The sequence below is a fragment of the Rutidosis leptorrhynchoides genome, chromosome 10 (genome assembly GCF_046630445.1).
Source record: "Rutidosis leptorrhynchoides isolate AG116_Rl617_1_P2 chromosome 10, CSIRO_AGI_Rlap_v1, whole genome shotgun sequence".
In the NCBI taxonomy this organism is placed as follows: Eukaryota; Viridiplantae; Streptophyta; class Magnoliopsida; order Asterales; family Asteraceae; genus Rutidosis; species Rutidosis leptorrhynchoides.
In genome coordinates this window covers 279,960,687-280,032,775 of record NC_092342.1, presented here as the reverse complement: position 1 = coordinate 280,032,775, position 72,089 = coordinate 279,960,687, and the positions used below count along the sequence as shown (strand labels likewise).

The following is a 72,089-nucleotide window of genomic DNA, read 5'->3' as shown; positions in this document are numbered from 1 at the left end:
AAGAAACTTATATCGTGTCCAAATATCATCGGTGAACCATGAGTTTGCACACCTCAATTTGTTATGGCATATGTATGTTGACCGCAGTCAACATAGATGTGGTTGATCTTTACGGAGATCATCCATCTGGGGATTAGATTCATTAGTCTTAAAAGCTAATTTGCAATGTGCCCCCCCCCCCATTGTACGAGACAGATCCATCTTATGGTTAGGATAAGTCTGACCACCAAAAACCCTGTTTGATGCTGAGGTGAGGTGGATTTCCAGCCGAGGATAGAGATGATTTTTCAAGATTTTTCGTCAACCTACAGCTGTTCTGGACTACATCTTCTAACATAAGTTAGCAAGTGTGTCATTTTGGAAGACTTTACTTCCTTTAAGGATGGACTTGATTCATCCTTTATTACTCGTATCAATGGGATATTCAGTTTTATACATTCCAAAGCAATGATATCTGCAATAAACTTCATAGAAACATGTGATAAATGGTTTTAAACATATGGGTTTATAAATTCTGTTATAGATGGTTTTCTTTTATATGTTTTAATCAAATAAACTTATGTATTTTTAATGTATGGAGACAATAATTTCGGTTTTTGACACCTAATCTTTAATTGCTCGTAATTACCTTAAAATTGATTAGATATATTTGTTTAAAAATTTTAAAAAATTTCATAAAAACTACCAAGTTATAAGTTCTCGAGAATTTATATATTCCCACCCCACACTTAAGATTATGTAATGCCCTCATTACATAAAATCAGATTAAATGTACAAATTTGAGAGGACAAAAAAAAGTGTAAAGTATTTGGAACTTCCTTTTTTAAGTAATTGGACATTGTAAAATGCTTATCGTATGAACATTTCCAATCCTCATAAGTCATATCACAATATAAATGTAGTTTTTCGTTATGTCGAATGTATCATCATCATAAGTACCTGTCAACAAACATGTTAATCACACAAAAGATGGGGTTGTACTTTAGTAGTACAAAAATTTTACCCCACACTTAAAATTTTTGTATATATAAAAAAAATTAAAAGTAAAAGTAAATACTTAACACACACCATAAAAATCATTTTTTACAAACAAGATAAAAAATAAAAATAAAAATAAATTGTTTTAAAACTAAAAACTAGAAAAACGGCCATACTGGGCCTCCTTGATTTTCCTCCTCCTGTTGCTGTTGCTGCCCCTGTTCATTTTGGCATTGTTCCTCATAAAAACGCCGATAGGCATCCTGACTTGCAGCTAAAGCAGCATTGGGGTCATAAGGTGGAGGTAGAGGATCACCGGGTGCTTGCCATGGGGTGTATGAAGGAAAGACTGAGGGTGCGTAATTCTGTGGGTTAGCTGCGTATAGATACGCCTGATGATGTGCCCACTCAAGTTGTGCTCCCTGGCCCTTTTGATCATATCAGATGTTTTCTAAAATATTACCCTGAGCTAGTTGGGTATTCCTTATGTCCCCTAATTGCCGAGACAAACTAGTGTACTGGTTTTCTGATCTCTGTCCCCAATTTTCATATGAGTTCCTTACATCTAAACTCAATGAATTAAACGAATTTTGTAACATATCGAAATCAGAAGTACCTACATTAGACGAACTAGCCTGATCTGGCTGTCTCCGTCTTCTCCTAGTATCTCGCTCAGGTTCATCATCTTCCTCCATAGGAGCGGGAGCAACAACTTCTTGTCATCTTAAACTAATTACCCCACCCCTCACTTGTATAGCTTTTGCAGTTTTATATACATCCAATCCTAAAGTTCTAACAGCTTGATCTACCGGTATGATTGGAGGTTCTGATTCACTCGGGTCGAGTCCGAACCAATTTCCTAAACAAGTGATATAGTGACCCCCCGACATGTCACTTGACCCTCTAGCACCTTTACCTACATGAGCCAAGAAGTAGGCAACTCCATAGGGTATACTAACAAAAGTCTCCCTATCTCTGATCACATCTAAATACCAAAGGTCAATATAATTAATTTTATCTGTATTACCAAATGACCTTTGGTTTATTGTGTTCGCTATAAATTTATGAATTATTCTAAACCGAACATCAGTGATCTTTAGGTATGATTCTTGGCCGGCCTCATATGTATTTCTACAAGTAAAAGATTGCCAAACTCTCCCAGAATCATAATTACCTGTATACCTAGCCCCAGTAAAAATATATTCCCTAAAACCGGGAGTCAACATCTCCTCGATGGTGTAAATCCCTAATGCGTTAGCCACGTCGCTTAGGGACATTCTTCTATCTATCCCACCCAGCCTAAATTGTAAAAAAATTAGTATCATCGATAGTTTCTGGGTGTATGCTCATTCTAACAGTAGAATAGAATTCTAAGCACCATTCTCTATATACAGGACTATTTAAACTAAACAACCTCTCAAAATCATTAAAAACCAAATTTACCCCAAATTCGTTTGTGAAACTTTGGTTTAAAATTTCCCTTATTTGTGTATCTAAGTTGACTGGGTGTCCTAAGGGAGTCCAATCCACAATGTAAACCGGAGAGGTGTTTCTATGGATCAGAGAAAGTAAGTCCTTAACCTTTTGCACCCGTTGAGGTAAATCATTAGGGAATCTCAAGTTCGGATGTAGGGTTTGGAGTTGTTGTTCCATTTTTGGTATTACTTGTTCCTCTTCTTGTTGTTGGTTTACAGCTCTCATTCTAAATAATCCATGCATAACATTTTAAAACAAGAAAATCGTCCCAATTGGGTGTGTTAATATTAGCAAGGAATCCATATGCAACATTCAAGCTTGTTTTCAACACCACAGGAACCAATATTTCAACAACAGTTAAAGTTTTACTTCTAAAAATTAAACCAAACAAAAATAAATCAAAAAAAAATTCATAATCTTCAATCAAGTTTCATAAACAAAGTTTAATTCACAAGTGAAAACATTCAATGAACTAAGCATATATAATTCAATTCAATCACATTGCGTGCATTCCAGCCTACAAATAATCCTTAGCATCATTTCAATTTATACTGGATTCATGTTAATAACAAAAATTATCAAATTTAGACTAAAAATAAAAATTACAGAATAAAAAAATCAAACTCATGTTCAAAGGTTATAACTACTATCAAAACAGTTAAAAACATCTAATTATAACCAAAATAACACACTTCAATAGCAATTCATCAATTTTCCCCAATATGTATAAACCCTAACTTTAAAATAATCAATTAAACATCAAATTCTCATGCTAATCGGGTTTAATATCATACTAACAACATAGCTATAGCATTAATCAAGCAAAATTCGACAATAACATGCATTAATTCGGATTAAAGCTATAAAAATAAATAATGAAAAATTTGAAGAACAAGTGGTAAAATGGGTTTAGGACCCTTACCAATCTAGGCATGTTGAAAGATGGAAGAATTGGAGGAGATTGAGAGTGTTTATATGATTTTTGTAAGTGATTTGGTAGGTTTTTGGGTTCTCCTTCGTTCACAGCAAAATAGAAAGAAAAAAAAAGTGTGGAGAACAAAAGGCTGTTCGACCAGATATCTGGTCTGGTTTTTCAAGTTACGTGTTTCGCGTGAGTCTACGCGTTTTGTGTAGATAATAATTATACGCGTTCCGCGTGGAGTTCTACACGTTTTGCGTAAGTGTTAGGCCCCCCTTTTTTTTCAACTTATAAATAATCAAAATTTTAAAATATCTTTTATAAATTTATATTTGTTGTAACGGAAATTTCGGTTGTTATACCTAGTCTTTATCCGTTTATAAATTTTTAAATTCAATTTATAACATTTAATTCATTAAAAGTTAAAATTTTAATATTTTTCGAAAACAACTTAGAAATAAAACAAAACACTATATATATATATATATATATATATATATATATATATATATATATATATATATATATATATATATATATATATACTTTTAAACCAACTAATTTTCAAACTTAAAACTTTGTTTCCTATCAACTAGGTAGAGATAATCTCGGTTGTTACACCTATCATTACCCACGACAAAGTTTATAAATTATATATTTTTACGGTTATTGATAAGAAAAAGTATATTTTTAGTAGAAATAATTATTCTTTTGTTTTTGTGGTTTACTATTTAAAAGATATCTTATGAATCCAACAAGAAATTTCGTGCAATTTGAAGAACGACAATTCAGTTGTTACACTTAACATTATCGTTTTCAATGAAAACAGGTTAAACTCAAGGTTCATCAATTTTAAATGGTAGACCGTTTTCAATAAAAACATACAACAAACAAATATAAACTAAAACACACCAAAACATAAACACACAAAAATGCACAAACACACAATTGGCGAGAAAAAGATTTAGATGGTGAAACCGCGTTGACTCGCCTCATAGTAGAGTCGTACCATTTCGCCCCCATGGCTTCTTAGGCGTAACCTCGTTGGTTTAAGAGGTTTTCCTCTGAACATTTAAAAGGCCCTTCTCGGCACAAGGTTACGTACTCGTAATTAGAGTCCGTTTGGTTCTTTGGGCAATTTCCGTAATGAGTCGGTTTTCCACATTTTACACACTTGCCCAAATGACGCGCTCGACGCTTCTTAGCTAATTTTGATTTGCCTTTGGCATAATTTTTCTCATTAAGTTCTTGCCTTATTTTTTTTCTCGCCTGATCGCATCTACTCTTTATATCTAATACCACATCCCTCGGTAAAATATTATCGCACATCAAAAGGAAGTGGTTGTAGACATACTGATTGTGCATCTTGAAAATAAACAATAAATAAAAACGAAAAGAAAATAAAAAGATAGAATTGAGGGAGAAGACTAGTTCTTTAGTGTCTGCTAGGGAAGGACCGAACAAACCCCACTCTTAAAGATGGAAATAAAGATCGAGAATGGAGTTGAAAACCTTGAAGTTACCCTGAATTTACTTGTCCTTAGGGTAGAAGGTGATTTCGTCTCTTTCCGTAGTGTTGATTCCGTTAAAGTATAATTTGAGTCGATGATCGTTCACCTTGAAAGTTCCACCGTCTTTGCTATATAACTCTGCATATCCAGATGAAAAAACCTGCTTTATTATATATGGCCCAGTCTACCGGGATCTAAGTTTCCCAGGTGAAAACTTAAAACGTGATTGGAAAACTAATAATTTATCCCCTTGTTCGAATTCTTTTCTTTCTTTTAACCGTGCATCGTGCCATCTCTTAGTTTTCTCTTTGTATATTTTAGAGTTTTCATAAGCTTGTAGTCTTAATTCGTCTAATTCATTAAGTTGTAAGAATCGATTTTCTCCGGCTTCCACAAGGTCAGTGTTACATTCTCTTAGAGCCCAATATGCCTTGTGTTCAACTTCGACAGGTAGATGACACGCCTTACCATAAATTAATCGGAAAGGTGTAGTACCAATGGGCGTTTTGAATGCAGTTCTAAATGCCCAAAGCGCATCATCTAGCTTTCGATACCAGATTTTCGGATTATTTTTAACCGTTCTTTCTAAAATCCGTTTAAGACCTCGATTTGTGTTTTCAACTTGGCCACTCGTTTGAAGGTGGTCAGAAGTTGAGAAACGATGATTAACTCCGTACTTTTTAAGTACTTTCTCGAGTAATTGAATTGTAAAATGAGTTCCACGATCACTAATTAATGCTTTTGGAATCCCAAAACGTGAAAATAGGTTTTTTAGGAAGTTCACAACAACACGGGCGTCATTTGTGGGTAAAGCTTTTGCTTCGAACCATTTAGAAACGTAGTCAACTGCCACAAGGATGTATTTGCATTTATTCGATGCGGGAAATGGACCCATGAAGTCAATACCCCAAATGTCAAATACCTCACATACAAGAATGCCTTTTTGAGGCATTTCGTCCCTTTTTGAGATGTTACCGGATCTTTGATATGCATCAGATGTTTTAACCATGTGGTGTGCATCTTTGAAAATGGTTGGCCAATAGAAACCCGAGTCAAAAACCTTCTTAGATGTATAGCTAGGTCCGAAATGACCACCAGCTGGGCCTTGATGACAGTGCTCCAATATTTGTTGAGCTTCTTTACCATATACGCATCGGCGGATAACTTGATCCGCTCCTATTCGAAAAAGATTAGGGTCTTCCCAGAAGTAAAATTTTAAATCAGCAAAGAATTTCTTCTTTTGCGGGTACGTTTGGTTTTTAATTAGTACTCTTGCAGCGAGATAGTTTGCAAAATCCGCAAACCATGGAACTTCAAATTTGGTTTCTATTCTCATTAGAAACTCATCGGGAAAAGTGTCATGAATAACTGACTCATCTAGTTTTTCTAGGTCGGGATTCTCAAGACGAGACAAGTGATCAGCAGCGAGATTTTCAGCACCCTTTTTATCCTTAATTTTTATATCAAATTCTTGTAAGAGAAGAATCCAACGTATCAATCTAGGTTTTGCATCTTGTTTCTTGAACAAGTACTTTAGGGCTGAATGATCGGTAAAAACAATCGTTTTAGATAACACAAGATATGATCTAAATTTATCAAAAGTAAATACAATTGCAAGAAGTTCTTTTTCGGTAGTTGTATAGTTGAATTGTGCTCCTGTTAGTGTTTTACTTGCATAATATATTGGTTGAAGTTTGTTATCTTGGCATTGTCCTAAAACTGCTCCTAGTGCGAAATCACTAGCATCACACATTAGTTCAAATGGTTTGGACCAATCAGGAGATACTATGATAGGTGCATTCTTAAGTTTCTTTTAGAATGGAGAAAGCTTGTAAGCATTCGTCATTGAAGTTGAATGTACTAATGGGTCGAGCGATTTTGGAAAAGTCTTTTATGAATCGTCGATAGAATCCCGCATGACCTAAGAAACTACGAATTACTTTAACATTAGTTGGAGGAGGAAGCTTTAAGATTACATCGATCTTAGCTTTGTCTACTTCCATTCCATCTCGAGAAATCTTGTGTCCTAAAATAATGCCTTCCTTCACCATGAAGTGGCATTTTTCCCAATTTAAAACAAGATTTGATTCCTCACAACGAATTAACATTCGCTCGAGGTTTGAAAGGCATGAATCGAAGGAGTCTCCAAAAACAGAGAAATCGTCCATAAAGACTTCCATACTCCCTTCTATCATGTCATGAAATATTGCCATCATACACCTTTGAAAGGTGCCTGGCACGTTGCATAATCCGAACGGCATTCGTCAGTATGCGAATGTACCAAATGGACAAGTAAAAGTTGTCTTGTCTTGGTCTTTTGGATTAATGGGAATTTGAAAATAACTGGAGAATCCATCCAGGAAACAATAGTACTCTTTTCCCGCTAAATGTTCTAGCATTTGGTCAATATAAGGAAGTGGGAAATGATCTTTCCTTGTGGCGTCATTTAAACGACGGTAGTCTATACAGACTCTCCAGCCAGTGACTGTTCTTGTAGGAACGAGTTCATTCTTATCATTAAGGACGACAGTTGTACCCCCTTTCTTGGGTACCACTTGAACAGGACTAACCCATGGGCTATCAGATATATGGTATATTAACCCGGCATCAAGTAACTTGATAACCTCCTTCTTGATAACTTCTTTCATGTTAGGGTTTAACCTTCGTTGTCTTTGTACCACGGGTTTAAAATCTTCTTCCATTAGAATCTTATGAGTACAATAAGCGGAGTTAATCCCTGGAATATCTGTTGTTTTCTAAGCAATTGCTTTCTTATGAGTTTTTAGAACGGACATTAACCTACTCTTTTCGTTATCGGAGAGTTTTGATGAAATTATAACAGGTAATTGTGACGTACCTTGGAGATAAGCATACTCCAAATGTTCCGGGAGTTCTTTAAGTTCCAAGGTGGGTGGTTCTTCCAAGGAAGATTTTATCCGGAACCTGTTACCATCGGTAATTTCTTCAAAGGGTTCATCTTCCTTGGGAATTTCTTCCTCACAGCAATCTTCATCGATGACTACTTTCAACAATTCGTGAAGTTCAAGCTCTACATCAAATTCATCACTTTCACTCATTGGGGTAAAGTTTGAGGTGTCTACATTTAGTAATTCTTGCAATTCTTTTTCAACACAACAATCAACAATGTCTATCTTATAACATTCGTCATCGGAGGAGATATGTTGTTTCATAGTTTTATCTATGTTTAAGGTAACTCTATCTTCCCCTACACCTAGACTAAGTTTTTTATCTTTAATACGCACAATCGCGTCGGCGGTATTTAGAAAAGGTCGCCCTAGAATTAGGGGAACCTTACTATCTTCTTCCATTTCAAGGACAACGAAATCAGCATGAAAGATTAAATGATTAACTTTAATCGGTAGGTTTTCGACAATACCAATAGGATAGTTAAAAGTTCTATCGGCTAGGCGTATACACATCCTAGTTGGTTTTAGATCACCTAGTTTTAGTTTTAAGTACAAGGAGTGTGGCATAAGATTGATACTTGCGCCTAAGTCAGCTAATGCATCGTACATTACTGAATCTCCCATTAGACACGGAATAATGAAACTACCAGGATCTCCAAGTTTCGGTGACATCTTTTGCTTTTGCAAAATTGCTGAGCATTCCTCATTGAGGAATGTGGTTGAAACTTCTTCATATTTACCTTTATCGGCTATGAGATCCTTGATAAACCTTCCATAATTTGGCATACCCGCAAGAACATCTACAAGTGGTACATTGATACAAATTTGCTTAATCATTTCGGAAAACTTGTTGTACTGTACTTGTAATTTATATTTCTTCAAACGTTGTGAATATGGAATTGGATGTTTGTATTCTTTTAATGGTGGTTGAGTTTTAGGTGCACTTGTGGTTGGCACTTTATCCTCTTCCACGGAAGAATCTTTTTCATTTGGAATTGGAATAGAAATAGGAACATGAGGCTTTGGAACATCGAGGTTAACGGTTAACCCACTTCTCGTAGGTATGGAATTTACTTGCTCATTCCTGGTTTGACTGTTGTTGGGATTCACTTGAGTATTTGAGGGGAGAGCGCCTGTCGGTCTCTCTGATAGTAACTGTGAGATCCTTCCAACATCTCTTTCTAAATTATGTATCGTAGCTTGTTGATTTCGAATTTGCTGAGTTTGAAGTTTCGTAGTTTGCTCGTGCTTAACCATAAAATCTCTCAAAAGATCTTCTAAACCGGATTTTGTCTCGGGTTGTGGTTGTATAGGTGCTTGTGGTTGTGGTTGATTGTGTTGGAAATTATTTTGGTAATTTCGTTGAGGTTGATTTCGGTTGTTTAGGTGATTGTAACCCGGTGGTGCATTTCTTTGATTTTGATTTGAGAAATTCCGGTTATTTTGGTAAACCGGATTTCCTCCTTGGTAAGTATTATTGTTTGAACCTGAAGGTCCTCCTACTTGGTAGCTGTTAATTGGAGGATATTTCTGGTTCATTACTTCAACCGTCGGAAAATCATTGAAATTCATTTCACCTTTTCGCAAGTAACCTAAGAAATTTGCTTGCTCTTCCATTGTTGTTTGATCACAATCTCTAGTAAGGTGAGGACCTTGGCACAATTCACACCCTACCCTAATAGCATGCATTTCTTTGGTCACTTTCTCAATTTGCCTTCCTTGATTTGCCAATTGAACTTTTAAAGCAGCGATTTCATCATTGCTTTCAATACTAGCAACAATTGTTGATCTAGAGAACTCCATCTCTTGATGCCAATTATGAGAATGTGCTGCTATATCGGCAATGATTGTGTGCGCTTCTTCGGGCGTTTTTTTCATGATTGATCCTCCTGATGCAACATCTATATCCTTTCGAGTAGCCACATTGACTCCTTTATAGAATATTTGGACTTTTTAGAATGTATTCAACCCGTGTTGAGGATATACCCTAAGCATTTTATTGAATCGAGTCCAAGCTTCATAAAGAGTCTCATTAGGCTTTTGCTTGAAGTGATTTATATCACTTTGCAACTTTGCTGCTTTTGAAGCAGGGAAGAACTCTGACAAAAACTTGTCCATCATATCATTCCAGTTTTCGATATAACCTTCTGGTAATGAGTCTAGCCAATCTCTTGCAGCATCTTTTAACGACCATGGAAAGATTTTTAAACATGCGACTTCATCGGAGACATCTTTGATCTTGAATAGCTTGCAAATGCTTACAAACTTACGAAGATGCTCGTTAGCATCCTCATTTGGAGCTCCACCGAATTGGCATGTATTAGTCACCATGTGAAGAAATTGACACTTTATTTCAAAGCCGTCAGTCATCGTAGGTTGAATAATTGCGTGGCCTTGACCTATTCTTGTTGCCTTCATTAATGCATCCATCGTTTGATTTGTAGCAGCCATCTCTTCTTCTTCTTTATTAACTGGTTCTATGATTGGTTGAATAACTAGTTCAGAGTTAGAATCTAATGAAAGTGATTCTAAACCCTCAGTGAGAGACTCTACTTCTTGAGCTCTTAAACGTTCGTGAAATTCCCTTTCGGGTTCAGGATATGAAGGAGTTAAAAAAAGTGTTGGAAGAACGTAAATTCATGCATTAATTTCTATTATGCAATCACAACACCAAAAGCTTTTCTAAGAATTGAATTCCTTCAAAAGGATCGAATAACATAAAAACAATGATAAAAACCTTTAAACAAATAGATTTTCCTTCTGATTTTGCTCACGTTTCGAATAGCCAAAAGATGCAGCAGAGGGGCAGGATTCGTTTGGTCCCAATATAATTGAGTACTGTTTGGCTCCAATAACCCAGTCCATGTACAAATCCAACTACTACTACGAATCAGAAAAATTATCTATTTATTTAACTGCCAACTCCCCGGCAGCGGCGCCAAAAAGTCGATGTGGTAAAACTATACCTTTATTTATGAACGGATTTGAGCGATTTTGTTACACGAATTGTTTTATTATATATATGGTGTTTTAATGAATTCGGGTTGATTTCACACATATATAGGCAACTAGTCCTATCTGCGTAGTTTAGTTTTATAGGTAAATCCGATACGTTCCACAGGGAGATGGAGTGTTTAATGGTTTTTAATAGTCTTTGAAGTTAAACTTATTTAAAGGGGGTTTTGGATTAGGAATTTATATTTAGCATAATAATAATAAAATATAACTTAATCTTAATTTAATTGAACTACTTATTAATTAAAATTACAAGATTACATGATTTATAATCATTAACTTAAAAGTGAACTAATTGAAACTATATTATTTGTGATAGAACAATTTTATTACTAAATGATAATAAATAAAATAATAATAATCTTGCATTAAAACTAAATGATTAGGAATTTGTTTTAAACAAGAAAATACAAATCTATTTAAATTAACTAAATAATAAGTTTTAATTAAATTAAAGATGAATTAAAGATAATTATAATAATTATACTAATTATAAATTAAATACTTCAAAAGTAATAATAAAAGATTTAATTAAAACTTGGATTTTAAACAGTATTCGTAACAGTACTGTATTAATACATACGCGTTTCGCGTGGACATATACGCGTTCCGCGTATATTTTTGAAGATACGCGTTTCATGTGAATATCTACACGGTCCGCGTATGGTATATTCAATGTGACAAAACAGTAACTATTAAACTGATGTAAATTGATTATATTTTTATTTCATCTGTATAATAATACGTAAATAAATAATAATAATAATAATAATAATAATTATTTGCAATATATAAATGGGAGTGTTCACTTAAATGTTTCACCTCTAGTCCATGGATTGTTTTAAAATTAAGCTCTATTAAAATGTTTTAGTATAAAACTTTATATTTTTCTTTCGAATATATAAAGTTTCAACTAGCTAAATTAAATCTAATTTTCATTTGACCTTATTTAGATAGTTACTATTCCCAAGTATTTAAATTGAGACCTAACCCAGCTTTGACTTTCGCCAAAACCCAAATCATAACGGTTTCCCTTTTTACAATTTCACTATTATATAACTAATGATTTCACCCAAACCACCGAACTTTATTTCTAAATTAGTGTTAATAACTTATTCATAAGTTCGTCTAAATCACTATTAATGTTGAAGCTTAATTTATATAATTAAAAATAACTTTCGTTATTTGAATCTAATAAATTAAGTGACAAGGGTTAAATATCTAAATGCATAATAATGCTTCTTTTAATTAGGCTCAATGTTAAGAATACTTAAGTTACATTTTAATTTTTACAAATGATAACAATCCATTTCACTAGGGGCTCTACATCTAAGCGAACACTATGGAAATTTAGCTACTCATTATACTAGGGTAAACATAAAAATACAAGTATACAAACATAATAATAACGATAAAAATTGATAACGATAATTTTAATGGAATATACTTACGAAAATCTTCACTTTCATTAACTTCAAACGGTAGAAAATTACAATAGCAACACCCTTGCACTTGAAAATCTTTACTTTCATTAACTTCAAACGGTAGAAAATTACAATAACAACACCCTTGCACTCGCACAATAATACCCTTAATCACGAACAATACACCCTTAATATTGAAACTATCCTAATCTTGAACTTGAAAATTAATTGGAACTGAAAATAAAATTGATACGAATACTTGAAAGAAATAAATATAGTAGTAAAATAAATTTGTGATGATTCTCTCTCTGCTCTCTATTTTTCTGTGTACTCTCTTCTCCTCAAATTGTGTCTACTGTCCTTCACAATATACTCCGTATTATAGTAGAATAGTAGTAGGTGTGATGATCATTTTTATTCTTTTTGCAGACAGTAGCTGAAAAGTAGTATTAATCAAACATAAAGTAACCGTCCCATTTGCAATTTAGATTTGAATCTGGACTCAAAAATACGCGTTTCGCGTAGCCATCCACACGTTTCGCGTAAGAGAAAAACATTACGCGTTCCGCGTAGTATGCCACACGATACGCGTAAGATCAAGTTTGAATCTGCATTTATAACATAACTTACGCGTTTCGCGTGAATACTTACACGATCCGCGTAAGTTGAAATAGAAATTTTCTATTTTTTTTTTTTTTTTGCGTTTGTTCTTTGTTGATCCCGTGTTGACGTATATTGACTTGGAACTTTCATTTGAACTCTTTTTCTTCGATCATCTTTAACTTGTATTCGAGTAACGTTATCTCGATATATATTTGGTTTAAATCCGTCGTTTATCGTCGTTTCTTCAAACTTCAAGGTCGTGTTTACTTTTGCCGTTTTTCTCGTGAATTATGCATTTGAATGTCATCATAAACGGTAAAAGCTGATAAAATATAAATGATATTGCGTTGAAATATATGTATGTTTAAAGCAATATCAGAGATAAAGAGCAATAAGATGATCAAAGCCAAAGTGCAAAATTTCGGGCAACAATTGATACCTTCATGAATGCGCACTTCGATGGCTAGAGTGATCTCCAAATACTTGCGTTTGCTTAGAACCAAGCATAACCTCATCTTCTCTTATTCTTCTTCTTAAAAACACTAGCAAAAACTCAAACATCAAGCTTCAAACCTCTAAACATCCTCAAATCAAACAAATTCAAGCCTAGGCTAAACATCTACACCTCTTCATTCATCTTGAAACAAACGATTAAACAACATAATCAACTTATAAAAATATAAAAACAAGGATAAAAAAAACTTAACCATTTAACATAAACGCCCGGGCAACAATAACCCGATCATTATAGCAACTAGCAAGTACTCAATCAAGGTTCGTTCCTCAAGAAGCAATTTACATGAATCTCAAAACACTAATAATTATCCTAAGTTGATTGGGGGGTTTTAAGAAAGATTTGATAAAGTGTTGATTAAGCTAAACTTGAACTAAAAGATGTTAACAAATAAGATAAAAACGTGTCCACTTGACTATTCCACCTTTTGCCATGGTTTACCCAACTCATTCATTATACAACAATGTTTAAACATAAAGTTTCATTTTCATTCGTCAACTTCCATAAAACCTCAATCAAATGAAATTCGTTAACTCCTGTAGACTCATTTCAAAAAATCAAACTATGTTATGAGTGAAATCATTGAGACATCGGTTTTGGATTAAAATCCTTTAACTATCAAAATCCCTTAAGATAATCAAACACTACCATGTTGAATAAAAACCAATTTAAAACCAAACCAAACTAAGAACCCAATCCCTTGAAATCTCTAATTTGTTTGTCTAGATCACCAAAGGTGTTGAAGTAAAAATTGCTTCACTAATCAAATCCCTAAGAAAAGCTATGCAACTTATATAATCAAAGTAAAGCTTTCAACAATCAAAGTAATGGATCTTCAACCAAGCACAATAATCATCAACTCATTCAAACACCCAATTCATAGATTAGGGCAAAATTCAAGCATCAAGTTAACAAATCAAGTGAACACAAGTAATCTAAGCTATAATCATTGTATAAACAAGAATAAAATCAAAGAAATAAGAAGTATTGAACATTACAACTAAAATGGAGAAAAGCTACTACCAAAATGGAGAAGAATCACTAAAATGGAGAATGGATGATGGAAATGGAGCTTCAATCTTCATGGAATTGGAGTTAGGAGCTTGAAATTAGCCTTCATCTTGATGAAATCATGATTGGAACCCTTTTAGGGCTCCAAAACGGCCTAAGGAAGCAGCTCTCTCAACCAAAAACCCCTAAAATCGTTTTTATAGTCGAGCTGAGTTTTTGGCTGAATACAGGCCTGGAACGACATTCCAGAAGGTGGAATGACGTTCCTTAAGGTGGAACGACGTTCTTAATTAAGATCCACATTCCTGAAACCCCCTAGAAAGTCTGAAAATTTTCTGACTTCGATTTCCCATTTTCTAGTGCTGCGGAACGGCGTTCTGGCCATTTGGAACGTCGTTCTTGCTTGAGATTACGCTTTTTAACCCCAAAACTTCACTTGATTCCTTCCTTAAGCCTAATGGTTGATTTTTCATGCATAATTTGTCCTGAAATGACCATATACCAAAAATCGCTCACTAGTAATCAAAAATTGTCTCGAAACGCCATGAATGTAGGGAGATATTGCGAAGATAAATATGTATATTTTGAGCAATATCACCTAACCTCATTGAAATCCCCACAAACTACCCAAGCTTCATCTCGAGATGTTATCAATTTACCAAACAAAACCCAAAGATGCTTTTTCCTTGCCCCATCGTGCGGCCCATATACATTAACAATTTTCATACTGTTACCATTACTTTTCCACTTACCCCGAATACCAATAACCCGTTCGAAAGTTATAACATTAGTGTCCTCGAAAATTGTTGTATCCCATATCAATAATTTCCCTCCAGAATTACCGATATTTCCTGTTGAATAAAATCACAATCATCCGATCCCCAAAGGGATTGAATCCAAAACTGATTAACCGGATGTAACTTCAATTCCTGAAGTGCTAGAAACAAAGCTCTTTCCGATATTATCATTTTCTTTGTGGGCTCGAATTTACTATCTACCCCAAAACTAAATCTCCTAATGTTATAAGAAATAATCTTCATTTAAAACTAGAAAAGACGAAAAGGCTAGAAAGCTTACTAACAGTTAGGTTTCTTTTTCCATTTTAAACCCAATTTCTGCCCCACTTCATACACCTCATCATTGCTGATTGGGGTATATGAATCAGACAAAAACTTTACAATTTTGTCGCTTCGTAAGCTTTAGTTACTCTTTGGATCGGCCCCTTTCTTTTTTATTCCATTCGAATTGCCTCTAATGGTATCGCTATTTTTTTGCACAGGAGGTGCACCTGGAATGAATGGGTTGATCATCAATTTTCCCTTTCCTCGCCACATTTTTTATGTTCATCATTCTACTCGATGCCTTACACCTGCGAATAGATGACCAACAACAGTCTTTCTTATTTTTCAAATTAGTTTTCTATTTGAGATGGATACCTTTCATCTTCGATTTTGTTCCCTGATTAGAGTTAACTTGGACTTTATGCCCAACATACCTATCGTCAGATCCGAAGGGCCTGCCAACACCTTTATCTTTCTCTCTTGCTCAGCCCGTAATTACTTTGTCTTGGTTTGACTCGTCAACTGGCCTAACAGGCCAACAATCAAAATCTCTATTTACCGAGCCCACTTCCTTTACATCTAGATTTCCTGACTGTATCCCACACAGCCCATCTGGCCCAATTGGACCACTCTCATCAACTTGATCCAATAGAGTATTCACAGCCTCATTTGCAGGCTCAGAAGTGGTTACGTTTGCTTTACACAACCCAATATTGCTCGAAGGAGAATTGATGGGCTCTCTATCTTCGAAAGTTTTACCTGAATTATTATTAACCTCTTCCATACATATTTTCCCGTCAGAAACCCTGCTCAACTTCCTAGTTTCTTGGAAGTTGTTTTCATTATTATTAGTGTTAGGTTTTTGGGAGCATTCCTTTTTTGACAGGGGATTTTTTATGCTTCCAATACCCGTCTCATCATTATTGTCTCGAAAAAAGTTCCCAAGATCCTAATTGCCCGACTCTTCATCTTCGCAAACTTTCGACTGCTTGTTTTCGAAAAATTCATGGTTTTTCGGACTCATTGATTTCTTGCAAGAATTATTTTTTCCTTTCTGCTCTACATCATCAAACTCAAGATTAAAAAATTCTTCATCTTCTTTAGACAGATCAAACGTATCATCAACAAATTCATCCTCTGAACTTGACTTATGCGATTGATCACAGTTGGAGTTCTCCATAGTTTCGAATTCATACTGCATAGCCCTTGATGAATCTTCTTTGATACTAGCATAATAGATGTTACCATCATCCAATTTCACTCAACCATCTATATGAACCGTATTGCTTCTTACATGAACTTGGACATTTCCGGTGCATAGATTTTGATTACTACCATCCACTGTTGTAAATCTCCTTATTTCTCCTCGAGATCTCGTTTTTGGAAGATAAACGAGACGAGATGTCCATATCCCGATATTTCTCGGTCAATGGGTCAAAATTGGTCAAAGCCACGATTTCTTGAATTTTCTTGCTCATTTCTCTAATTTTCTTGTAAAATCTCGTAATTTCTATAATTTTCTCGCTCATTTCTCGAATTTTTCAGTAAAATCACATAAAAACGTATGTAAATATTAATAAATATATATATATATATATATATATATATATATATATATATATATATATATATATATTAAAAAAAACTATAAAGTCAACGTAAGTCAACGTCCGAGATCTCCCCGAGATTATTCCGAGATGCCGAGATCTTCCCAAAAATGTCGAAACGAGATCTCCCCAAAATCCGAGTTCTCCACCATTGCTACCATCAATGTTACAATTTTCCATAGCCATAATCTTCCCCCACCATCTAGCTATGGATCGAAAAGTAGCTTCATTCAATCAGTTAACAGGTACCCCATTTATGTCAATCTATACCAATCTACTCGATGATCGGTAAGAATTCCCAAGTATTTGGATACTATTGCACCACTTATGAATCGCATGTCCCTCATTGTTGATGATTTTACGAGTCGCTTCTACAGATTCTAACACAATCAAAACGTCCATCCCCCAAGATATTTGATTATAAAATTTGACATACCCTCGATTATACAAAGATCTTGAAGTTTAATGAATAGCTCCACCCCTTTTAGTTCACAAATGATAGATCGTTTAGCAAGATTAAATGTATGATTCTGAACCTTGATTGTTCGCTCATCTCTGTAGAAAACACTAGTCATTTTCACCACCGTATTCTCTCTCATCCTAGGGTCTTCTTTTCTTATTTCTTTTATTTTTTTCCCTTAGATCTTCAGATTTTTGTTTGTTTAGTTTATCCAATAAATTTCCATCTCTATGTTTGTTTAGTTTATCCTCGCAAACCTGCTATCATCAGCATTCACAAATCTTTCACCTTCAACCCTTTCTTTTGCTTTGAAGATCCTTATTGGGGCCTCGTTGAATTTGATCTTCTCAAAGGCCACTAGAAGGCGTTCCGAACAGTTGACGTTGCTAAATCTGACAAAGGCGAACTTACCTCCATTTCTTAGTCTCTTCCCTACCATATAAACATCCCTAATATCTCCAAAAAGGTTTGAAAGTCTTCCATAAATCCTCCACCTCCCAGCTTTCGGGGAAGTTGAAAAACATTAATAAAGTTAGTTGGATTCTGAATAGTCTTGTTAGTCGATCTTGAAGTCTCTTGTTGTATCGGTTTCACGTCTTACTTGCTACGTCATAATCCTCACCAAAAAATTTCCACACTTTCTCTCTCCTCACACTATCTCTCACACACCCCCTTCTCTAATGAGTTACAATCCCTTTAAGAAAAGTTCTTAGAACTCTCATTAATAAAGTTGAATATGCATGAAATTTTGTAACTTCAACAAAAATTCAAGAAACGTATGTTTTGGGGAAATATAATGTTATTTATGTTAATGTCTTGAGATTTTGATGACAGTCCTAAAAATTACTATTTTCATTTTATCTTTTCTAATAAGATGAAGCATGGTGTATTTCTCTTAAATATTTAGAAACTACAATGATTCTTACAATAAATTAAATAAAGGATATTAAAAATAGGTGACTATTTTTGTATTTATATCTAATAAGCAACAAGTAGTTTTTGTTATTCTCAATACGGTTTTATCAATTTTATGTGGTCCTTTTATAACCTACCTCGACCACCCAAATTTGTTGATTCTCTTTCATAAGAAAATAAGATACATAAAACTAAGATCATTTGTAGTGATCGTGTAATGCGTTGTAATGAAATGTTTTTGTGAGGTATAGTGTTAATGTATTAGTGTGATGGAGTTTGTAATAGCATGAAGTGATGGTTGTGTGATAGAGTATGAGTCCCATCATTTTTAATGTGTGAAGAGTTTTTTTGAGTTTGATTTATTAAACGTAATTTTGTGATTGACCCATGTAGACGTTGTTTCTATGGATCTTAGGTCGCTTGTAATCGTATCTAGTGGCAGATATCACTAGAATAAAGGTAAACCGCGAATTGGGTCGTATGGGGTCGGATTAGTCAAACCTAAGTTGATTCTAGATTAGAATGACTCCTAAACGATGGTATTCGGTGGTATTTGGTATTGGGATCGAGTGGGACGAAAGACAAACGAATTAGGGTTATTAGAATGTGTAACCTCGTTAAGGAGGTTGAAACATGTATATATACTGCATATCAGACACAGTCGGTCGACTGTGTTAGACAGTCGGTCAACTGAGTCACACAGTCGGTCGAGTGTGTGGACACACTCGGTCGACTGTATATGCAGTTTAACATATTGATATAATAAATAGTAAAGCGCATACACACACGTATCTAATAAATAGTCACAAAGTAAACGTTATTACATGACCAAATGTATTAAACGACAAGTTAACTAGAACTAGAATTACATGCACTAACAACCCATATATATTCACGCTCAAAATGATGCCCGTGATGGAATGATCACGCCAACAATATTTGCCTTCTATCACGCCGCATTGTGGCGTGATGGTGCATTCGAGGCCTTCACGCTGCATTACAAATGGTCTATTTGATGCATGTGTGAAATGTGAAGCTGAACATGTTTTAAAATATTTGTGTAAGACCGAATAATTAGTGTATAGCGGTGTAAATATGGTACATGGAGTGTGGGTGACATTGTACAGCTAAACAGAGGTCAGAGCCTGCTCAGGCCTGTGTGCGCGCCGCGCAGGTATAGGTGTGCGCGCCGCGCACCTGTACTGTTGGCAGATTCCAGCTTTTAAATTAAAGTTTAATGAGGGGCATTATGGTCCTTTCACATGGGGTCGGTTTTAGGGCACTTATGGCAAGATTTGTGGTGGTTGAAGCACATTCAACACAACCACCAACACCATCTTCAATTCTACTTTAATCTTGAGAGAGAAACCCTTTAAGAGAGAGAAAGCTTGAATCAAGGAGGAAGAAGCTTGATCCGGGTTAAAGCTCAAGTATTAAAGTTGTTCATCTAGCCTTTAGCTACGTTTCGGTTGTGGTGGAATGTTCTAACCTCGATTTCCCTATTTTAATTTGTCTAAGGGTTAGGGTTTGGGTTAGTGATGAACATAAAACCCATATTTGGAAATTTTTGGGTGTTCTTGGGTAAGATTGAGTCATGAAGACTCAATAGCAACTAACCTAGGGTTTCAAAGTGTTAATTGGTGTTTATGAGCCTTAATTGGTTAGTTAATTACTAGCACACCTAGATGTTTAGTAAATGGGTGTTAAGTGGGTTTGTGGATGACCCGAAATGGGTGTGTTGACCTTAAAATGGTCAAATGGTTAATAATTGACCTAGTTAGGAAAGATGGGTATGAAACACCCTAATTGTGTATTAGTTAGGGTTGTTGAACCTTAATCGCTAGCTTTTAGTAGTTCGTGATGGTCTTGACCTTAAATGGACGGTTTTGGAGTAAATGGGTGGTTTAATGCATTAAGTCATTAAATGCACATTAGTGAATAGTTGGTGTTTAGTCCAACTAGTTTATGTGTTGATTGAGTACTTATTGTAATAGGTACTTTGCTTTGAAGCTTGCGGAAGTGTAAAACCGTCACCGAATCGTTAAGGTGAGTGGAGTAATTATACATGTATGTATATGGTGTATTTATTTGTATGCTATGGTATGACCCACGGAGCCGGGAGTGCCATAGTGTGTGCGAGTGTACTATGATGTGAACCACGGAGCGGTAGCATCATGGTGCATGTGTTGTGATATGAATCACGGAGCCGGTAGCATCAAAGTGTGAACCACGAAGCCGGTATCACTATAAAATGAGATGTGAACCACGGAGCTGGTAGCATCTAAGTGTGAACTACGGAGCCGGTAGCACTATAAAATGAGGTGTGAACCACGGAGCCGGTAACACCGAAGTGTGAACCACGGAGCCGGTAACACTATAAAATAGTATGACTCGAATGCGTAGTGACGTGAACCACGGAGCCAGTAGCGTCATAGTATTACGTATGGTGTGAACCACGGAGTCGGTAGCACCATGACGTGTGTATGGTTAACCATATAATTTGTGTATGTGTCGTTGTATAGCATAATATATTATTTAAGTGAATATGCTATTGATTACGCTAGTTGCGGTATTTGGAGGTTATTAGCTTATACTCAGAGTTTGTATGCTAATTGTTATTGCTAGCGATTATACGGTGTATGTAAGTGTATGCGAGTAGGTATATTATATATGTATATGTATAATTATTGCATTCACTAAGCTTTGCTTACCCTCTCGTTGTTTACCTTTTTATAGGCTCGGGCGTTGACAAGGGTAAGGGCGTTCGATTGGATTAGAGATCCCGCTTTGTTTTGATAGGGGACGCTTTTGGATGTGTTAGCTTTTGAAGTTTGACCGAGAGTTGGGTAGTTTAACCCCCAAACATCATGCTCTAGTGGCGTTTGGAATTTAAACTAATTCAGTTGAAACTTATATATTTTTGTACGAAACTCGTATTTCGGCCATATGTGGGCCCGGGTTCGTAAAACTTGTTTTATCATTGAAATGTGTTAGTTTTACATATTTGAACATGTTGTGAAGAGAGTTTCGTCTAAATACGTCGGGAAGTGGGAGATCTTTATTTGAAAAATGACCAAAGCGGACAGAAGCTGGAATGGCCTGTGCGCGCCGCGCACCCTAGGGTGCTGCGCGCCGCGCACTGTTCTATAAAAAAAAAAAAAAAAAAAATACGCGTATTCGTTTGGATATTGGGATGGGTTGTTACAATTTGAAGGCCCAAAATCATGAAAGACCTACATAATATAGCTCCATATATAACTATATACCGTTACAAATATCATTGAGACAAAGATTTAAATTGTAATTAATAGTATTAACTTTTTATATGTATTAAAATATTTAACGTTATAAAGACTTATTTTTATTATCAAACGGTGACTTTAAAATCATCGAGACACCCTGATAAAGCTATCAACAATAAAACATAACACGACAACTACAGATAACATTGAGTTGTAGCTCAACTCGTAGTGGTCTGCCTCTCTTAGCGATATGTCAGGAGTTCGACTCCGCTAGACTACAACATTGCACTCATTGTTATTCATGACCTGAAGTATCCACCAGGTCGTCTTTCGTTTCGTGTGAGGTCAACGGGGAGGAGAGTTTTACCGGTCATGCCCTCGAATTAGTCCGGGTTTCCTCCATGGTAGTAGTTGGAGGCGGGTTATACATCTACGTGAGATGAACGTGTAGATGGTTTAGTCCCCCGGAGTGATCTCAAACTGATGTAAAAAAAAAAAAAAAAAAAAAAAACAACTACTACATATATTTAAACGTCACCGTCTCAAGTGATACTTGAACCCATAATTTATTGATTGATTGAAGGGCTCCTCTGATTTTGTTAGGCTATAAACTCTTTGGTAAAAAATAATAATAATAATAACTACTCCATATTAAGATAATGCGTTATCATTTAGTTGTAAAATTATATGATGTTATCAAGTTTATTATTAAAGCATATAATAAGTTAAGTTATATAACACCTAGGTGCATGGTAGTAAGAAAAAACTTTTTATACAAACTTGAAATTGCCCCAAAATTAATAATATACTTATTGATGATCCTTTATTCTAATAATTGATAATGCAATTAAAAACATATATTAATCTATTTTTCTTGCCCATAAATAAGACACATTTCCTCTTGACAGAACCACACATATTAACACAATTTGTTCTGTCAACTGACTTGGTGTGTTTCTTTGTATCTAGTGTCAAAATGAATACACTTCAAGAACACAACATTTTAGTACAGAAAGTGTGCCAGATCTATGACCAAATTTCAAAGCTTGAGACCCTAAAACCATCCAAAAATGTTAACACACTCTTCACAGAGTTAGTCCACACATGCATCCCACCTTCTTCCATTAACATCTCAAATCTCCCACTTAATATTCAAGAATTAAGGTCTAAACTCATTAGACTTTGTGGTGAAGCTGAGGGCCATTTAGAAGCTCATTACTCAACCCTTTTAGCCACTTTTCAAAACCCTATTCACCATCTTCATGTCTTCCCTTACTACAACAATTACATAAAACTTAGCCGTATCGAATACAACATCTTAAACCAATATTATCCGGCTCAAGATGGTCACCCCAAGCGTATTGCCTTCGTGGGGTCCGGCCCGTTACCACTTACATCAATTGTCTTAGCTTCATATCATCTCAAAGAAACAACTTTTCATAACTATGATATTGACCCTTTAGCGAATTCTATGGCGTCTCGTTTAGTTTCGCCTGATCCTGACTTATCGAAAAGGATTATTTTTTTCACGATCGATATATTAAACGTGAGAGACGAATTGAAGGATTATGATGTGGTCTTTTTGGCTGCACTTGTAGGGATGGACATGAATGAGAAGATTAAAGTGGTGCAACATTTGGCTAAGTACATGGCTCCTGGCTCGATCTTGATGTTGAGGAGCGCGCATGGTGCGCGAGCTTTTCTTTATCCGGTGATTGATATTAAAGATCTTGTAGGGTTTGAAGTCCTTTCAGTTTTTCATCCTGATGATGATGTAATTAATTCGGTTGTGATATCACGAAAGTATCCGATGACAGTATATATAGATCATAAACATCATGATCATCAATTGGGAGTCGAATCGATCGTGCCATCAAGTTGCAAATATTGTGAATTTCAAATGTTTAAAAACTCATTGAACCAGAGGAGCATGATTGAGGAATTGGCGGTTGATGAGTAGATGATCTAATGATCATGAAAAAAACTTGCCCTACATAAATTATTTCTTATTATTAACTAATCCCTTCTCTAAATTACTTCAACCCATAGGGACTATAACCTACAAAATTTGTGATGCTGTTTGAAATAAAACTGCGATTGAAAGTATATCGAGTTTAAGGGGTCGTTTGTTTTTCGGTTTGCATACCTTATTATGTCTTATGTCTGCGTGTTTGCAGATATTTTTAATGCAGACTGTTTGTTTTACTGAAGACATAAGAAAAAAATAATGTCTTATTCTATCTGCAATCTCGCAAACTTATAAATGTGCTTCTAAGTGCAAAGTGTTGCAGACATGATTAAGTTATATTGCAGACATAAATGCAAACAGTATATCTTTAGACTTCTTTATAGACATAGTCTGCAGATCTTCAGACAAAAACATCTTAAAAAATAAACAGCACCTAATTAATTGTGTAATATATAGTATATAACAAATTTCTAAAATAATAATATCATAAATAAAGATTATTCAAAGTTAGAAAAAATTCAAAAATAAAGAGAAATTATAAGCCCCATGATAATGTCATTAAAATAATTAATTGTATTTAATAAAAATATTAACATGTTAGTTGTATAATATATGAAGCATTATGTACAACCTTATGATAAAACACCACCATGGCCACATGTACAATACTTGAATCATTATGTACAACCTTATAATAAAACACTTCCATGACTATATGTACACAACTACCCAACACCCCATGAACGCATGTATAAACTTTGAAGCATATATAACCTTCATATAATAATTATATTTAATTTTTAAAAAAATTTCAAGAGACGTTTATTATTACCAATAATTATTATTAAAAATATAAATACTCAATTTTTAAAGCAAACTTTATTATTATAATTATAAAAATAAATATAATTATTTTTATTATATTATTATTATTATTTATATTTATATATGAGCTCTTTACGTGATTAATTACGTTACATATGTATGCAAAATACATGTCTCAATAATAGATTGTAATGTAGGCTTTTATAACAAAAAAAAAATAGTAATTGTGATGAAAATTGGAAGAATTGGAAGAGGGTGGTGAGAAAAATAAATGTACTTCATTTATTAGACAAAGTTAAGTTAAGTACACTAATATGTTTGTAAAAACAACGTCAAGTTTCTTAGTCGTAATCCGTGATTCCACGGTCATTAAACTAAATAACTTTAGCATTTACATTCACTTAATACCTAAAACATATCATTAAAGTGTTTCGTTTAAACAAACTCATGATTTCACGGGGCATTTCACTAGGAGACTTAAACAACTTTTGATGAAACAATGTATACTAGGAGAGTCTTTGAGCATTGCAAAGTATGCAACCGAATAAGATTCAAATTTTGAAAGGGTCCAATATCTAGATATATATGTATATAATAAACCATTTTTGAAGTTGTGATGTGGTCCAGCAGTTGGTGGCCTGCCTTCTTTACGGGAGGTCAGGAGTTTGACCCCCGTTGACTACATATTAAAAGCACAATTTCATCCCTGCCATGAAGTATCCACTCATGGCACCTTTCCCATATCGTTTGTTGGGGGGGGGGGGGGGGGGGGGGGTGTAAAGGGGAGGGGGTTTTACTTGGTCGTGCCCTTAAATCGGTTTCAAGGTTTCCTCCCGGACAACGATTGGGGCGGGGTTATTATCGCTGCATCGGCATAGTCGAAACGGGAGATGATCGCAACGGGTGGTTTAGTCCCCCTCAGGTGATCCCAATCGCTGTTCAAAAAAAAATATAACTATTCATATATCTTTTCATAAATCAAATCGCTCTATTTGTTTATGAAATAATCTAACTACACCAGATTAACTTTTTACATCTATAGTATCATATAAATTTCTGAAATGATGATGTCATAAATAAAGATTATTCAAGCTTAAAAATAATTCAAAAATAAATAGAAATAATTTAAGCCTCCCATAATGATATCATTAAAATAATTAATTTTATTTAATAAAAATATTAACATATTATTGTATAATATATGAAGCATTATGTACAACCTTATTATAAATTATCTTCATGACCATATGTACAATATTTGAAGCATTATATACAACTTTGTGGTAAAACAACCCCATAACCATATTTACAATATTTGAAGCATTATGTACACCCTTATAATAAAACACCTCAATGACCATATATACAAACTTTAAAAAAAACTGTACAATCTTTTACAAAACACTCTATGAACACATGTACAAACTTTGAAGCATATTGTACAACTTTCATATAATAATTGTATTTTAGTTTTTGAAAAATTTTCAAGAATCATTTGTTATTACTAATAATTATTATTAAAAATATAAATACTTAATTTTAAAGCTTTATAATTAAAAGTATAATTATAATTATAATTATGATTATAGTTATTATATTATTATTATTCAAATATGAGTTCTTTTTACGAGATTAATTATGTTACATATGTATGCGAAATACATGTCTCAATAAAATGTTGTAATGTAGGCTTTTATAACAAGAAAAATAGTAATTGTGATGAAATTTAGAAGAGAATGGTGGGAGAATAAATGTAATTCATTTATTCTGATCAAATTAAGTATATCAATATATTTGTATAAACAACGACAAGTTTCTTAGTTGGAATTCTTGATTCCACGGTTCATTAAGCTAAATGACTTTAGTATTTACATTCACTTAATACCTAAAACATATCATAAAAAACTGTTTCGTTTAAACAACCCCGTAATTCCACGGGTCATTTCACTAGTTTTATATATAAAGACATACTGAAGGGATCCCACCCCCAATAGGCCCAAATGTCAATGTTTGAATGACGAGGGCGTATTTGCAATTTTTTCCTGTACAAATTATTATAGTCCATAGTTTATTTGAATAAAAGACATTAGACATTTTAGTTCTCTAAAAGAACTAAAATGTCTTTTATTCAAATGAACTATGGACTAAAGTAATGCTGTTAGATATCGTATAGGGTCAACTTTCGTTGAAGTTTCTTTTACAATCGTAGTTGGCTATATACTATTGATTATCATATTCTTAATTTTTTAGATTTTGGATTATCTCAATCAGTTACGAGTTAAAGTACGAAATATGTAATACATGCCCTTCCAAGTCTTCAAGAGTTAACTTTATCTTTAAATTTTATTGTTCATTAACTAGGATTGTTATCTTCATAATAAATAATATAATATATCTCTTTATATAACAAGGATTATTTTATCGCTAATTAATAAATACTTAGTAAAATATTTAAACATACGGTATGTATAGGAACGTTAGAAACAAATTGATGGTTCATTTTAAGGAAGTTTTATGCAGCTTATAAATAACATTCAGGGTCTATTTACTTTTCATTTAATGAACTTTGCTTAATTGCTTATGTAGGGTTCTTAATTCAGAAAGTAAAATTGGTATTTATTTATTACTTAATCTGTCAGTATTTAATCTTAAATTTGATCTGTTTTCAGGAAAAATTAAATCAGACATGCCTCTAAAATAAGAAGAAAATGAAAACAAATTTTCAGGAGACATGAAATCGGACATGCCTTCAAAATAAGAAGAAAATGAAAACAAAGACAAATTTAGAAAAAAGTAACAAGTTCAATTTTGTTCCAGAGTTAGAGGGGAAGGAAATGAAAGGAGGAGAAACCGTTAATTATAGTCTATTTTTTTTTTCAAATTTCTCATTCTAAATAGAAAGGATTCCACTTTCTTTCATCTCTTTCCTTTCACTTTCTTTTCTTTGTTTGTAAAACTTACATAAAGTATACATTCAAGACTATAAATGCAGGGCACAACACACAAAGTATACGTTCATCAATTATCGCATGATCATAATATATACGATACTGTATATGATAAGGAGTATATAATATAATATAAACATATCCTAAATTATAAGATGTGGAGTTTATGTATGTTATTGTGGCTTGCTTGATGCTCTATAGGCCACCCATTACTAATATTCTTGTATATTATTGAAAATCTTAGTTTCATTGGTGCGGGAGCCTTATCTTGAGATAGTGGGACCTTTGAGGTATAAACCAACAAGTCACTGATGTCATGTTTGGATAAAAACATAATGTATAATACAATCCAATACAGAAAGTTTGTGTTCGAACATATTAATCTTTTCTTGTATTTATGAATTTTATTGGACATTATACTACCTGATTTCACTGTCCTATAAAAGCCGAAGTCGTAGGCCATCAGTTATGAACGTAGTACGAAGTATATAAGGTTTATACAACATTCCTCTGTAATACGTCATATATATACATGAGAAAAAGGAATATAACTCAAATATAACTCCTAGAACTTAAGTCTACAGAATAGGAGACTAAAATAAGACGTATATTCGTTATATGGACTCCAATACTCCCCTCAAGTTGGAGCATGAAGATTACGAATGACCAACTAGTCAAGTAGAAACTGTAACTGTTGAGTTCTGAGGGCGCCCTTGGTAAGATAATCAGCTATCTGGATTTTGGTGTCAATCGAGGTAAGTAGAATTTCTTGAGATTCGACCCATTCACGAACAAAGTAACAGTCCATTTCAACATGTTCAGACGCTCGTGGAAGACGGGATTACTTTTGATATGACAGGATGCTTGATTGTCACAATACAAAGGAGTCGGTCCACCAGGAGCAACATTAAAATCTTGTAACAACCATCGAACCCATAACTCCTAGACTTAAGCTTATAGAGACGGACTCTAAAATAAGACGTATATTCGCTATATGGACTCTAATATCCTCTGCCGTTACCGTTAGTGGCACATAGAGTTTAATTTCTTCTGTATAACAATCATAATTTCCTGTTCTGAAACTGTGACATTCTTTTTAACAAGTTACGTTGGTATTTTATGGCACTATCTACGTTTATGTTAATCGTTATAGCATCAACCTCATCATGTCTATATTTCTAAGCCATGAATTGATTGACATTGTAAGCGTCTTTACAATCCTTTCTACCCTTTTTTAAAACATTGCCCAAATTTTTTATCGTGTTGTCCCGAGTTTGGATAAATGTTGGCAAATGGTGTAGATCGCCATGAACACCCAAACCATGTGTTTCATTTAAAAACTCACCAAATCCATCCCGTAAGATCCGGATGTCTGTAAAATGCCTTCACCGAATACCCCATGTGACAAGGACAAACTCACCCCGTAAGACCTGGATGCCTGTAAAATACCTCCACCGAATACCCTCATGTGACAGGAACTAGTATCATCCCACTCTTCATAGGGTTGTAAACTCTTGCCAAGAGGAATACTTGAACCTACGCCCATTTTGAAAAAAACTTTCACATGAAGAGTCCCAGCTGATCGGTTTCTAAGGTAATAGGTATCAGTAAACTACTATCTCATTGGTTCGATGATAAATGTTTGGTTGCAATTGGCAACCGATTTCTCATATGCACTAAAGTAGCTAGCAATATATGGAGGGTAGGGTAGATAATGATTGAAGTAAGGAGTAAAGAGGTGGCTTGGATGAATGATCAAAAGGATCCATTCGAATACTGCTTAACTAGTGTATAAAGGCCACTAAAGAAACATGTACAATAAGCAAAACAATGTAACTAAACATCTATCCAAATTTTTAGGAAGATGATCCGTACACAATCTTCTTTTGGTCGTACACAATCAAATTAAATTTTTAATGAATTAAAAAGAGTTTATGAGTCACTTTTCTTGACAAATCACAAATCAAAATGACACATATTCAAATTATTTACTTCATGTATAGAGTTTGTGCTTAAAAAGTCTCAACTTCTAACCTCACTCGAAACATATCTTGAGACGACAAGAGAAAATACGTTTAAAACGGTCATGAATACCCAATAGGCCGCGTACATTTAAGTAAAATTACCGCCGAACTATGTAACCTTATCCGTTTCCCGATTTATGGAGGTTGTGACAATAAAGAACCATTAATAATATAATAAAATATATTTTGTATACACAAACCATAATAAAAAAAATTCCTTATAAGGAAAAGTTCAATTGAAACGTGTACATTACACATTAAAGGAGTACAGAGTAATGCAAACTTACACACTTATATATAACCTTCCACAAAAATAAATGAAAACACTATAAAACCAATACTTTTTTAATAAGTAACCTGTAATAAATCATGGATATTAATAGTATTATTATTATTATTCAACTATTCATAAGATCATTTGGACTCAGCTGCTGCATTGAACATCATACTAAAAGCCTTCTCAATGCAAATCCTGAACTTCTCAGAATCTATTAGGCCTCTTTCAGTTCCTACCGCAACCCTTAGTTGGTCCATGTAACTCATTACCGTCACCGTAAGGCTCTGTCAAAAAGTTACCATACTCGTTAGCTTAAGATATATGGTGAAAGTACTCTAAATTATTAACCAAATGATTGGCTTAGATTATTGATTAGTTATACAAAATGGTACCTGTGGAGAATTTAGCACCATAAAATACAAGCCTTTAACCGGTTGATCAACAAGAGCCATCTTTTCAAGCGGTCCGATCAAATTTGTAACCGCCATGCTTGAATTCTTGAGTGAGCTATTAATGTATTTAGCGGTCGCCTTTAACATGACATCAGTATAAAAATTTCAATATGTATTACTTTAATTCAATTAGAGAAGTACTACACCAAAACTATAATTCCAAGAGAATATATATATACTTATATACACTAGCGAAACTTGAACCCGATCATCAGATGGGTCGGGTGTAAAAATTTATTAAACTTTAATTGACAGTTGAGCGAATACTAAAAAAATCTTTTTTAGTAAAATTTTATTTTATTTTTTAAATCTAGCTGGGATGGGTGCCCCGCCCTGTCCTACATATATTCCGCCCCTGCATATATACATAAACATACCTCGGGACCTCTGTATTTTCTTAAAGATTCGAGTAGCATGCCATTGAGATAAACAGCGGCCGAGTTTTTCTTTCGGTCGATAACAGTGTGTGTTTCTTGAACGAATTTGAGTGTATTTAAAGATGGATCATATTGGCCTAGTTTGGGCAACGGTATATGCAAGAAAGCACATTGGTTGCCCCACAGCTTTAGAGCTTCTTGTTTCTGAACCATTTCATCAACTGACTTGTAACCGCCAATGGATCTGGTGTTGAGCAACACCAGTGCTGTTGCATTTACATTTGCATTTGAATGGTCATTTTTGTCTTCATCATTAGCTTCTTCCATGTATAATCGAGTTCCCAGAAAGATCATCCCCGTAACTACATCATTTACAGTCTGCTTAACAATAAAAACCTAAGTATGAGAATCTTTTTTCGTTTAACCTATTTAATTATGTTGAAAATTTCTAAGTTTGAATGCAAATTAATTGTCATTTGTTGCAAATAAATGTGACTATTAGAAAAACTATTTGTTAGAATCTGATGAGTGAAAGGGATTTTTGTTAAGTCTGGAATTCTGAGTGTGGGTATGCAGACTCTGGAGCAAAATGAAGATTTACATACATTATGAAGTAAAGATTTGAAAAGTTAACCAATACACGTGAAGATCTTGGTTGATAAGGATGAAGAGATTGAGTCAAAGTGAAGATCCCTGATTTATTTGAAAGATTTGTTATGATATGCTTTTATCTTGTTTTCTTAATTATCTAAAAGTTAGTTAGGAAATGAGATCTTTTAGACTTTGAGGGGATTATGCTTCCTTAGTACTCAAGTCTATAAACAAGTGATGTTAATCAGATCACAAATCTTTCGTCATTCATTCTTAATCTTTGTAATCTTGTCAAACATAAATACAATTGTGTATTCATTGTTTAATTGTATTATTTGATTAATTCCGCACTTGATATTGTGTTTATATCTTGCTTAATTGAATACAAAAGTTCTAGATCATTTAAATTCTAAATATACTATAACAAGTTTTGTGGTTAGCCGCGCTTCGCTGCGGTCGAAGCGCTGTTAACCAATCATGAGTTGTTTTTTGAGTTTTCTAGTGACGTCTTACATGATATATTCATTATATACATAAAATTTCATGCGTACATAGTTCTATGTTTGTTGTTCATTGTTTCCACTACGTTATCGATATTGTACAATAAGGCTATATGGTTCTATCAAACATGTTATACATTGATATCTATTTAGTAGTTCGTTAACGTTACTTATATTCTCCTATCGAATTTCAAAGTAGCACAACCGAAATTTAAAGTATCTCCTTGAAAAATATTTGTAAAGGAAAAATGATTAAGGAAAAAAGTTGAACGAACCCTTTTATACGTATCTTATAAAGAAACACTCGGTCAAAAGTTCCATAAAAAGATTATAAAAAATAGAGAAAATGCGAAAAGAATTTAAAAAAGTTTTAAAGGAATAAAAAAAGGTAAAAAAAAATATTGTAAAAAGGGTTGAGAAAAGAATTTAAAAAAAATAATAAGATGGTTTAAAAACCATCAGGTACCTATGTGAAGAGTCTAGCCATCTATCCATTGATGTTTTTGAGTTTTTGATACGACATTATTTGTTATGAATTTAAATAGATCGAATTTTAAATTTCTTAAAGAAAGGTCGTCAAGTTTCAAACCCGCAACCATTATGTTAATAATCACCCATGATGACTCCCCTAATATTGCTTTTGTTCTACTATTACCACATTTGTTATTTGAGTTTTAAAAGTAAAAAGAAAACACATTTGTTATTTGAGTTTTAAAAGTAAAAAGAAAAAGAGAGGGTGTTGAACCCATGATCTTTAGTTTAACAAACAACCTAATAACCACTACACCAATATTACCTTTATTAAATTGTCACAACAATTATTACTTATCCAATAAAAATTTCGGTTTTTAAAGTAGTCAAATTGACCGCCAACTTTAACTGTTACTGTTCATATATATATATATATATATATATATATATATATATATAATACAATAGAATAGATGGCAAGTTTGGTCGTTTCCTAGGGGGGAACGTCTAACACAAACAAATTTTACAAACCACTCCCTGAACAACGATAAGCATGCAGATTTTGCAGGGGTCAAAATTGTAGAATTAATATACTTTTTAAAAAATTTCACCCACATTTTTAACGAGTCGTATCTTTCCGCTCGACGTGAGTTAAATTTTTCTGACACCACCGTTTAACTCGGAAAAAAATTACAAACACAATGAAACTAAGTAATCGAAATACGGACGCTTTTTAGAAAATTCTAAGTATTTCGGGCTATTTTCCATACATATACACATACGCACAATAAACGAGTCAAGCTAACTATATCACACCCATGGTTTCGTCTTCCTTTTTTACGCGATTTTTGTGGTTCAAAAAACGCGTAGGCCATTAGGTACTAACCACGTTGATTCAACCACACCCTCATCAACGCGTTTATGGTTCTGTAAATATATAACGTTACGTTAAATGTGAATACGCAGTCGGAAAGGCTCCGCCGCATCGCACGTGCCGATCCGGATCTAGTTTGGACCAAAAGTGACATATTATTATCATTTTTATTTTAACTAAAAATAACCATTCATATGATGTAACCTGAGTTTTAAGTGCTATATTACTTCCATTTGAACTATGGTTTATGGTCATTAAGTAATCCATTGATTATCCCTCATCCATTGATACAAAAAAGAGTATCATTCTCCTTTAATCCATTGATTATCCCTCCTTTATTAATACAAAAAAAGTATTATAATCTTGAATTTTTCTAGAATGAGAACACATACATTTAAGAAATTAGGGTTTTTAAGTGTAGGAACTTGATTCTAGTCACATTGGGTCTAAAGATTTCGTCAAACTAGAATTACACAGTTGGGTTAGCCTATGAAAAACAAATATGGCAACGTTTTAGGCGTATGATTCAAGTACGACAATACTACTTCTTTAGCAAGTAATTGTACCAAACTGAATACATGGAGTGAGAATCCGTTTTAAAGAAATTATATTAAAACGAGTCTCGGTTCAGCATGTGCTAAAGAATATCCTTGATATATATCTTTCTCTCTTATCTAATTATGTATGTTGTGTAAACATATTAGAGCATTGCCAACTATATTTTATTCATTATCCATCCGTCTTACACCCTCGCCTTTCACGATTATAGTGTTAGATCTATGAATGATAGTTACTAGGGATGGCAATGGATCGGATGATGGCATATCCACATCCATATCCATTTAATTTTTGCTCATCCATATTCATATCCATATCCGTTTAATTTCCGTTCATCCGTCCATATCCATATCCATATCCATATCCGATGAATTAAGCGGGTTAATGGATATCCGTTGGATATCAAATGAAATGTTAATCTAACGGCGATTTTATCAATTTAATATAGATTATAAAATATGTAAATTTTAATCTTTATGTATTTGATTTGTTACACATGTTTTGATTGTAGTTTGGAACTGATGGTGAATTTTATGAGCAAAATACGTTATAATTTAAGTAAATATACGTTTAAACCAATCTAAATATGTAACTTTGAATATTTTACCAAAACCCTTATTTTCGTTAATAATTCAAAATTTTGTAGGTTATATGCAGATGCATACGCATATATTTTAGTACGTATATATATGTATATATAAATGTATTTCGGGTGATAATGTATTTATCTGTGGATGATAAATTGTTATCCATATCCGATTCACAAAATATTTAGATCATCCATATCCATATCCGTATCCGTTAATCATCCATTTACATCATCCATATCAATTATAAATGGATCGGATCGGATGGATATCCATGGATGGAACATCCATTGCCATCCCTAGTAGTTACTGGTGTCACTAGTTTAAAACAAAAAAAAAAACTTCTACCGGATGGCTTATCACTAGTGTCACTTAAAAAAAATTACACTATACACTGGTGTTATTAGTTAAAAGCCCAAATTTTTTTTCACTAAATTGCCTATTTTACCGATAACGCGTGCTACCGATAACGAAGCTATAGGTCCGCCGTGTCTACGAAACCGATGACATTGTCTCCATCGCTCTCGCTCCACTTCGCCATTTCAAAACATTTCGAAAGACAAGGAAAGCAAGGAATATTCCCTAATTATTACCTTTGAATTTTCTTTTTATAAATCAAAATATAAAAAGGTGCCGCTAAGAGGTTGAAAAGGTTGGTTTTTTATTTTGATTTTAATTACTTTATTTAAAATACTATAAATAAATATACTAAAGACTTCCATCACATTTTTCACACACTTTCATTCCAATCTATACAATACTTTTATAACTTTATATACCCGAAAATGCCTAAAAACAAACGTAACCACAACTCAAATTAAATCTTCAAATTTTTACTACCTAATCTGAAGATATGTTCCAACATTAACTAGATTCGCAAATATTTTTCCATCACCATTCGAGTCATTTTCCAACCCGCAAGAGTTAACTTGAAAATTATCGGTCATGACCGGAAGTTATCAAGTCGCATGGCATTTTGCAATTTGTTTTATTTGAAGGCGTATCGTCAAAATTCGTTTCAGGATAATTTGTTGATATTATATTATACAACAGCAACAATAGAACCCAATACCACATAAGTGGTGTATGGGGATGTGAGATGTAGACAATCATTCCCATATCCGGAGATAAAGACAAGTCATTTCTCCACTCAGAGTGAAAATACTCTCAAAAGTAGAGAAAGTCATTCATCTCTCTATTCGACGGATAGAGAGATTGCTTTCGAGTAATAAGTAGAAAAAATTTGTTAAGGCATGGGGTACTTAAGTGTAAGTTAGAAAATAAATTGAGGTAGAAGCATACCACTTGAAGGCTGCACTTAATTTTCTTAATTTGATCCAAAGAGAATGTCATTGTCATAATATCAATCGGTCGGAACTCGACCCCTTCTTTGCCAGATCGTATCGGCGTCTGACTATCTTTCAAGATGCTAGTTTTCAAAACGCTCCATCCGAAATCCAAAACCGTATTAATTACACCACTTAAGGCCTGCGGTACAACACTAATCAAGCTCTTATTACTCTCTATATCAGCCTTAATCGATTTCTGAAAATTTGGAAATGTTAAGGGGAGAGAAGGGTTATCTGCCCTTTGTAAACATGACAGAAGAGCACCCATGAGTGAATAACCATCACCAAGTGCATGATGAAGCTTAAAAACAACATGTCCTAATGCATTGCTTGTTGGGTACTTTATAATATGAACTTCCCATAATGGTTTTGTTTGTGGGAGTCGCTTTGTTGCTATTTTCGATAAGTAATCGTTGAAATAATTATCGTAAGATTCAAGTGATAATCCCTTTGGAAAATTAGGGACAATCATATGGTCCTCTGCTTTCACTTCAACTCTCTTCCAATGCTTCCCTCCCTCTTCATCTTCAACCTGTTTTTTTTTTTTTTTTTAAACAATGAAATTATAAAAATAATGATTAATTAGATACCTACAAATAGAAAGTTCATATATTTCTAATCAACTCAATAATGGGTTTAGATTTAAGTAAATATAATTCGGTCACCTAGATGGGTCACAATCATAACATCAATCTAGTATCACATGGATTCATTGTGATATAGTACTAGTGAAGAAATTTGCATTTGTATATATTTAAAATTCTGAGTAATGTTTTTCCTACATTTTGGGTCACTACATGGTACTTCACCAAACAAACATAAATTAAACATTAATATGGAAATTATAGATACCAAAAATACACTAATCATTAAAAATACAGGAGAGTAGCAGGACAACACTTTACTTCACTTTCAAATATACTACAACAACAACAAAAACCAATACCACATGCGTGGTATATGAAGAGGCGATATGTAAACAATCCTTCCCTTATCTTTGAATAAACAGAAGTCGTTTCTCTACCCATGGTGATACACTCAAAGAAGTAGAGAAAGTCATCCCTGTCTCTTCGACGGATAAAAAGATTGCTTCCGAATGGACCTCCGGCCAATAACGAGAAAGTCCTCACTTTCAAATATACTTTTCCCCTTTCTCAACCAAATGTAACAATGATCATAAACACTCAGTAATTTTATTTTATTTTTTCAATTTTGATGTTTTCATTACTTTGAAACTTTGTGAATAACTTAACATGTTTTTCATACTCATATTTATTTATTTATTTATTTATTTATTATTATTATTATTATTATTATTATTATTATTATTATTATTATTATTATTATTATTATTATTATTTTGCTAAAAATACACATACTATAAGACTCTTTCACCGATTTTTTTACACTAATAACTGTCATAAAGTTTTTGACACTTCAAAGTATAAAAAATATAAGCCAATGACACTTTAAAGTATCAAAAAGTTTATACCACTTAAAATTTTTGTTGCCATATTTTTCACGTTAGTAAATTTTTAACATCATATTTTCCGAGACTTCTAACTTATATTCACGCTTTTAAACATGAAATACTTATTCAAAAAATGTCATAAACTAGAAGCCTAATTGTAGTGTGATTGACGTATATTTTTCCTTAGATCCAAAAAAAAAAAAAAAAAAAAAATAAAAATAAAATATCTGTACTACTTAAAGAAGTATAGTAGTTTACCATAATAGAAGAGAAACGAGGATTGATAGGAAGAAAGACGTTGTTAATGAGTTCAAGACTTGAAGAATCATCAAACGGATTCTCAAACTCCAATATACCAATCACAGAAAGCGAAAGCACCGAACTGTTAAAGTACTGCGCCGTCGGGCTCACCGGTTCTGACGACATTAATTCCATATCTTCCACTCTTCCTACCTTCACCCTCAACGCCATTTTTAGTTAGTTTGTTTATACCTCACCCAAATGCTAGAATAATATAGTATTTGTTATACAACTTGCTACTACACTCACAGGCAGTTTATTGTCGATATATGTCTGTGCATATAAGCTTAAAGGTTTTTGATTTGTTATGAATTAAATGACTTGGATATATATGGTAGAATGGTTTAGTATATACAGTAACAGTTACAGTTAAGTGTGCACTTGCATAGTAGGTGCCGTCTAATTAAGGCCTTACGGTTGACAGTTTATTAGAGCATTTAATTCTCCATTAAAATATTTCATTTACCGAGTCCTTTGCAGATACTGTCTGCTTAATATGAGAAGAAACAAAAAACTTAGGGACTGCTAAATCTACCCTAAAAAAAAATTAAAACTGACGGTTAAGCTTTTTTGTTTGCTCTCTCTTTCATTTTACCACTCAAAGTCCTATTTGACAGCCTTTTACCTCGTAATCCCATAAATCATTTTTTTTTTCCTTTTCAATAAAACCCTTATATCCCCTATCGTCTTCTTCATCCTCAAATTAAAAAACTTCAACATCAAAAACATAAAAAGCATGGCCTCCACCTCGAGTTATCTCCGTTGTTTACTGCACTTTCATGAACCAGCCGTCACCATACACCGCCACCACCATTCGCCTCCGGTGAGAAAATAGAAACCCATGTGTAAAAACTAAAAGTAGCCGGATGTAGCAGCGTTGGTTGGGCGCGTGTCCCTTCCATTTGTGGGCGGATTTATATGCTCTTGTTCAGAATTTTAAGCCCAAAATTTTGAGCATGGTGGTGTGTTTCTTAGTTTTGTTATATTTACATACTAATTAATAGATAAAAGTTATGAATAGTACTATAGGTATTTTCGACTTTTCACTTTTTTTATTATTTTTTTTTTAACTAAACTTCATTTTACCAACAAAGGCGTCACATTTTTTTTTTAAAATTCAAATCGACCCCCTAAACAGGAGTAAAGTGTCAAATAACCATTTTCATAAAAAATCTTAAATAAACTCCACCCAAATATTCAACGTGTCATGTCTTCTCGCTCGCAACGAGTTAAATTTTTCCGACACCATCGTTAAACTCGAAATAATTTTAGGAACACAATGTCACTAGCTATACGCAAAACGGACGTTTTTTAAAAAACGCTAAATATTTGGGGTACTTTTCATACACGTTGATTTTGCGTTAAATTTTTAAAAGTCGACAATTCTATAGCGAAACGCGGAGATGCACATATATTGTTAATTTAAAATAATATTTAAATCTCTCACGGGTTATACCTTTTAGTTCGACTCGAGTTGCGCTTCAACGACATCATCGTTAGCCACAAAATAATTTTACCAAACGCAATAAAATACATTAAAAATCGAACTCCCGGCGCGAAGCGAGGGTTCAATAACTAGTTTAAGCTAAAAGCACTAACAAAGTAATGGGAGAAGAAAAATGAAGAGGGAGAAAGAAAAGGAGGAGAGAGAGTTTAATTAGGAGAAATGAATAAATAATAAATACGGAGTAATTAATTTGATTGAAAAGATTAAAATGCTGAAATATTGATGAATACTCAGTTGTAAAAAATACGTGTATATTTAGCCAACCCCAAAACTTACAGTGCATTTTGTGGTATCACTCAAGTTAATTAGTTATCATCAAGCCATCCAGGGTTTTTTTGGCTGCCAAGTCATATATGCTCATTGTTTTATTTAACAGCGGTTAAGGAATTATTGACAGGGCCCGCTAGAAGTGTAGTCACTCACCCGATTATATCCATGCCATGTGTGGGGAGGGAACCACGAGAGCCGCACCCAAAAGGTAATGCGGCCAACTTGGAAAACCCTTCATGAGGTTCGAACACAAGACGTTAACGCAGCCTCGATTAAATTTTCAAGTTTTATTTTTTTGGCTTTAAAAAAAAAAAGGGTATGAAATATCCTTTAATACAAGCCTGTATATATTTATGTAGATTATCAATCCAAGTATCTAAAGAGTAAATAAAAAATACTTACATATATATATGAATTTATGTAATTATACTTGCATTTTAATAGTTTATATATATCAAACTGTACCGGCTTCTAGGTGCGTTGAAAACGTGTATGTACAGCCTTTATAATATGTACAGTAGGATTCTGGTGTGACATTATGAAAGTTGACTTTGTGTCTGCGCCCTGCGGTGAGTATACCTGGAAAACGGGTCACGTTGGGTCGGTTTGGGTAACGGGTCAAAATGGTTTTGGGTTGAAATGGGTTATAGGTTAAACGGGTCAATTTTTAAACGGGTCAAAATGAGCGAGGTTGGGTCGGTTTGAGTAACGGTTCGAAACGGATCATAGATCAATTGGGTCAAATGGGTTACATCACTTTTTTTTTTTTTACTTTTGTTACATTATTTTAGTTATTATTATTTATTATATATATATATATATATATATATATATATATATATATATATATATATATATATATATATATACACATAATACATAAGAAAGATTAATATTAATATACATAATAAATGATATAACCATGAATGTTTTCATAAATTTTTGACAGATGAAACTTTTTATGCTCGACCCATTTGACACATTCACAAAACTCATTAGACCTATTTCTATTTATTGATCTTTGAGTATTGATACCCATTAGACTTGTTCCTTCATTTTTTGTATAAGGACTTAATAGTTTGGAGAGAAACTCATTTGAATCTTTTTTTAAGTTTTGATTTACATTGTTAGGTCTATTTTTTCTCAAGACCCAAATGACTCGAAAACTTGACCCATTTGACCCAAATTTGAGTGTATGGGTCTCAATTGCCAGGTATAGCAGTGAGTGATGTATATTCAGAGATAATAACTTATATATTAATATAAATTCAATTTAACATGAGCTACCAGCTAGACCACTCCTGATGCTACCCCTTTCACCCCCATGGAGGGTGCTGTTGGCTACGCCTCGGACCTCTTGCCCTGCTTCTCGTGATGTTGCCGCATATTTGAAGAGCTAAAGGTAGGATTTTTAGACCATTTGGAAAAGTAAATTAAATGTCAAAGGCGCCTACTATTTACTTAATTTTTATTACTTTATGAGCTAACGGCCTGATTTTTAGACCGCTAGGAAAACTAATTAAATCACTACTATAACTGTTGGTCACAAATTGCCTACAAAACAATAAAAAGCAAGCAATGCCAACATGTTCCTAAACATAATATATCATGCCAACTTCGATCAAGCTTATATGAGGAATGTGAAGAGCAACTGCGGGCCCCCTACAATTTTTACGTAGAAATAAATGAATACCCGATATCGATCACAAGCTTCTTCAAGCACGAAGATGATCTCCTAGCTTTTACGTATGAGTGCCCCATTATATAAGCAACTCCAGCTTCTTTAGCTTGTATTAATTGTAAAAGCTCGTCCCGAACAGCACTATCCATTGCGGGACCCGATTGTGGCAGCTGGAACCGCACTTGTCACCTTCTTATTTGTGGGTTTTCATCATCATATTCGGATCTTAAACGTTGTAGCATTAAGGATTTGCTACTTTGTATGGCACCGGCTGAATCAAGTTGCTCGGAGACGATTAAAGTAGCATTTGACCTGAATTTACAGTTTCATTAGAGATAACCCTGACGTACAATTGCTACTCATTTACTTATGACAGCCAAATTTACAGTTTCAACCAACCACCCAAGTTTTGACCCGCATTACTCATCTTGATCAAAAAAACATTTTCACCCAGTACCTAACCTGACAATTTTGACCCAGATAACCCTGGCAATTGCTACTCATTTAGTTATGACAGACAAATTTACAGTTTCAACCAACCACCCAAGTTTTGACCCGTATTACTCATCTTGGCCAGACAACATTTTGACCCAGTACCTAACCTGACCATTTTGACCCAGATAACCCTGGCAATTGCTACTCATTTACTTATGACTTCAGCCATAAACTTTGTTTATACCTCACCCAACAACAACAACAACGATAACAATACCCAATCCCGCATATGCGAGGTATGGGGGAGGTGAGATGTAAACAATCCTTCCTCTATCCTAGAATAGAGGAGAAGTCGTTTCTCTATCCACGAGTCGAGAAAAATTCTCTACCCACATGAAGAGAAAGTCATCCCTCTCCCTATCCCATAGTAGAGAGATTGCTTCCGTGCGGACCTCCGGCCTCTATATAAAAAAAATAAAAAAAAATTAATAATAATAATAATAATAATAAAATAAAATAAAATGAAAATAAAAAAAATAAAAAAATAGAAATAAATAAGGATAAATAAATAAATAAAAAGTAAAAGTAGAAAAGATACGCCATGAAAATGGTAGAAATCAAATTTCCATGGGTATTTAAACCTGCCTGAAAAATTAATTTAGGCTCTAAGCGGCATTCAAGACGCCACAAAATCGACGCTTGTTGTTGCCTCGAATAGTAGAGCCAAAAGACCTTGTAAACAAAACTCGAGAGGCATGCCAGGTGGGAGTTGTTGCGCACGCAAAGAGCCAACCATCTAGAACAAAACCAAACACCACTCATGCACTTTTACGGTAGACATCCCCGAAGCCACACAACTAAAAGAAAACCAACGAAGCTCAAAAGCAAAGAAGGTCGTCCTCCGTCCTAATAGCCCCAAGATGCACCGAACGATGCGAGACGCACTCACACACACACCCCACCCCCACCCACCCTCCCACACCCACAAGTACTCACCCACCATACACACACACCCCCACTCCCCCACACACACACCCCCACAAACACACCCAAAACACACACCACACAACATTTCCGAAACACCCACGTACAAAAACACACCTATATACATACCAATATACATTCGTACATAAGCAAAACTACATACATACATGAAACTTGTACGTGCATACATACCTATATCCATACATACAAGCAACCATACAAACATATCTACATAAGCATACAAATCTACGTACGTACATATTACATATATACATAGATACATACATCCCTACCTACATACAAAACGTACCTACATAAGCAAACAAACATGAAAAGGCATACCTCCATAACATACAATATACAACCATAAACAAGCGTTCATACATACATACAAACAAACGAACATACAAACAAACAGACATACCTCACCCAAATGCTAGAATAATATATATGTTAATGAGTTCCAGACTGATTTAATATATATAGTATCAGTTACAGTTAACTAGTTAAGTGTGCACTTGCAAAGTAGGTGCCGTCTATTTAAGGCCTTACGACAGTTGACATTTTATTAGAGCATTTAATTCTCTATTAAAATATTTCATTTACGGAGTCCTTTGCAGATACTGTCTGCTTAATTTGAGAAGAAACAAAATACTTACAGTACATTTTGTGGTGTCACTCAAGTTATCATCAAGCCATCCAGGTTTTTTTTTGGCTGCCAAGTCATATATGCTCTTTTTTTAAGGCGGATAAGGAGTTATTGACGGGGCCTACTAAAAGTGGTCAAGTGGAGTCACTTATATTCGTGCCACGTGTTTGGAGGGAACCACGAGACCCGCACCCATAAGGTAATGTGGCTAACTGGGAATCATGATGTTCGAACGCAAGACGTTATGCAACCTCAATAAAATTTTCCATATTTTTTTTTTTTTTGCTTTTCATAAAAAAAAGGTATGAAGTAGTCTTTATTTTTTTTTGGGTAAGCAAGGAAACCCTCCTATGAACGAGCACATTGGCTTCCCCATAGAAGGTAAAACCTCGGGTAATCAAGCCTCTCGAGCGCGAGACCTGGTACCGGGTGAATTGCGCATTATACGCACCCTCTAGTCACACTCCCTTTTTGAACAATTTGGCATAGCCAAGGATTGAACTCGGGTGGTGTGCTTCATTGGGCAACTCGGTGGCCACTCAGGCAAGCCTGCGTGGTTGTATGAAGTAGTCTTTAATACAAGCCTATATATATTTACGTGGATTATCAATCTAAGTATCTAAAGAGTCCATATAAAATACTTATATATATGAATTTATGTAATTATACGTATATTTCAATTTATATATCAAACTGTACCGGCTTCTAGGTGCGTTGAAAAAGTGTATGTACAGCCTTATTAATATGTACAGTAGGATTCTGGTGTGACATTATGAAAGTTGACCTTTTCGTCTGCGGTGAGTGATGCATATATAGAGATAATAACTTATATATAGAGTAATAAAATTTGTGAAGCCTAAAAATTTGACTATTCATTTAGGTTTTGTCGGCTTCTAGGTGTAGCGACCCCGACAAATCGTCAAATGACGGCGTCAGCTACCTACGGTCCCATTACATGGTTATAAGTATTTATAACAAGGTTTGACTGAAAATATGTCGCATTCATTTCATAAAAGGATGTTTCAACGTTTACAAAGTAATTCCCAAGACAAGTACACAACAAAGTTATAGTTCATATGAAACACGTGCGACATAGTTTAAAGAAGCCAAAAAGACGCTCCACGTATGCAATTATACTCGACATCCAAAGCAAGTATCAAAAAGTATGAGCGGAAGCATGTATCACCTAAGTTCAAGGACCTGAGAAAAACATAGAGAATCTGTCAACGAAAACGTTGGTGAAATCATAGGTTTAAGTAAGTAAGTCGAACCACAAGGTTTGCAAAGTTGAAATAATAGTAAATCATTCTAAAAGTTAATATTCACGAGCACCCAATTATCAAAGCTTAACATTCCATCCATTGTATACCCCATCCATAGTGCTAGAACAAACACTGATTCTCGAAAATATATTTCATCCGTAGACGGTAGCGAACCGTCAAAGATGAGGGTTGTCAACCCATATGGCCATATAACATAAGTTCTCGCTTACACCCGTCAAGTGTAACTAATGATAATCGAATTGAGGCTTTTTGTTCTAAACTCGTATGTAGAATGTTTGTTTTCCCGTTCTTGTGTTCACTTAGTTCAAAAGAATCGTTTATGTTTTCTCATCCCAAATATAAGTTCAAAAAGAGTAAAAGTGGGACTATGATCTCACCTTTGATTGCAAGAGTGAAATAGTACTTCAACAAGTAAACGTGCAAAGAACAATGCTAGTCTCGACCTAAACAATTAGGTTGTATCAATAACGATAGTCACGAAGGGTCAAAGATGTAACGACCCGACCAAAACCGTTATTGACGGCGCCGTTAACTTAGGTCCCGTTGCGTGGTCGTAGTCCCTATATGAGACTCGTTTGACCAAAATTATGTCGCATTCATTTGAAAGGTACAAGACTTGCAAGTTTAGTTTACAAAACCGTTCGACAACAAGTCTAAGTTTACAAAAGTCATAAAGTATAAATGAAATAACTTGCGACATAATATAAGTTGAAAAACACAGTTGCTATAAATAGCGTAAGTATGTAAACAAAAGTTTGAATCCAAAAGTGCTATCCCTAGCGTATGTATGTATGTATGCTTGACCCCAAGCAAGAAATCAGAGTGTATGCATGTATGCTCGACTCCAAGCAAGTATGAGTGTACGCGGAAGCATGTATCAAATAGCCAAGTATGAACCTGAGAAACATATAGAAAACTGTCAACGAAAAACGTTGGTGAAATCATAGGTGTTTGTAATAAACGTTGTTTTTGAACCACAAGATTTAGTATTCCCATAGATGATTATCAAAATCGTTTGCATTCCAAAAGTATTGTTCGCGAGCACCCAATTATCAAGACTTAACGTTTCCTTCCATAGAACCCCATCACAATAGTGTTAGAACATACACCGTTTCTCAAAAATATATTTCATCCGTAGACGGTAGCGAACCGTCCGTAATGAGGGTTTGTCAAACCCGTATGGCCACACAATATAAGTTCTCGCTTACACCCTGCAAGTGTAACTAATGATAATCGAATTGAGGATTTTTGTTCTAACTCGCTATGGAATGTTTGTTTTCCTTGTACTTGTGTTCAAAGCATAAAAGTAAGTAGTACCAAAATGTAACAAAGTATATGTTTCTCAGCCCACAATTTAAAAGTATAAAAAGTTGTTGAAAAGGTGGGACTATGATCTCACCTCGAGTGCACGAGTATAAAAGTACTTCAACAAGTAAACGTGTGCATGAAAGTTGCTTAGCCTTGACCTAAACAAGTAAGTTATATCAATTGACCGGTTACAACACAAGGTCGGGCGAAATGTGTTCAATTAGTCCTATGGCTCGTTACGACTCGATTAAGTATAGCATGTGAATCACGTTGTCAAGTTTCATGCAAGAATCAAGTATAAAAGCATGTTAGAACGATCGTATAAAAGTTTGGTTAAGTTTGACTAAAAGTCAAACTTGGTCAAAGTCAACGAAAAAGTCAACACGTTCGGGTCGGGTCCCGAACTATTTTTCTATGCTAGTTATTCATATATAAGCATGTTAAAACAAGTTGCATGTAAATTGGAGGTCTAGAACATGTCAAACATTTTTAGTAAAAAGGTCAAGGGAAACAGAATCTGGACGCGGCTTATGTCGCGCCGCGGCCAGGCCTGTCGCGCCGCGACAATGGCCGTGGCCTGGTCCCAGGCCTGTTTCACTTGTTCAAGGCTTGGTAAAATTTCAAACAAACGCAAAACTCAAACCGTAAACAATTAGAAAGCGTATCTTATACCGTTGGAAAGCTCTTTTGACAAGGAACACAACTAAACATGTTTCATCAAACAAAAACAACATTTTCCATAACCGATTTCTCGTCAAGTGATCATTTAAAAGTCCATTTTCAAAGTTTCAAGTTCATCAATTGCATTTTAAGTTTCGGGAATCCAATTCACACATATGATATGCCGTTTCGAAGGTAATGAAGCATACATTACTACTAAACACTAACAATTAACATTCCATGGCATTTAAGCATCCAAAAGTTCATGTCAAGAACTATCAAACCCTAGTCAAACATCAAAAGAAATCATTAATCGGGTTTTTGAAGTTTTCTTAATCAACCTACACATCAAAATGTAGCTGATGATACTAGTAACACAATTAAAACATGCACTTTAACAATCTAACAACATTAACTCATCCAAAATCAAGGATTAAGCAAACCCATTTCAAAAACTCAAACTAGTTACTCCAAACCACAAATCGGGCAAACAAAACATATATTCATGTTACACACGAGCCATAGACACTAACTAACACAATTTCAAGTATATAAAACGAATTTAGAGAAATTTAGTGTTTTAGAAATGTTACCCAAAATGGATGAAATTGGTACCAAATCGAAGAGGATGATGAGAGGATCACGAATATGTAATTTGTTTTGAAGTTTGCTTCCCGATCCGAATTTAGATGATGATTTTATGAAGTTGGGGTTTGTATGTGTGTTCTTGCTAGAGAGAAAGAGAGAGAGAGGGAGATGGTTGAATGGTTGAATGGTGGTGATTGGGGTGGACTAGTTGACCTAGTCAACTAGTTTGCCCCGTGTCAATTTTAGTCCCTCGAGTTTAGAAGCGGGTGCGGGATTTAACCAAACGAATATTTTAAAAAAAACGCTCGAGTAGACGAGTGATGTTATAATTAAATAACGAGAATATTATAAACGTTAGTCAACGGAAATTGGGAATTTAAATAGCGAAAGATATTATTTAAAAAAAAAGACGGTGTTAAAAATAAATTTAACGGAAAAACGCGGGATGTTACATTATCCACACCTCAAAAGAAATTTCGTCCCGAAATTTAGTTGGAAGTAGTAGTTGTTGAATCTTACTCGAGATCTTGCGTTGTAAATTCTACGAATAAGTGAAGGTACGTCCTTGAGTATTTCCACGAATTTTGACGGTCGGGATCATATGTTGTTTTAAGGTTTGGCTTCCATGATTCATGGTTTCAATCGGTCCTCCTAGAAAGTGAGGTTTATCGTCGATAGTGAGTTCATCAAAGGAGATAACAAGTTCTCGTTTCGCAAAACACGTCTTTGAGTTGATACATCGAATGTAGGATAAACGGAGACTCAAAATGAGTCGGAAAATCTAAACGGCTAGCGACGGGTCCAAAACACCCCAAGAATTTAAAGGATCAAAATATCGCAGATTTAGCTTCCTACGTTTTCCCGAAACGGATTGCACCTTTCCAAGGTGCGACTTCTAACGTGACGCGGTTTCCCACATGGAACTTGAAACGTTTACGTCTAACATCGGCGTAGCTCTTGGTGATTACGAGTCGCGTAGGGTTTTACCTGAATATGAATAAATTTTTTTTTTTTTTTTTTTTTTTTTTTCGGTTGCTCATGAATAAACTCGGCCCCGGTGAATTGATCATCGTTTATTTGGTTCGTCAAAGGAGAATGACGTTTCCGGTCACATGTGGTTTCAAAAGGTGTGACGTTAAAACTCGAATGAAAATCATCGTAGTACGAGGATTAAGCTAAAGGAAAATACTTTCCTCAAGTAAATTTGAAGTTGGTAATACAAATTCGTATTATAGTTTTCAAGACTTAAATCGTATGTTTGTTCGGTCCGTCGGGTTGTGGATGGTACGCGGTACTCATGTCTAAACGCGGTCCCGAGGCTTTTTGTAAGGTACTCCAAAATCTAGAAGTGAAACGAGGATCTCAATCCGAAACGGGGTACATTTCCCTAAGGCATAGTGAACAAGTTTGCTAGGAATTGAAAACGTTAGCTAGGACAAGTTTCTCAAGAAAATTCGCGTCGCGGAAGATTTATCGGTTTCCAAAAACGTTCGTCGGGGCAAGTTCTTATCGGGTTTTGAAAACGATTGTTAGGACTATCCACCCTCGCGGCCAATATTTGTACGACGTGAAGAGTCGCTCTCCATTGCGAATTTAGAATAAGGACCTCCTGAACCGGAAGTACGAGGGTGATGCAAGAGAAGTTTCCGCCCCGATGTGAGCATAACGAGTAAATTGTAGTTAGTCAACAAGACTGCGCGAGGACGAGCTAGTATACCCATGTGACATACGGTTGAAGTCGAATGGAATCGGTAATTCATTCGGAAGCATAAATATAATTTGACAATAATTGAAGGTGTGTCCCCGGTATGGTTGTTATAAATATTCTCGGAGTTTTCGGATGTCCAAACCTGAAAAGATGAAGTCATGTACATGGCACATGGTGGTGTTTAGGTTGATCGAGTCTAACCACCATCACGCGTCACTAGAACTTTGGTATGTCTTACCGTAATATAACCACGTTGATCGAGTGTCGTTATATTACGCTAACTCATACCTCCATTCCCACATCACTCTATGGATTCAAGTTCATGTAATCGCGAAAATCTAAAATAAACAAAATGTAACGACGTCTCAAACGTGACTCGTATTAAATCGAAAGAATTGGTGCAACTCTGAAGATGCGTTCCCCGAGGGAAGTGTATAGTTGATTGTTCACGTCAATGCGGTTCAAGTCAAGCGATAATGCCCTTAGGCACGAAAAGAGTAACGAATCATGATAACAAAAAGTACGCAACCGTAGTGATATTTAGCGATGACGATACTCACCTAGAGTAGTGATGGTAGTAACACCAAAAAGTAGATAGTAAGAAACACCAGTGGAAAACCGATAGTAAGTTGAAACGGTGGCAAATAACAATCCGGGAGACAGAGTTCCCGAACAAGTGTGACTAATGAAGTCGTTGTCATCCTTACGCGCATGAATCTTGAATTTACGTGTGTTACCAAAAAGTGGCGGAATACGAGTTCGTATGATGAAGGTTGGGTACCATTAAAAAGTTTGCCTAAGAATGATTCAAGTATAATGCACAAGTAGTCAAGTAAGTGCTATCTATAGCAAATGTATGTCAGAATGCAAATGTTAACTATCCGGTTGTAGTCTAGACTCACTAATGCGTCCTAACGACTCTGTTAGACACACTAATGCACATCCTAGTTCCCTACAACCAACGCTCTGATACCACTTGTAACGACCCGACCAAAACCGTTATTGACGGCGCCGTTAACTTAGGTCCCGTTGCGTGGTCGTAGTCCCTATATGAGACTCGTTTGACCAAAATTATGTCGCATTCATTTGAAAGGTACAAGACTTGCAAGTTTAGTTTACAAAACCGTTCGACAACAAGTCTAAGTTTACAAAAGTCATAAAGTATAAATGAAATAACTTGCGACATAATATAAGTTGAAAAACACAGTTGCTATAAATAGCGTAAGTATGTAAACAAAAGTTTGAATCCAAAAGTGCTATCCCTAGCGTATGTATGTATGTATGCTTGACCCCAAGCAAGAAATCAGAGTGTATGCATGTATGCTCGACTCCAAGCAAGTATGAGTGTACGCGGAAGCATGTATCAAATAGCCAAGTATGAACCTGAGAAACATATAGAAAACTGTCAACGAAAAACGTTGGTGAAATCATAGGTGTTTGTAATAAACGTTGTTTTTGAACCACAAGATTTAGTATTCCCATAGATGATTATCAAAATCGTTTGCATTCCAAAAGTATTGTTCGCGAGCACCCAATTATCAAGACTTAACGTTTCCTTCCATAGAACCCCATCACAATAGTGTTAGAACATACACCGTTTCTCAAAAATATATTTCATCCGTAGACGGTAGCGAACCGTCCGTAATGAGGGTTTGTCAAACCCGTATGGCCACACAATATAAGTTCTCGCTTACACCCTGCAAGTGTAACTAATGATAATCGAATTGAGGATTTTTGTTCTAACTCGCTGTGGAATGTTTGTTTTCCTTGTACTTGTGTTCAAAGCATAAAAGTAAGTAGTACCAAAATGTAACAAAGTATATGTTTCTCAGCCCACAATTTAAAAGTATAAAAAGTTGTTGAAAAGGTGGGACTATGATCTCACCTCGAGTGCACGAGTATAAAAGTACTTCAACAAGTAAACGTGTGCATGAAAGTTGCTTAGCCTTGACCTAAACAAGTAAGTTATATCAATTGACCGGTTACAACACAAGGTCGGGCGAAATGTGTTCAATTAGTCCTATGGCTCGTTACGACTCGATTAAGTATAGCATGTGAATCACGTTGTCAAGTTTCATGCAAGAATCAAGTATAAAAGCATGTTAGAACGATTGTATAAAAGTTTGGTTAAGTTTGACTAAAAGTCAAACTTGGTCAAAGTCAACGAAAAAGTCAACACGTTCGGGTCGGGTCCCGAACTATTTTTCTATGCTAGTTATTCATATATAAGCATGTTAAAACAAGTTGCATGTAAATTGGAGGTCTAGAACATGTCAAACATTTTTAGTAAAAAGGTCAAGGGAAACAGAATCTGGACGCGGCTTATGTCGCGCCGCGGCCAGGCCTGTCGCGCCGCGACAATGGCCGTGGCCTGGTCCCAGGCCTGTTTCACTTGTTCAAGGCTTGGTAAAATTTCAAACAAACGCAAAACTCAAACCGTAAACAATTAGAAAGCGTATCTTATACCGTTGGAAAGCTCTTTTGACAAGGAACACAACTAAACATGTTTCATCAAACAAAAACAACATTTTCCATAACCGATTTCTCGTCAAGTGATCATTTAAAAGTCCATTTTCAAAGTTTCAAGTTCATCAATTGCATTTTAAGTTTCGGGAATCCAATTCACACATATGATATGCCGTTTCGAAGGTAATGAAGCATACATTACTACTAAACACTAACAACTAACATTCCATGGCATTTAAGCATCCAAAAGTTCATGTCAAGAACTATCAAACCCTAGTCAAACATCAAAAGAAATCATTAATCGGGTTTTTGAAGTTTTCTTAATCAACCTACACATCAAAATGTAGCTGATGATACTAGTAACACAATTAAAACATGCACTTTAACAATCTAACAACATTAACTCATCCAAAATCAAGGATTAAGCAAACCCATTTCAAAAACTCAAACTAGTTACTCCAAACCACAAATCGGGCAAACAAAACATATATTCATGTTACACACGAGCCATAGACACTAACTAACACAATTTCAAGTATATAAAACGAATTTAGAGAAATTTAGTGTTTTAGAAATGTTACCCAAAATGGATGAAATTGGTACCAAATCGAAGAGGATGATGAGAGGATCACGAATATGTAATTTGTTTTGAAGTTTGCTTCCCGATCCGAATTTAGATGATGATTTTATGAAGTTGGGGTTTGTATGTGTGTTCTTGCTAGAGAGAAAGAGAGAGAGAGGGAGATGGTTGAATGGTGGTGATTGGGGTGGACTAGTTGACCTAGTCAACTAGTTTGCCCCGTGTCAATTTTAGTCCCTCGAGTTTAGAAGCGGGTGCGGGATTTAACCAAACGAATATTTTAAAAAAAACGCTCGAGTAGACGAGTGATGTTATAATTAAATAACGAGAATATTATAAACGTTAGTCAATGGAAATTGGGAATTTAAATAGCGAAAGATATTATTTAAAAAAAAAGACGGTGTTAAAAATAAATTTAACGGAAAAACGCGGGATGTTACAAAAGATGTTCAATTAGTCCTATGGCTCGTTACGACTCGATTAATATATCATGTGAATCAATTTGTCAAGTTTCATGCACGATACAAGTAGTTAAGCATGTTAGAACGATTGTATAATCGTTTGGTTAAGTTTGACTAAAAGTCAAACTTGGTCAAGGTCAAAGTCAACGGGGTCGGGTCGGGTGTCCGACAATTTTCTCATGATGAGAAGTCATATACGAGCATAATAGTCAAGTTTCATGTTAATCGGAGTTACGGTTAAGCGGGAAACATTTTGGGAGCGTTTAAAGACAAGAAAATTGGCCTGGGCCATTTGCGCAGTGCGCAATGGGTTGCGCGGCGCGCACCCATGTGTAATACCAGGTCAGAACTCGACCAAGGGAACCATTTATTTGGTTTTTCTGATTTGCGCGGTGCGCAGGTGCACGCGCGGCGCGCATAACCTGGGGAATTGCTGATTGCAGAAAAATAACTTAAGTAACGAACCAAAACTCATTTTAACATATTTCATGCACCGAAAACACTTAAAACGCATATCATATATCATGAGAAAGGTAATTTGACAAGGAGAATAACTAAACGCATTTACTCAATCAAAACCAAACAACTTATATCAAAATCACCATTAATGCTCATCATTTATTACTCCAAGTTCATAAATGCCATATTATGATTCGGTAAATTAATGCACATGTGTAATACGCCGTTTTGAAGATAATCAAGCATACAACACAACTAGACACTTACAATTAACATTGCTAAGCATTTAATGCATCAAATATTCAATTTACTTTTATCAAACCCTAACCCAAAATCATAAAATCAACAATCTTGCTTATGAAACTAATCCATGTCAACCTACATACCAATTTGAAGCTAGTGATGTTAGGAACACAATTAAAACATGAACTTTCATCATCAACCAACATATGTACACCTAAACTCAAGATTAAACAAGCATTCTTTCAATATGAGCTAGTTACACCAAAATAGCAAGAACAAGCATACAAAACACATAATCATACTAGACTTGAGCCATAGACACTAATTAACAACCTTTTTAACTCAAAAACTCAAGAACACATAAAATTAGTGATTTTAGAAAGTTACCCAAATTTGATGAGGTCGGTATGGAATCGAAGAGGAGATCACGAGGAGTTCAAATATGTAATTTGTTTGGCAAGATGACCGCTAGCTCGATTTTGGATGATGAATCTTTGTATGGAAGTTGAGAGAAAAGTTGAAGTAGTAAGAGTGAAAGAGATGAGATTGAATGGATGAGGATGAGGGTTGACTCTTTGACCTAGTCAAAAGTTTCAACCCTTGGCAAGTTTGGTCCCTTAACTTTAAAACGGGTGTGGGAATTACCTAAACAAGATAATTCAAACACGTATCAACGAGACGTGTTATAAACATATAACGGAACATAAATAGTTAAACGGAAAAGTTAACGGAAAAAGGCGGGATGTTACATTACCTACACCTTAAAAGAAATTTCGTCCCGAAATTTAGGTAGGCGTAGTAGTCGTTGTTTCTTCCTCGGAATTTGACGTTTCCGGAACCGGGAATAGATGAGGGTGTTTCTTTCGCATTTGATCTTCTCTTTCCCAAGTAAACTTGGGTCCTCTTTTGGCGTTCCAACGAACCTTAACAATCGGGATCCGGCTTTGTTTTAATTCCTTCTCGACGTAGTCCACAATTTCAACCGGTTCCTCCACAAAATGGAGTTTGTCGTTAATAGTGAGTTCCTCAAGAGGAACGACGATATCGGGCTCGACAAGACATTTCTTCAAGTTAGATACGTGAAATGTAGGGTGGACGGAGCTTAGTTGCGGCGGAAGATCCAAACGATACGCAACGGTTCCAACACGCTCTAAGATTTCGAAAGGGCCAACATACCGCGGATTTAGTTTCCCACGTTTCCCAAAACGAATGACACCCTTCCAAGGTGCGACTTTTAACATGACGCGGTCACCGACTTGAAATTCGAGGTCTTTGCGTCTTTTGTCGGTATAGCATTTTTGACGACTCCGGGCCGTCTGAAGCTTATCTCGGATTTGAAGAATCTTCTAGGTTGTTTCGTGAATGAGTTCGGGCCCGGAAATTTGCACGTCACCCACTTCGGCCCAACAAAGAGGAGAGCGACATTTTCGACCATACAACGCTTCAAAAGGTGCGGCCTGGATACTCGCATGATAACTATTGTTGTAAGAGAATTCGGCGAGAGGTAAGTGCTTGTCCCAAGCTTTTCCAAAATCAACAACACAAGCTCGTAGCATGTCCTCCAAGGTTTGTATCGTACGTTCACTTTGCCCATCGGTTTGAGGATGATATGCGGTGCTCATGTCTAAACGCGTTCCCAACGCTTCTTGTAAAGTACGCCAAAATCTAGAAACGAAACGACCATCTCGGTCGGAGATAATCGATAAAGGTACACCGTGACGGGCTACGATCTCCTTGATGTAAAGTTGTGCAAGTTTCTCCATTTTGTCGGTCTCTTTCATGGCGAGAAAGTGCGCGGATTTGGTGAGGCGATCGACAATGACCCAAATAGTATCATAACCGCCCGACGTTTTCGGTAATTTGGTGATAAAATCCATCGTGATCCTTTCCCACTTCCATTGTGGGATCTCGGGTTGTTGAAGTAACCCGGACGGTCTTTGGTGTTCGGCTTTGACTTTAGCGCAAGTCAAACATTTGGCAACGTATCTAGCAACCTCCTTTTTAATATTCGGCCACCAATATTGTTCTTTAAGGTCATGGTACATCTTATTGGCGCCGGGATGAATCGAATATGATTTGTGGGCTTCGTCTAGGATGAGGTTTCGTAAGTCGCCATATCTAGGCACCCAAATTCTTCCGGCGTAATATCGAAGTCCGTTCTCCTTAACTTCGAATCGAGAGACGAGGATGTTTAAAAGTTCACGTCCGATGTGGTTGTCTTTAAGAGCCTCCTCTTGGGCTACACGAATTTGGCTATTAAGGTTTGAGTGGATGGTGATGTTTAATGCTCGGACGCGAAGAGGCACCGCTCTTTCCTTTCGACTTAAGGCATCGGCCACTACATTTGCCTTTCCGGGGTGATAACGAAGCTCGCAATTATAATCGTTCAAGGTCTCAATCCACCTTCGTTGTCTCATGTTTATTTGCTTTTGGTCGAAGATATGTTGGAGACTTTTGTGATCGGTAAAGATAGTACTCTTGGTACCAAGAAGATGATGTCTCCATAGCTTAAGTGCAAAGATGACGGCACCGAGTTCAAGATCATGTGTCGTGTAGTTTCGTTCGTGAACTTTGAGTTGTCGAGAGGCATAAGCAATGACTTTCTTTCGTTGCATTAGTACACACCCATAACCGTTTTTCGAGGCATCACAATATACAACAAAATCATCATTGCCTTCGGGAAGTGACAAGATAGGAGCGGTGGTTAGCTTGGTTTTCAAGATTTGAAAAGCGGTTTCTTGTTCGGATGACCAAATGAACTTTCGGTCCTTGTGAGTTAACGCGGTTAAAGGGCGAGCGATTAAGGAAAAGTCCTTGATGAATTTACGATAGTATCCGGCGAGACCCAAGAATTGACGAATTTGAGTAGGAGTAGTAGGAGTCTCCCATTTACTAATGGCTTCGATTTTTGCGGGATCGACTTTAATGCCTTGATCACTTACAACATGACCGAGGAATTGAACTTCCTTCAACCAAAATTCACACTTGGAGAACTTGGCATAGAGTTGTTCTTTTCTCAAGAGTTCAAGCACGAGTCGGAGATGTTCTTTGTGTTCCTCTTCGTTTTTAGAATAGACCAAAATATCATCGATGAACACGATAACGAATTTGTCGAGGTAAGGTTTGCACACGCGGTTCATGAGATCCATGAACACCGCCGGTGCGTTAGTGAGACCGAAAGGCATGACAAGGAATTCATAACTACCATAACGAGTTCGGAAAGCGGTTTTGGAGATATCTTCCCCCTTAACCCTTAGTTGATGATAACCCGAACGGAGATCGATTTTTGAATATACACGAGAACCTTGTAGTTGATCAAAGAGGTCATCGATGCGAGGAAGAGGATATCGGTTCTTAACCGTAAATTTGTTTAGTTCACGATAATCAATGCACATTCGTAGGGATCCGTCTTTCTTCTTGACGAACAAAATCGGAGCGCCCCATGGTGAATGGCTAGGTTGAATGAAACCACGGTCGAGTAACTCTTGGATTTGACTTTGCAATTCTTGCAATTCGGATGGAGCGAGTCTATATGGTGCACGCGCTACGGGTGCGGCCCCTGGAATAAGATCGATTTGAAATTCAACCGGTCGATGAGGTGGAAGACCCGGTAGTTCGTCGGGAAACACATCGGAAAAGTCACTAACAATCGGCACATCATCGATGCGTTTCTCGTCGGCCTCGACTTTCTTAACGTGGGCAAGAATCGCGAAACAACCCTTGCGAAGTAGCTTTCGAACTTTAAGGCACGAAATGAGATTGAGTCCGGTGCAATTTTTGTCGCCATAGACAATCAATGGTTCACCATTCTCGATAGGAATTCGGATTGCGTGAAGATCGCAAAGAATGTGAGATTTATTTTTGACCATCCAATTCATACCGATTATTACATCAAAACTCCCTAGTTCTATGGGTATCAAGTCAATTTCAAATTCATTACCCAAAATGTTCAAAGTACACCCCCGGTAATATGTGTCGGCACTTAAGAGTTTTCCATCGGCCACTTCGATGGAGTAAGTAGTATCTAAAGGGTGTGGTGGAGTGCAAAGAGTAGGAGCCAAAGTCTTAGACACAAAACAATTATCGGCACCCGAATCGAATAAGCATGTAACATAAGTGTTGTTGAGAAGAAACGTACCCGTGACTAATTCGTTGTCATCTCGGGCTTCCTCGGTGTTGATGTTAAAGGCTCGGCCTCGGTTGTTGGGGTTGGCTTTCTTTTTCGGGCATTCGTTCCTATAGTGACCCGGTTGACCACATTCATAACAAGTGGCCGTTCTTGGAGGATTGGGCCCCTTTCGAGCGACGGGGGCGGCGCTTGTGCAATTGTTGGACCTATGACCAACTCCTTGGCAACGGTGACAAACTAGCTTGTTACATTCGCCGTAATGATGCTTGTGGCATTTGTTGCAAAGAGGTAAGTTTCCGACATAACCCTTCTTGCCGTCGTTGTTGAAAGGCTTTTTGGTGAAGGTGTTGTTGTAGTTGGTTGATGGAGTGGCTTCCCATTTCCTTTTGTTGCCACCCGACTTGTCCTCGGCCTTAGGAGCCGGCACTACGATTTCGTCAACCGTTTCAATTAATTGGCGAGCCATGTTCATAGCGGCTTGATGAGTAGTGGGTTTGGATGACATCACCCCTTGTTTGATGCTCTTTGGAAGACCGAGCATGTAGAGCTCAATCCTTTGAGATTCGGGGTTAACAAGATTAGGACACATCAAGGATAGTTCGGCGAAGCGTTGATTATAAGCTTTAAGATCGTTTCCGACCGCTTTCAAAGCTCTTAGTTCTTCCTCAAGCTTTCGGGTTTCTTCGCGCGGAAAATATTCAACAATCATCTTTTCCCTTAGATCGGCCCAAGAGAGGGCATGAGCTTCATCGGTACCCACCGATTGAACATAGGTGTTCCACCATGTTAGAGCAATTCCGGAGAAAGTGTGGGTGGAGTATTTGACCTTGTCTTGATCCCGACAACCGCTTATGCTAAAGACGGCCTCGGTTTGTTCGAACCAACGAGTAAGCACAACCGGTCCCCCGGTTCCATCATAAGTGTGAGGTTTGCACCCCATGAAAGCTTTGTAGGAGCACCCTTCGCTAGAGTTACCGGCTCCTTGGTTATTGTTGTTGTGGTTGGTGTTATTGTTGTTGTTAGACGAGTGACCGGCCATGGCCGCATCCACAGCGGTGGCTATCATGCGTTGTAAGGCTTGTTCGGGAGTTTCATTGCGTCGTACACGGCGAGGAGGCATTGTTCCTTCAAAACAAAAGAATACCGTTGGTTAGTATTCTAAATAATACTAACCGTGATATGGAATAAAGATAGAGAGAAAATTATCCTTGACTCGCCTTAAATTCTTTATGGCATAATGTCGGTATGTTCATATGAGTCACCGTAATATAATTTCCGGAAATTATATTACCCTAATTCATATGTGCATTCGACATTACATCATATAGTCAAGGTGGCGTGTCAATTAAATTATACAACACAAGATTTAGATAGAATAAGAGTAGATATGAGTAGAAGAGTTAGAGTATAAATGCACAATTTGCCAAGTAATTCCTATGTCAAGTCTATATGCCGGTTGTAGTCTAGACTCACCAATGTACCCTATGACTCGGGGTCGACACCAATGAACTCTAAATCCCTACAACCAAGGCTCTGATACCACTTGTAGCGACCCCGACAAATCGTCAAATGACGGCGTCAGCTACCTACGGTCCCATTACATGGTTATAAGTATTTATAACAAGGTTTGACTGAAAATATGTCGCATTCATTTCATAAAAGGATGTTTCAACGTTTACAAAGTAATTCCCAAGACAAGTACACAACAAAGTTATAGTTCATATGAAACACGTGCGACATAGTTTAAAGAAGCCAAAAAGACGCTCCACGTATGCAATTATACTCGACATCCAAAGCAAGTATCAAAAAGTATGAGCGGAAGCATGTATCACCTAAGTTCAAGGACCTGAGAAAAACATAGAGAATCTGTCAACGAAAACGTTGGTGAAATCATAGGTTTAAGTAAGTAAGTGAGCAAAAGTAAGTAAGTCGAACCACAAGGTTTGCAAAGTTGAAATAATAGTAAATCATTCTAAAAGTTAATATTCACGAGCACCCAATTATCAAAGCTTAACATTCCATCCATTGTATACCCCATCCATAGTGCTAGAACAAACACTGATTCTCGAAAATATATTTCATCCGTAGACGGTAGCGAACCGTCAAAGATGAGGGTTGTCAACCCATATGGCCATATAACATAAGTTCTCGCTTACACCCGTCAAGTGTAACTAATGATAATCGAATTGAGGCTTTTTGTTCTAAACTCGTATGTAGAATGTTTGTTTTCCCGTTCTTGTGTTCACTTAGTTCAAAAGAATCGTTTATGTTTTCTCATCCCAAATATAAGTTCAAAAAGAGTAAAAGTGGGACTATGATCTCACCTTTGATTGCAAGAGTGAAATAGTACTTCAACAAGTAAACGTGCAAAGAACAATGCTAGTCTCGACCTAAACAATTAGGTTGTATCAATAACGATAGTCACGAAGGGTCAAAGATGTTCAATTAGTCCTATGGCTCGTTACGACTCGATTAATATATCATGTGAATCAATTTGTCAAGTTTCATGCACGATACAAGTAGTTAAGCATGTTAGAACGATTGTATAATCGTTTGGTTAAGTTTGACTAAAAGTCAAACTTGGTCAAAGTCAAAGTCAACGGGGTCGGGTCGGGTGTCCGACAATTTTCTCATGATGAGAAGTCATATACGAGCATAATAGTCAAGTTTCATGTTAATCGGAGTTACGGTTAAGCGGGAAACATTTTGGGAGCGTTTAAAGACAAGAAAATTGGCCTGGGCCATTTGCGCAGTGCGCAATGGGTTGCGCGGCGCGCACCCATGTGTAATACCAGGTCAGAACTCGACCAAGGGAACCATTTATTTGGTTTTTCTGATTTGCGCGGTGCGCAGGTGCACGCGCGGCGCGCATAACCTGGGGAATTGCTGATTGCAGAAAAATAACTTAAGTAACGAACCAAAACTCATTTTAACATATTTCATGCACCGAAAACACTTAAAACGCATATCATATATCATGAGAAAGGTAATTTGACAAGGAGAATAACTAAACGCATTTACTCAATCAAAACCAAACAACTTATATCAAAATCACCATTAATGCTCATCATTTATTACTCCAAGTTCATAAATGCCATATTATGATTCGGTAAATTAATGCACATGTGTAATACGCCGTTTTGAAGATAATCAAGCATACAACACAACTAGACACTTACAATTAACATTGCTAAGCATTTAATGCATCAAATATTCAATTTACTTTTATCAAACCCTAACCCAAAATCATAAAATCAACAATCTTGCTTATGAAACTAATCCATGTCAACCTACATACCAATTTGAAGCTAGTGATGTTAGGAACACAATTAAAACATGAACTTTCATCATCAACCAACATATGTACACCTAAAACTCAAGATTAAACAAGCATTCTTTCAATATGAGCTAGTTACACCAAAATAGCAAGAACAAGCATACAAAACACATAATCATACTAGACTTGAGCCATAGACACTAATTAACAACCTTTTTAACTCAAAAACTCAAGAACACATAAAATTAGTGATTTTAGAAAGTTACCCAAATTTGATGAGGTCGGTATGGAATCGAAGAGGAGATCACGAGGAGTTCAAATATGTAATTTGTTTGGCAAGATGACCGCTAGCTCGATTTTGGATGATGAATCTTTGTATGGAAGTTGAGAGAAAAGTTGAAGTAGTAAGAGTGAAAGAGATGAGATTGAATGGATGAGGATGAGGGTTGACTCTTTGACCTAGTCAAAAGTTTCAACCCTTGGCAAGTTTGGTCCCTTAACTTTAAAACGGGTGTGGGAATTACCTAAACAAGATAATTCAAACACGTATCAACGAGACGTGTTATAAACATATAACGGAACATAAATAGTTAAACGGAAAAGTTGACGGAAAAAGGCGGGATGTTACACTAGGTGCGTTGAAAACGTGTATGTACAGCCTTTATAATATGTACAGTAGGATTCTGGTGTGACATTATGAAAGTTGACCTTTTCGTCTGCGGTGAGTGATGCATATATAGAGATAATAACTTATATATAGAGTAATAAAATTTGTGAAGCCTAAAAATTTGACTATTCATTTAGGTTTTGTCTTTTAGATATATAGAGTAATAACTTATATATTAAATTAATATAAATTCAATTTAACATGAGCTACCAGCTAGACCACTCCTTAACATTTGGCTAGCACGCAACGACATCATATTCAATGGAAAGTTTACTTGTAGATCGGTTGTCGTTCGGAACATCAAGTTAAAGGAGTTCTTATGGGCAACTAATCTTTATCTATGTCACGGGTTTCAATCTTATGTTTGGGAACTTAATCCCTTTTTACTTTATAATTAGGCATGAAGCGCCTCTTGTTGTGTTTGGATTGTATTTTATAACTCATGACTGAGCTTAGCTTCTGTCATTGTATCTTTTAAGGTGGATCTTCATTGCTTTAATGAAGATTCATACTTCTTTCGATACATTCAACTTTTTCGCCACAAAAAAAAAAAAAAAACAAAAAAAACAAAAAAAACAAAAAAGCTAGACCACTCCTGATGCTACCTTTTTCACCCCGCCATCGAGGGTGCCGTTGGCTACGCCTCGGACCTCTCGCCCTGCTTCCATCGAGGGTGCCGTTGGCTACGCCTCGGACCTCTCGCCCTGCTTCTCGTGATGTTGCCGCATATTTGAAAAGCTAACTGTCGGGTTTTTAGACTATTTGGAAAAGTAAATTAAATGTCAAAGGCTCTTTTACTATTTATTTAATTTTAATTACTTTATGACCTAACAGTCGGATTTTTAGACCGCTAGGAAAACTAATTAAATCACTATAACTGTTAGTTACAAATTTCTTTACTTGATCAAATTTTATAGGGGCCGGTGATCCCTCCCTTCCCTATATAAGATCTGTCCCTCCCATTCCCTTATGCTTCTTAATGACTTAATGACCAACTGAGCTACATGTTCATCAACCAATTCAAATTTAAATCTGCATTAGCGCCTTTAAAAAAATCAAAATTTTGCTAGATCATTACACCATACACGTCTAGCAACTAGCTCAGCCCATAAGTACAAGCTTAATAATGTTCCAAAATATTTTTTTTAAATTAAAAAAACTCCTCCATACAAATTAATTTCATATTATTGCTTACAAAAGAATAAAAAGCAAGCAATACCAACGTATTCCTAAACATAATATATCATGCCAACTTCAATCAAGCTTATATGAGGAATGTGAAGAGCAACTGCGGGCCCCCTACAATTTTTACGAAGAAATGAATACCCGATATCGATCACAAGTTTCTTCAAGTACGAAGATGACCTCCTAGCTTTCACGTATGAGTGTCCCATTATATAAGCAACTCCAGCTTCTTTAGCTTGTATTAATTGTAAAAGCTCGTCCCGAACTGCACTGTCCATTGCGGGACCTGATTGTGGCAGCTGAAAACGCACTTGTCGCCTTCTTATTTGTGGGTTTTCATCATCATATTCGGATCTTAAACGCCGTAGCATTAATGATTTGCTACTTTGTATGGCACCGGCTGAATCAAGTTGCTCGGAGACGATTAAAGTAGCATTTGACCTGAATTTACAGTTTCATTAGAGAGAACCCTGACAATTGCTACTCATTTACTTATGACAGACAAATTTACAGTTTCAACCAACCACCCAAGATTTGACCCGTATTACTCATCTTGATCAGAAAACATTTTGACCCTGTAACTAACCTGACAATTTTGACCCAGATAACCCTGGCAATTGCTACTCATTTAGTTATGACAGACAAATTTACAATTTCAACCAACCACCCAAGTTTTGACCCGTATTACTCATCTTGACCAGATAACATTTTGACCCAGTACCTAACCTGACCATTTTGACCCAGATAACCCTGGCAATTGCTACTCATTTACTTATGACTTCAGCCAACCACCCAAGTTTTGACCTGTCTCTCTTCTTGACCAGAAAACATTTTGACCCAGTACCCAAACTGACCATTTTGTGATTTCTAATCAAAACACAACAGATAGATGAAATAAAAATGTAGAGCAAAACCGACCGGGTGCTTATAACCGCCATTCGACCATCAAACGAAGTGTTCTCGGAGCTCGAGAACTGAGGTTCAACAGCTTCCATCTGTATGAATTCTGCTATGCTTTGAATAAGTTGATTCTCAAAGTTCCCATCGTCTCTTTGAATATCCTTATACCCGTATCTCACAATACACCTATACATACGGTAAGGCCTCGGGCAGATACGGCCAATAAGGAACCGTTCTTCAGGCAACACAAAAGGCACGGGGACGTTTTTCACACACACAAACACCAAAACATTGTGAAAAGCAGGCAGATTTGTAACAAAATGTGTGAAAATTGAAGGGACACCTGTAGCAAGTTCTGAGTATATGAGCCCTATCCCGGGTACACGAACAATACCCAAACTGGGGCCCAGTCCGAGAAGCCACTTTAATGAAACTTTATTGTGAAGGTCATGATTGTATTTCTTACGGGTACCATAATGCCATATATACATTATGACAATAAAGATAAATGCAAGCAAAAGAGAGACCCAACCTCCTTGGGGCACCTTAGTAATTGCAGCCGAAAGGTAGATACCTTCGAAGGACCAAAAGGCTACAAGGAAGAGTGTAGCGTATATAAAGTTTTTCTGCCACACGAAGGCTATAATGAGTGCCATGATAAAAGTCGTGATGAACATTACCGTCATGCACGCAAGGCCTGTCAATGAACAATTCAACCATGAAAACTTCCAAAAATGAATAGTGGCGAAATGGGTAGGTTTGAGCGAATTGGGTAACAACCCAAAACTGGCAACTCGTGGTACGGGTTAGGTTCACCAGAATCACTATTTGTCCATAAAACACTTACTTACATGTACTTTTTCAAATTTGATTTGAAATATTATACTAAACGTCTTTGTATTACGAGTTCGATTTAGGAGGTTTTATGCATTTAGTCATTTACAATACAATTTGGGAGAATGTTTCCTTACAAATGATTTTGTGAGAATTAGTTAAGCGTAACAACTCACACCGCAGAACAAATTGAGCCAGTTAGTTGGAACTTGTTTATAAACCATAACTAATGGTGACGATCGTAACTGACTCCATATGGTGAAGGGACAATTTGGATCTTAAATAAGTAATTCTCCGCCCCATAATAACTATCCCGTTTCAATTATTGAAACTGCTTCGTTTTCAACTTTGAGTTTAAAATTTTGTATTTGCGTTATATAATATATGTTGAAAATTATATGAATGTACTCAGTTTTAAACGTGATTTTGGTATTGTTTTTATCGTGAATTATATAACACAAACAAAAATATTTAAAGTCAGTGCTGAAAAAGAAAAGACTTTCAAAAGTCAAAATGGGATATTTATTTTGGGACAGAGAGAATAAATTATTGATATCACATTAACCCGGTAGAACATAGCATATTTACTTAAAGTCAAATAGGTTAGATGGTCTGCACAGGTTACAGGTCAAAAGCCATTAAACACAAATACAAAAGTTTACAAGTACACAACCAATATCTTATGTTACTTACCGTATGCGTTGCCAATAAGAGTGGTGTCCTGAAATCCAACAGCGGTCAAAAGAGTAAGAATCATAAGGATCCAATTGATTTCCGGTATATAAATCTGGCCAAACATGTGCTTTGATGTGTGGACAATTTTGACCCTAGGGAAACAACCAAGAGCATGACATTGTTTCACGACTGAAAACGTAGCAGAAATGATAGCTTGACTCCCCACAACAGATGCTAGAGTAGCAATAACAAACACTGGCCAAAATACGGGTTCTGCAAGACACCATAATATGCTTACAAACTGACATAAAACTTGTTTAAATTGGTAAAAATACTTTAAAAAAAAAAAATGGTAAGTGCTAACCGGGTATAGATTTATAGAAACTGTCTGGAATAGAAGCAATGTTTTTAGACAAATAAGCAGCTTGTCCCATGTATTGAATCACCAAACACGGGTATACAACGGCGGCAAATGCAAGCTGCGCATATAGAAAAGCATTAGATTCACGAAAAGAAAATATTATAACGTTGGAGGTAGGAATATGGATCTAGGCCATGTATTATCTCAAACAGGTCAGCTAAAAAATTAGCTTTAGAAAGAAACATATCAAATGGGTTAAACGGGTCAACTGGATTGAAGGTCGTCTAAAGTATAATTTTGAACATTATAAACTGCTTTATTCAAACATCTAGATTATCGATGTACCAATACAATTTTTAATCATAATAATAGCATCAATCGAGAAGGCAGTAAACTAACTCTTATCGAGAAGGCAGTAAAATGACCGAGATCCGCAAACATAGCTTCAGTACCTGAATCCATAAAATGAGAATAAGGGCCAAAATGGATGGTCAGAAGGGTTGGTAAGGGTCAGCACGAGTAACTTTTGGTATGGGCCAAATGTGTCTGGTCTAAAACACTCTTAGTCCAATATTAATATAAGACAAACTACAATGATTACAAAAACTTAAATTGTTGAAATATAAAGTCATCTCATTTCATAAAAGAGATTCAAAAGTATATATACGCATAAATTTTTTAACTCATTTCCTTCTCAACCATAATATTATTGGGCTCATTTGAGCTGCCATAGATAAAGCACAATCCAAATCGACTAATTCATAAAGCAGGTTCTGTAAAAAAGTAAATGAGAACACCAAAAGTGTCATCATGATTACCAGGTTGGTAAAAGAACATAGTTTTGCTTTAAAAAAAAAAAGATTCACTAGCAATTGATTACTACGTACAATTTAAGAATTCAAATATATTCTAACTTTAGTCTCAACTTTGAAAATATAATGTGTTGCATAATTTAAATTCAGATACCTGTTACAGAGAGAAGAACACCCCCGAGAGACAGCCATCCAGCACTACCAGTTTCTCTAAAGAACTTGATTATATAATGTGGAGATATTGCATATACGATCTTTGGGTTCCAATGTATGATATTATATAAACCAATACCAAATATTGAAATCAACCATAGAATAACAATAGGAGCAAAGACAATTGCCACCCGTTGAGTGCCAGTGTGTTGCAAAGCGAATAAGCCAATCAATATCATACATGCCAATAATAGTATAGTTCCTGCACACACACACAAAAACAAATTTTAGATAATATTAATAATAAGGGGAAATATTAGCTGCATCAAGAGGTAGCTAATAGGCTACAATAATTTAGTCAAAACACTCATATACCCTTGAATATTTCTCGTTCTTCTTTCCTTCAAATACATGACGCCAAAACATATCTCCAACCCATCAAAATTACATTATTTCAATTTATATCCAAATTAATTTCAACCAGAAAAAATTTCAAGCCAGAATCTCCAACTCGTGTTCATCATCACAAAATATTCTTTTTATTGTTTTTGCTTTACATTATTCCGATGGATCAAATGTGAGTTGAAATTTCTATTCCAATCAGAATGAGCAACTTTGCACTAAGAACGAGCTCAGAAAAAATAAACTTGTGAGTGTAGTTACCATGTGTTAGCTCTAGCCCGACACCTTGAACTCGAAGTCCCGATACTGCCGACATAACTGCAAAGACAAAAAAAAAACCTTCGTAGTCCCCAGAGTTTTATTTTCCATATTGCAGCCTTAAAGCAAGTACAAAATTTCTAATGTTTGAAGATTTTCAAACTCCCTCTGTCCCAAAATTATTGTCAACATTACATTTTTAGTTTGTCCCGTAATAATAGTCTACTGCCAGAATGTGGGTGGTTGTAATTTACTAACATCCCATTTAACCCTTAACTACCTCGCTCATCAAAACTTGCAACTTTTCAAGACAACTGATGAATTGATATTTTAGTATTTGACACCTGCATTAATTGTACTTATCTTAAATTGGCGTTTTTTTGTACGATAAAGTTACTATTTGCTCATTAGCAGTGCTTATAAATGATGGATGACATTAACTTTGGTCCCTAAGCATGTTTCAGTTTATCATAGAGACAGATGTATACCACAACTGTCAACTGATTGTTTAAAGTTGCTTTATATTTAACTATTGTGACCACACAAGGATCGTTTAACAAAAATGGCTCATTTATACCACAAAGTCAAAAAGCACTAACCAGAAATTGCAGGTGTAATCACACCATCAACGATAACCATGGAAGCTGCTAATAATACAACAATAAGTAGAGACGTGCGTAATTTTTTATGTTTCTCCAAAAACCTCTTCAGTGGTGAAGGTGACATAGGTCGTGAAGGACCATATTTGTACGACGACAACTCCTCATCAGCTGCTTGTTGATTCGGAAGTAAACTGAACTTAGCATGCCTACAGAGTAATGAGTACAGAGCAATGGTTCCACCTGGAAAGGGTTGAACCCGAAATTCATCACATGATATGTAATAGCTTAGAAAACTCAGAATCGTATGTGCGTTTTGCAAGTGATTAAATGATATTCAGTAATCATAATCAATCAGTTTTAATATAGTGTAGAAGATGGTGTTTGGGTGTGCTTCTGCAATTCTATGATATAAAGTTGTAACAAATGGTTAAACAGTTGTATATATCACACATAAGGTTCGGCGAATGTTTAAAAAACACTATATAGATGGTGTGATATTTATTATTTGACCCTAAAGTATCCAGATAACCAAAAGCAGTTTTTGTTAATTCAAACACCAAAAGAAAGTAGGTAATCAGTTACAAAATGTAAATCCAAACATCCCTTTACAACTAAGAAAAATTTTGACTCACCTTCACCATTATCATCGGCACTCAAGACGACAGACACGTATTTTAGCAAAGGGATCATAGTTAAGGTCCAAAATATTAAGGAAAATGCCCCAAATATAACTTCTGGACTTTCAAACTCGGGAAGATTGCCGACAAACACGCTTCTATAAACATAAAGTGGTGAAGTGCTCAAGCCTCCATATACCACACCAAAGCTTTGATACGCCAACAATAAGTTTCGAGAAAGATTCAAGAAAAACTGCAAACCATAAACTAGTATGTCAATTCAATTAGTAGAACTACGAATAAATCTAAATTGTAGAATTATGTTAGTGGTTGTTAAGGCTAAGTATATGACTCCTCACAGTCAAAATACGTTATTTAGCTCTTAAATGTCTACTTCCATAAACTTTTACGCCTAGAAATTGTAACATTATATAGCTACATTTCTTTTGCACATAAATTTTAAGCCTAAGATTATTTATTAGCCCATGTAAAAAATACTTGATTTTTTTTACCCATAAGAGTTATTCATTTGTCAACATTTGTTAACTACTCAACATTTTCTTTTAAAACATATGGCAAGACAAACATTGCAACTTTATTGTATTGACAAACATGATATGCAGAATTAGAACTGAGAGTCCTCAAAGAGGCAAGCATTATAATTTAAAGCTCGAAAAGATGAATGTGTTATGAACTTATAACCTAACAGTAAACTAAAACTAATAAGAAGTAGTCTCTTTAACCAGTTACATTGTGTACGTGACTCATTCCTAACATAAAGAATAAAACAACTCATTATAATTGTACTAGCACAAATCATTTTGTAGGATATTGTATTATAACCTGAGAAGGATTCCGAGAAGTTAATGTGCCCGATTCTGGCTCCATCGGCATTGGCATGGCACCTGCCTGTTGCAATCAATTATTATACATAAATAACTAACGAGTGATACAATTATCATCAATAATTAACATATGAATCAAGGTAGGCAAACATACACATTCAATTCTCTATACAGATAACTAGATAAGTACAAGTCATGTTATCGATTTTTATCTATATTCGCCATTTCTGACAATTGAATTAACCATGGGCATCAATTATCATGCAAAACTGACAAATGATGCATACTAATAAGTATATTCAAACAGCTACTTACTACAGAGGTAAAACGACATTTGCTCACACTGTCTATATTCTAAATTTTGCATCTATAATTAGGTTTTAATGCAGGTGATCACATTCGATGAAAGTATATATTTCGTCCAGAGCTTAGCTGCTACTGATTGAAATTTATTATTACTGTAATTAATAGTAGTTAATTAATGAATTAATTGATATTGATAATATTAAAATATGACGTAAAAAAGGATACAGCTGGTGACTTACCTGAAGAGCTGATATAATTAGCGTTTTTTGTTCAGACGAATGATAATAACGCAGATCTCGCCGGAGAAGGAGACTGGTGCCGTTGGAGGGGCTTCAACACAGAAGACACGAGCCTATACAAATCTCATATCGTTAATGGTGGAGAAAAAACTTGGCTACAATTGGATCATCTTTTTATTTATTTTAATTTTAATTTTAATTTTTATTATCTCCAATGTTAACGTAAATAATTGAGATTTGTTTTCATTCTATTCATTGATTGAATTGAAACTAGCAAATGTTAATTTTATCCAAAATAATTGAGTTCTATTTTTGATTTCTTCAAAAGTAAAAATAAAATAAGTAAGTAGATAAAAAAATGTCTGTTTATATATTTTGTCACTAATTTAACTTTACCTATCAACCAAAACGTGGAACTATAAGGATTCGTCTTCAGAATATGTAATTGCCAAAATGCCCTCGCGAGTCGCAGGCCCTACTTGCGACTTTGTGACTCAAGAATGCTCAGTCATTACTGAGAAAATTCAAGTCCCGATCTGAGACTTAGACGCATGAGTGAGACAGCACTAGTCGAAATGTTGCACGGTACCTGCGACTTGCGACTTATCGAGTTTTATGAGTCATGTGCACGTCATGTACGAGTTGCAAGGCTCGTGAGAGTTACCTTGCGACTGACGTGTACTTTATCAGAATAAAAAAAAATTATAATATTTTCTAACATTTCTTGAATTTTTAATATTAAAAAAAAATTATAATATTTTCTGACATTTCTTGAATTATAAAAAAAATTATAATATTATAATTTTTAAAAAAATTATACGGAGTAATATTTTTTGCCCCAAAAGTTTAAACTACCAGTTACTTCCAGCTTGTATATGAAATATATATTTGATAATTATATATTTGATGTTATCGATGATCTTGAAGATTATAGAGATTATGTTATTAGCAATGCCCCAATAGAACTTTATGTTGCCGAGAAAGTTAATAGGGATTTTGCTATTGGTAGTAACAAACCTGGTAGCAATAACAATGAAAATAACTTATCCCCAAACATATGAAGTTGACAATTCATCAAATGTGCATATTTCAAACCATGATGAGTTTGATTTTAAACACTATGGAGAATATGTGTATAAGGAAAAAAAAAAGTTTGAATGCCCGGTTGATCAGGTTGTTAAAGATTAATGGGAGGATAATTCGGGGGAGGAAGATAATGTGGCTACTGTACCGACAAGTTTATGAAAGTGATGCGATGGTGTAGTAGGGTATGTTGAGTTGACTGGTGGTATAAAGCTAGCGGCTCGTAACGACGCACTATGTCTCAGAATCAAAACTAATACCATGTTAGACAATTAACCCCATAACTATAACATATTAATCATCAAATGTGTACGGATTATAAGTAACCTAAACCTTAATTATCACTAGTGAACCTTAAGCCCACAATTAAACTTGTGCCGCTAATCACCATCTAATATACAATGAACCACATAACTATAACATATTATTCATCAAATATATATAGATTACAAAGTAAACTAAACCCTAACTATCTCTATTGGACCCTAAACCCACAGTTGAACTCGGACCACTAATTAACTTGAAAAAATTTATTCTACTTTTTAAATATAAAAAATCAACTATAATTATTAAAAATCGTAATTGTCACATCTTTTCATCTCTCCCACTCCTCACTTTATTTCATTGTCAAATTCCTCTAGATTCTTTCGCTCCGCCTTCCCTAGTCATCTTTTTATGATATGACAAAGTTTTTAATGTTGTTGTCGACCTTGGATGCTACGGCTCGTTGCTGGTTCTAGTTGGCAGCTCATTGCTTGTCCTGGCTTAGGTTTATATTGTTTTTTCAGGGTGGTCTCCCGATTGTTTTACGCATGACTGGTGACGTATTATGGCTGAAGACAGTTCTTGGTGGTTTGCGATGGTTCCTTCACCATCGGGTGGGCCCATCCAAGATTGTTGGTTACGAGGTGTTTCTTTAAAGTTTCACTAGTCGGTCTAGATGGTGATGTTCTCGATGGGTTTGGTGGTTCCTTACAAGGTAATGCGGTGCAGGTTTTGATGTTTTATTGTTAACACGGCATACATTGTGTTGTATACTTAGAAGAATTGGCGGAGTTAGTCATCAATGATTGGAGACATGTCTGGTTGAGTGAGATTTTAGTTAGTTGGTATACTGGTTGGTCGATGATTGTTGTAATGCATCATATCTTGTGACTTTTTTCTTTATGGTCAAAGTATTCAGAAAATTACTTGTTATCGCCATTATTTGCTTCTTGATATCGCTCCATTTATATATGTTTTATTTCGCGATATCTACCTCACTTCGCTCGGTTTTTTACTATCTCGGAGCCTATTTAGTGTGTTATTGAGCTAATTGGTAAATTAAGGGCTAAGGAGTTTATTTAGTGTAAAATTGACCAAATCATGGGCAAAATTGGCTAAGAAAATGACAAGTGCAGGAAACAGCTCCAAAAGCACCGCTCCTGTAAAGGAGCGCCGCTCCTGAAGGCCCAAAAGCGCCGCTCCAGAAGGAAAAGCGGCGCTATTATGCACGATTTGTCTCCATTTTTCATCAGTGAGCAGAAGCGCTGTTCTACATGTCAAAAGCGTCGCTCCTGATCAACCAAAAACGTCGCTCCTCAACAAAAGCGTCGCCCCTGTTCAGAGCCAAAAGCGGCGTTCCAAAGTCAAAAGCGTCGCTCCTCACCAAGCCAAAAGCGCCGCTCCTGAAGTAAAAGCGGCGCTCCTGACGCTGTTTCAGCCCAGATTTTCAGCACTATAAAAGGAACGAGATTAGGTCATTTTTCATATGCATCTTTGGGAGCAGTTGCTTAAGGTCCGAATTTCACATAAAAAACCCTAATTTCATCATCCATTGGTGTTTAAGGGTGGATTCAAGGAAGCTAGCTTAAGATTCATCATTGTTTAGCTTAGATCTTCATCTTCTTTACATTTTGGGTTGTAATCTTCACTTTACTTTTCATATTTTGCATTGATTACTTGTAATAACTTGAAGATGATGATGATTTACATTTCTATGCTTATTATTAGTTTGATTTTAACTATGATTGGCTAAATCTCTTGTGTTTGCTTATCTATGAATCTCTAATGCTGGTATTTGCCCCAAATAAATTGATTATTGTTATTTGAATGAATTACATGATTTTGTGTTGTTGAGTTAGCTAAAGATCCATTGCTATGAGTTTGTTTTAGGCTTGACTTTGATTACATATGTTGTGTAGCTCTCTTAGTGATTTGAGAAGTGAATCAATATGTGCTTCAACA

General features: G+C 35.5%; 3 protein-coding genes across 3 annotated transcripts; 1 reads left to right on the top strand and 2 right to left on the bottom strand.

Annotated features, from left to right (window-relative positions):
- Positions 1 to 22,572: 22,572 nt before the first annotated feature.
- On the top strand, positions 22,573 to 23,945 carry LOC139872083 (nicotianamine synthase-like). The gene has a single exon (XM_071859889.1). The coding sequence runs from the start codon at positions 22,640 to 22,642 to the stop codon at positions 23,621 to 23,623; it is 984 nt and encodes a 327-aa protein (XP_071715990.1). The 5' UTR covers positions 22,573 to 22,639; the 3' UTR covers positions 23,624 to 23,945.
- A 5,846-nt stretch (positions 23,946 to 29,791) lies between these two features.
- Positions 29,792 to 37,407, bottom strand: LOC139873622 (wax ester synthase/diacylglycerol acyltransferase 4-like). Its single transcript, XM_071861563.1, has 5 exons — positions 37,195 to 37,407; positions 35,419 to 35,997; positions 30,536 to 30,913; positions 30,099 to 30,236; positions 29,792 to 29,990 (listed from the first exon to the last, which is right to left on the bottom strand). The coding sequence occupies exons 1-5, from the start codon at positions 37,405 to 37,407 to the stop codon at positions 29,844 to 29,846; spliced, it is 1,455 nt and encodes a 484-aa protein (XP_071717664.1). The 3' UTR covers positions 29,792 to 29,843.
- A 24,229-nt stretch (positions 37,408 to 61,636) lies between these two features.
- Positions 61,637 to 68,962, bottom strand: LOC139872440 (potassium transporter 4-like). Its single transcript, XM_071860314.1, has 11 exons — positions 68,781 to 68,962; positions 68,234 to 68,299; positions 67,406 to 67,643; positions 66,771 to 67,013; positions 66,175 to 66,231; positions 65,513 to 65,773; positions 64,946 to 64,998; positions 64,550 to 64,664; positions 64,204 to 64,458; positions 62,695 to 63,373; positions 61,637 to 62,217 (listed from the first exon to the last, which is right to left on the bottom strand). Exons 2-11 carry the CDS (start codon positions 68,288 to 68,290, stop codon positions 61,821 to 61,823), a joined length of 2,355 nt encoding a protein of 784 aa, XP_071716415.1. The 5' UTR covers positions 68,291 to 68,299; positions 68,781 to 68,962; the 3' UTR covers positions 61,637 to 61,820.
- Positions 68,963 to 72,089: the final 3,127 nt, after the last annotated feature.

Bases quoted from the DNA above. Each gene is read 5' to 3' on its own strand.
- LOC139873622 (XM_071861563.1), bottom strand. From the start codon at position 37,407: ATGGCGTTGAGGGTGAAGGTAGGAAGAGTGGAAGATATGGAATTAATG. The intron at 30,914-35,418 runs GTATGCTTCTAC...ATTGTTAAGCAG, and splicing joins TTAAGTGCAGCCTTCAAGTG to ACTGTAAATGATGTAGTTAC. The intron at 30,237-30,535 runs GTATGTTTATGT...GTCATGTTAAAG, and splicing joins GAAAATACAGAGGTCCCGAG to GCGACCGCTAAATACATTAA.
- LOC139872440 (XM_071860314.1), bottom strand. From the start codon at position 68,290: ATGCCAATGCCGATGGAGCCAGAATCGGGCACATTAACTTCTCGGAAT. The intron at 64,665-64,945 runs GTTAGTTTACTG...CTATATGCGCAG, and splicing joins TTACTGCCTTCTCGATAAGA to CTTGCATTTGCCGCCGTTGT. The intron at 64,459-64,549 runs GTTAGCACTTAC...GGTGTCTTGCAG, and splicing joins TTTCTATAAATCTATACCCG to AACCCGTATTTTGGCCAGTG.
- LOC139872083 (XM_071859889.1), top strand. From the start codon at position 22,640: ATGAATACACTTCAAGAACACAACATTTTAGTACAGAAAGTGTGCCAG.